Source organism: Myotis lucifugus, unplaced genomic scaffold (assembly GCF_000147115.1).
Source record: "Myotis lucifugus unplaced genomic scaffold, Myoluc2.0 scaffold_0, whole genome shotgun sequence".
In the NCBI taxonomy this organism is placed as follows: domain Eukaryota; kingdom Metazoa; phylum Chordata; class Mammalia; order Chiroptera; family Vespertilionidae; genus Myotis; species Myotis lucifugus.
This window is the reverse complement of record NW_005871048.1, coordinates 1,003,279-1,075,367: the sequence shown is the minus strand read 5'-3', so window position 1 is coordinate 1,075,367 and position 72,089 is coordinate 1,003,279. Positions and strand designations below refer to the sequence as shown.

The following is a 72,089-nucleotide window of genomic DNA, read 5'->3' as shown; positions in this document are numbered from 1 at the left end:
ATTCTAAAAGACAAGAAACAAGACTCACCTATAATTAAACTCTCACATGCAATCATTGTTTACATTTTAGTGTCTAGTGCTCTACTGTGTTCATGCATGTGCATCTGACTACTATTTCTTGAACAGTGCAATTACTTAAAGTATCAGACTCTGCTCTGGTTTATTCAAAGAAAGTCCAGTTAATAGATAAAGGCAAAGCTGTTCAAGGATGTAATCCTGTTTTTTTATTCATCCAAAGATGGGGAAGGGGCCATGATCTCACTGCTATAGTGATGGCCCATATGTGTGGACTTGCCCTTGCGCAGCCACGGGCTTGGAAGTCTGAGCAAAGGGCATAGAGGGACTGGCTCCTGGTTGAGAAGCCTGGTGTCTTTTACTCTCCTCATTGGTAGAGAAAATTATAATTGCTCCCGGTACATTTCGTATTTTCATTGTGCTTTCTTTTTTCTTGCAGCACTCTTCCCATTCCTTGGCCCAGTTTTTGAAGCATTTAATATTACTCTGTTTCCAAGAAGTGTGACTGATTTTTTCAAAAAATCTGTAAAAAGAATGAAAGAAAATCGCCTCCAAGATAAACAAAAGGTAAAATCTGGTGGTGGTTACATGAGTGTGTTCACGCTTTGATAATTTATTGAGCTGGATACATATGATTTGTGCACTTCTTCTTTTTTCAGATAGATAAAGGACTGTAGGTTTACAGGAGGAAAGTTCTAACATTTTATGGGGAATGAAGAAGGTGGAGGTTAGGAAAGGAAATAAAAGATGAGTCAGAGAGACATTGTCTAAAATGTAATATAATAATAGGCACAATGGTCAGTATATCACTGCATGAATATTATTGATATGAAAAGTTTTCCACTTCCTTTTAATAAATTTTCAAAGTATAAAAAAATACTGTTTAAAAATTATTTTCCTGGTATTATACTTCCCCAGGTTTTAAATTGGCACTCATCAATTCCAAGCCTCTTATTTTACACATTCTGCAGTGGAAGTTCCCATCAGGCCCCTGGGGGATTGCTCTATGTTAAACTGAAGCCTGCTCAGAGATTGGAGAGGGCAGTAGTCTTCTCTGGGCATTGAGGTTGCAAGATGGCTAACCCAGCTTTGCCTTCATGGGCCTGGAGGCCAGCACAAGAATGTCTGCAGGCCATGGGGATAGGGCTGGGTACCCCAGAATTGCACTGAATGTTGTGGAGAGTTCTGGGATGGTGGAGTATTTGAAGCTGCTCCCAGAAAAGCATCTGATGAACTGAAAATGTCAGGGGATTCAGTTATGTGGCCTTTCATTAAGGATTAAGACTGGAGAAAAAAGTATTGAAGTCAGGGACTTTTTTCTGAGCAACCAGGTATGACAAGAGGGAAGCAGGCAACTCTTTGGCCAGGAAACTGTTCAAAAGTGAGAGAAGCCAAAGAGCAGAGAAAATGAGGACCAAAAAGCCATTGGACATGATGGCTGAATTTCTCTCAGGGAAACATTCTGTTCTCCAAGATTTGTAGCTGGATGACTTCACTGATAACAGTATAGTGAATGTAGCCAATAATCTCTCTATATAAAAGTCTAAGTGACCGACCGATCGAACGACTGGTCGCTATGACACACACTGACCACCAGGAGGCAGACGCTAAACGCAGGAGCTGTCCTCCTGGTGGTCAGTGTGCTTCCACAGCGGGAGTGCCGCTCAGCTGACCAAACCGTCCGGGCCTCCCACCAGCCCAGTGGCAGCCACTCCCTCCCTCAGTAGTCCTGCAGGTCCAATCTCCAGAGAATGGGCCAGGCACCGACGGACCTGCTGGCACTGATAGCACTGCTGGCATGATCAGAAGTTGGCCTCGGGCACTGTGGCCACTTTCCCTTCCTAGATGTTTTGCAAGGAAGAAACAATATAAAAGTGGCTGCCAGGTGGCTCCCAACAACTGGCACGAATGTCAGCAGGATGGATCCAGATCCTGGGCTGGAAAGGGCATTCCACCGCCTGCCCGGAGGGCCTATTGTGTCCCGGCCCCCTCCACCCCACTCAGGATGGGCGCCAGATGCAGGGCTCATGGCTGGCGAGTGCCGCTGCGGCAGTGCGAGCCTCTCCCAACTGGGACTGACTGGGTGCAAGCCCGTGGCAGGCGCAGCGGGGCTGGGATGAGCAGGCACGGCAGGTGGCGTTGACTGTGGGTTTCAGCCTGATCCCCGCAGGCCACCTCGAGGGACCCCACCCATGCACGAATTCGTGCACTGGGCCTCTAGTATAGTAATAATTCTCTATGGTGACAGATGGGTACTGGAAATATTGGGGGGAACACCTTGCAAAGTATATGATTATCTAACCACTATGCTATATGCTTGAAATTAATACAAAATAATATTGAATGTAAACTGTAATAGAAAAATAAAATTAAAAAAAGAAATGAAGTGGCCATATTAACAGGAAAGAAAGTTAGTACTGCACTCCTGATTTATTTCTGGTTTCACAAGTTGACTCTTTGTCATTGAAATTTCTCCTTCTGCTTCCAGCACCGAGTGGATTTTCTTCAGCTGATGATTAACTCTCAGAATTCCAAAGAAACAGACTCCCATAAAGGTAAACAAGGTCTACTTCAGAGGGCCAGTGATGGGGAGGCTCAGAGGTAGTGGTGGTTCTGAAAATGTATATGAAGATTTTCATGCAGACGTGAATTTCTATCAAATTGAAAAAGACACATGCTCAGAATAAAGGTAGCCAGAGGCACTTTCTACACACATGTGGGCACAGCTTTATTCAAAGCTTGAAGGGCACCATAAATAAGAATTTTATGCCCTGAGGTCAGTCAGTGGTCTGTGGATCACCTACATCAGAATCTCTGGGAGCTTGTTTCCAATGTCTATTCTCTGGCCTCATCCAGCTACATGGAAATTTGCATTAAGAATGCATCACTTTAGGAAGCACATTGCCCCAGTATTGGTGACCTTCACTTGGAACCCTTGGTTAAATTGTGTTCACTAGCTTAATCTAGTATAAAGTTTTGTTTTTTATTTACTTGTTTGATGGTCAAATTCTCTCAGGTTTGTCCAGTGGAGCCCTTTCAGAAGGCTCTGGGGTCCTATTTTCTTTATTTTTATTTTTTCAATATACTTTACTTTTTAGAGCAGTTTTATGTTTACAGCAAAATTGTGTGAAAGGAACAGATATTTCCCATAACCTTCTCCCCTCACCTATATTCAGCCTCCCTGACTATCTGAATCCCTAACAGCAGTGTACCATTTGTTACAGTCAGTGAATCTACATTGGCACGATTATCACCAAAGTGCATAGTTTAAATTAGGATTCACACTTGGTGTTGTACGTTCTATGGGTTTTAATCGATATATACTGTATATATAAAACCCTAAGATACAAATAGACCGAACGGTGGAACAACCAAACAACTGGTTGCTATGACGTGTGCTGACTACCAGGGGGGGTGCACAGAACATGGTGGGCGTCGGCAGCAGGCGGCAGAGTGGGGAACGTGGCAGGCATTGGCTGTGGTGGGATGGTTGAGCAGGTGAGCGGGGGCACCAGACCAAGGCGGGGCGCTGGTCGCTGTCATCAGGGCAAGCCTCTGGTGGTTAGTGAAAATTCTTTGCTCCCATGTGCCGTGGTCCTGCTGGGTGCTTGCACCTGCTGCCAGTGCTGGCCCCACTTGCACCCACTGATGGCATGGAGCAATTGGGGCCAGCGCCAGCTGCAGGTGTGAGTGAGGCCAGCACTGTCAGCGGGTGCCAGGGGTGGCTGCGAGGGGCGGCTGCTGGCCCTGATTGCCCCTCAGGGCTTCTCCACCTTCCCCTGCTCCTGAGGGGCGCTCGGGGCGGCAGCTGCCTCTCACACCCCACTGACGAATTCATGCATGGGTGGGGTCCCTCGGGGTGGCCTGAAGGGATTGGGCTGATACCTGCAGTCCAATGCCACCTGCCGCTCCCGCTCATCCCGCTCCTGCTCATCCCGGCCCCGCTGCGCCTGCTGCGGGCTTGCGCCCAGTCAGTTCCAATCAGGAGAGGCTCGTGCCACTGCAGTGGTGCTCACCAGCTGTGAGCCCTGTGTCTGGCACCCGTCCCAAGGGGGGTGGGGGGGTAGGACGTGATTGGCCCTCTAGGTGGGTGGTGGGCCACCCATGGCCTGGGATCTGGATCCGTCCCATTGACATGCCCAAGGCCGACTTCCAGGAGGCCGGCAGCGCAGCTGGGATCATGCTGGCAGCACTGGTCCGTCAGTGCCTGGCCCGTTCTCCGAAGATTGGACCTGCAGGACTACTGAGGGAGTGAGTGGCTGCTGCTGGGCTGGTGGGCCACTGGGACGGTGCGCTCCCACTGTGGGAGTGCACTGACCACCAGGGGGCAGCTCCTGCATTGAGCGTTTGCCCCCTGGTGGTCAGTGAGCATCATAGCGATCGGTCGTTTGGTAATTCAGTCACTTAGGCTTTTATATATATATATATATATAGATATAGATATGTCCACCATTAGAGTATAGAGAGTGTCCTGTATCTTTTTCACCTATCATTTTCTGAGTACTTCCTTGCTTTCTGATGCAAGGCGTTCCAAATTTCTCTCTATTTCCCCTGATCAGCCCTGGAGCCAGCCATTTCACCAAGGAATTCTGGTTTATCTTAGTGAGAAATGGTACTTAGAAACCAAAATCAGATCTAGGAGTGCTCATTTCTCCTAGGGTTTCCTTACTTCTAGATTGTCTCAGTGGATAAAGCTAAGAACATCAAATATATTTACAGAGGTCTCATAAACATAAATATTTCTATATTCACCCATAATTAGTGATGTAAACATATTTTCTCTCAAAAAAGAAAAATCCAAGTATTATCCTTTATTCCTATGATATAAATACTTCCATCATAGTTAATTTCAAACTACTAATGGCTTGACAACCATCTCACAAAATTTCTGAATATTTAATAATTGGTTCTAAAGAACAGGGATGAGATGACTCCAGCACAGCACTATAAATATATCCATATCTATGTATACATGTCTTTCTTTCTCCCTATCTATCTAGTCTAATACAACCTTCTGTGATGAAAGAGAACATATTCTATATCAATAGAGTTACCACTAGGCACATGTGGCTATTACACATTTGACATGTAAGCAGTGCAACTGAAAACTGAATCTTATATTTAATTTTAATTAATTAAAATGTAAATAAGCACATGTAGCTAATGGCTACCTGTTGGGCAGCACAGCTCTAAATTTTGGATATCATGGGGTCGGTAGACCTTTCTTGTTTTCAGTTGTGAATTATAACTTTGTGGGAATTAGCATGTTTATTTCAGTGCTCTAAGTATCAAAAGGCCCTAATCCATTCCCACACAAATAGATTAGATCTTAACCATGCTTATTCTCTCAGCAGAAAATAAAAAAGGAGGCCACTATTAGTTTGAATAGACTCTTCCTTCCCTTCTCCCTTTCTTCCTCTTCTGGAATGCCCATTATTCTAACATTGCTTTTTCTGCTGGCATAATTCTTTCCTCCATCTCCTTGGCTCTGTTTTCTATGCATGCTTCATTTCCAGGATTTCTTATTGGTTCTTTTTAAAACTTTCAATCTCTTTGGTAACGTACTCATTTTGTTCATTCATTTGTTTTCTGAGTGCATTGAATTGCCTGTCTGCATTTTCTTGCATTTTGTTGAGTATTTTCAGAACTGCAATCATGAAATCTCTATCATTTACATCACATATTTCCATGTGTTCCAACTTGCTTTTTGGGGATTTTTCATTTTCTTTCAATCATCCTCGTTTCCATAGTTATTCGTGGTATTTGCTGTTCTCCTTTGCCTACACATTTATATCTGTTGATATTAATGGCTTATAACAACTTCCTCTGAAGAGGTCTTTCTACTATTTTCCAGAAGATAGCACTGAATCACACGATTTTTTACCTCTGTGATCCAGATTTGACCTCCAGGGCTTTTATAAAACAGTACAGCCTTGCTGCTTGGAGGTGGGGTTTGTTTTCCCTCACTGTAATGGTGACCCCTGACCTCCATGGGGTTCCCTCCAAGCGTCCAACCTGGGGATCAGTCACAGAGGGAAACGGTGGTTCTATAGCAATAACTCTTGGTTTACAGATAATATGCTCCTTGGCTATACTCCACAGGCAACAGGATGCGAGTTTTGGGAGTCTGAGCATTGGCAGGACTCTGTGCTTCCATTTCTTTCTCTGAAACACCACCATCTGGCCCAGCAGTGGAGAGCCACAGCTCTCCATTCCTCCTGGCTGAAGGAAGCTCCTGCTACTGCCATCTTCGATATTCTGCATTTCTAATAAACTCCCAGATACTGCTGATGCTGCTGGTCCATAGACAATACCTTGAGTAGAAGAGTTTATCTGTGGCCAATTACTGTTCTTTTAAGTTCCTGGAAACATGTTTAGAAGAAAGATCCTTTAATTTTTCTTTACATAAACTTCAGTATTGTAAACCGTCTCAAAATTTTTAAGAATAATTTAAAATTTTCCTGGGGGAGAATGCTATCCCATATTACTTGTAGTTAAACTACTTTTAAGATTCTCCAATAACATCCTGTGAAATTACACAGCTGAGATAGTGATGAGAGTGATGTATTCAGGGGCAGGTGACCAAGAATAGTGTAGACCCCTGGTCGGCAAACTGCGGCTCGCGAGCCACATGCGGCTCTTTGGCCCCTTGAGTGTGGCTCTTCCACAAAATACCACGTGCGGGTGCGAGTACAGTGTGATTGAAACTTTGTGGCCCATGCGCAGAAGTCGGTTTTCGGCCTGGGTGAGTCTGTTTTGAAGAAGTACTGTTGATATTTGGCTCTGTTGACTAATGAGTTTGCCAACCACTGGTGTAGACCTTTGGAAAAACTGGATTAAGACTTTTTTTTGCCTTTTTCTGGATCTGCAGTATACACATCAGAGTACAACTCCCCCTAGTTTGATCTGAATTTCCATTTTTTTCTTCTAGCAGTTTGGCGTTTCATATGGATTTTTCATAATCCAAACTGATGATTTACATTGACCTTTCTTTTCCTTTTAGCTATGACCGATCTGGAGCTTGTTGCCCAATCTATTATTTTTATTTTTGCTGGCTATGAAACCACTAGCACTTCTCTTTCCTTCTTTATGTATCTTATGGCCATTCACCCTGATGTGCAGCAAAAACTGCAAGAGGAGATCGACGTAACATTTCCCAATAAGGTAAGTGGATGATACCTGCAGAGGGAGGGAGGAAGTGAAACCTTAATAAGAATGCCTCCTTACCATTTTGTAGGATAATTTTTGCAAAGAGCATAAGCATCAGTTCTTTATCTATGCTATTTAGGAAGGATGTAAAGTGATGAAAACAAAGAAATATAGGTAATGTGTACTTTTCACAGATTATAAGATCTTGGACAAAGTGCTTTTCCTGGCATAGCAGTTATCTGTTATCACAATAATGTCAAATGGAAAAAAAAAACCCTCAGTGGCAATTAACAATAAACATTGATTGCTCAAGTGTCTGGATAATTATCTGTGTTGATATGGACTGGACTTGCTTTAGTCTGGCTCTTGGCTGATCTAGGCTGGCCTTGGCTAAGAGGCTGGGTGAATCATCTCCACACAGGATCCACATATCTCCCATACTCCAGACAAGAAGCCTGGGTATGTTCTTTTCAGGCAATGGAAGAGGGAAAGACCAATAAGCCCAATCATATGGGTGCCTTTCAGAACTCTGCTTGCATCACACTTAGCCAACATTCCATTGATTTAAAGCATGCACCATGGCCAACCTCAGCATCAAAATAGGACGGCACAAAGTTAGATGACTAAGGGCACGGACACACACAGTGGCGGAGAACAGGCCCAAATAGTGTAATATACCACCCTGGGTAAACATTCCAGACTAGAAGAAGCCTGACATACAGGAAAGAGCGTAGGGTAGGGAATAGAAGATAGACATTTGAGTCCAGACTATGGTTTTGGACAGGTCATATGACCTTTCTGAGTCATAGGTCTTTCAGATATAAGGAAAATATTTTAGAACCTATGTAATTAGAGATTATCTTTCTTCTCATGGAAAACTCACATTGGTATTCTTTTGATAGCAATAAGATGGAAAGGTCACTAAGAGGCAGAGACTAGCTAAATCACTGTGTTCTGCTTTTTTTTTTTTAGTAATAATTACAACACTATAACTAAACATTTGCTCCTTACTATATATGTCTATTCTAAATACCTTGTATTTATAAATGAATTTAATCTTAACAAATTCTGTATTAACCAGGATAGGTTAGGTTATGCCTTGGTAACAGATTGGTCCTGAAATCTAAATGGCTTTACATAGCAAAAGTTTACTTCTCATATTTATATATAAAACATGGATTGTTAGAGGAGGGTAGGAATGGGAGTCTCTGCTCCACATAGTTACTCAAAAATATAAGCTAAAAGGCCCCACTTTCTCTTTTTCTTAAAAATATTTTTATTGATCTCAGGTGGAAGGGAGAGGGAGAGAGAGATAGAAACATCAATGATGAGAGAGAATCATTGATTGGCTGCCTCCTGCATGCCCCCTACTGGGAATCAAGCCTGCAACCTGGGCATGTGCCCTTGACCGGAATTGAACCCAGGATCTTTCAGTCCGCAGGCTGATGCTCTATCCACTGAGCCAAACCGGCTAGGGCAAGGCCCCACTTTCTTGTAGCTGCACTTTCTGGAACATAAAGCCTTCATCTTGGTTGGGGAATAAAGAAGTAGAGTGTTGCTCCCTGGATTTTCAAGTGTTTTGACTTCCAATTAACATACATCACCTCAGCTCACAGCCCATTCTCAAAGCTGGTTTCCCCTAGCTTTAAGTGGCCTGGGAGATTTGGAGACCACATGGATATTAGGTGAGCAGTGATATCTCTGCTAAACAACTCTATGAAGTGTCAACTCTAAATATCTCCATGTAACATATCAGAAAACAGAGAGGTGAAATAATTTTCATACACTAGTCATATAGCTAGTGGTGAAGAAGCCTTAACCTCTACAGTATTGCCTCTTCAATATAACACCAAGTGATACCCACATATTGCCCACACTGTTTTCAGATATCTGACAAAACTGGAACTCTTTGTGGTATGAAGAGACTGGCCTCTGGGGCTGGAGAGGCTTGTATGAGATCTTCACAGCTTACAGTCAAACCCTGAACAACTAGGAGACTGTTCCAGCAAGGCAGCATGAGGCTGAGTGGGGTTCCACCTCTTTATAACTTCTGCTAGAATGAAATTGTGTGGCTGGTAGCTAGCATCCCATCATACTCTTCATGTACCCAATTTGGTTTAGAAAGAAACCTGTTTCTCGTCAAGTTATTTATAACCTCTACATTATATAGTTTTTCTCTCCAAATCCTATATAAAATCTAAAGGGTTGGCCCTAGCTGGTTTGGCTCAGTGGATAGAGTGTCAGCCTGTAGACTGAAGGGTCCTGGGTTCAATTCCAGTCAAGGGTACATGCCCGGGTTGTGGGCTCGATCCGCAGTAGGGGTGTGCAGGAGGCAGCCAATCAATGATTCTCTCTCATCATTGATGTTTCTATCTCTCTCTCCCTCTCCCTTCCTTTTTGAAATCAATAAAAAATATATGTATATAAAAATATAGGATTTTTCAACTAAAAAACTTTATGTCAAGTTGGGATTTTGCTTTTTTAAACATTCTCTTTCCTTGCTGCAGAAGTGCGGCCTCTCTTTTGAAAACGAAGAGTGACCTTAGCATATTTCATTTAAGAGTAGGGGCCATAGTCTATTAGTCACATGAGATTAAAAAAAATCACTGTATGGTAAGGTGAGGGACTTCGGTCCTGTTTAGGGTATTGTCCCCAACGTCTCCCATAGTTATAACTACTCCACACATCTCAATGGGCCATTGAGCAGGCCAAAGGACATGATATTAAAATGTCTGTAAATCCTAAGGTCTTTTACTCAAATAAGTTATTCTTTGGAGCGCCTAACATTTCTATAAAATGACAAAGACTGAGTTGAAAGTTGATCTCAAATCTCAGTTTATCAAAATCTGTTTCTTTCTTCTCAGGCAACTCCCACCTATGATGCCCTGGCACAGATGGAGTATCTTGACATGGTGATGAATGAAAACCTCAGATTATACCCAATTGCTGGTAGACTTGAGCGGGTCTGTAAGAAGGATGTGGAAATCAATGGGGTGTTCATTCCCAAAGGGACAGTGGTGATGGTGCCAAGTTTTATTCTTCACCGAGACTCTACATACTGGCCAGAGCCTGAGGAGTTCCGTCCTGAAAGGTACTGGACCCCTGGGAAAGGGAACCCACCCTCATCCAAGCTGGTTGGACATGTTCTGATGTCTTTTAGTATAGATGATGAACGTGTGGTTGTACAATCATTTGTATGCATACCTATTTATTTTTAGAAGTTTGTTTTTCTTATTACAAGAGTGATTATTATTTTACAATCTCTAGATTAGATAAAAGAAAGTTGTATTTGTCTATAGTCCAAATACCTTAATATAGGTCTCATTAATAATGTGATGTATGTCATTATTGACATTTTCTATGCATATATAGACTTTTAAAAATTAGAATAATTATATTTTATACTACTTTATTTAACAGTAAACCATAAACTACATCCTATGTATAAAACACCACCTTATATAGGTATATATTTATCTGTCTGTGATTGTATACATATGCCATAATTTACTTAATCACTAATGATTTTAGAAATATAGGCTTTTTTTTCTTTACGTTTTTCTGTGTTGTTCTCTTTAATCTGTGAATTTACCACCAATGTTCCCACATTCTATTTTTTAAAAACATTGGCTGCTGTTCCTTTAGCATAATTGGGAGAGTGCAGGCTGACAACCTGAGAGGTCCTCACTCCTGATAGTTTAAGCAGTCCCTTAAGGATAGAGGTGAACACAGGTTCCCTGGTCTGTCTTTGGTTGCAGTCCTGGGCCAGATTCCTCCTACTCTCAGTATTTGGTGACTCTTCCAAAGGGAAGTCATCTGCTCTCTAGACATTCTAAGACCCTCCTCTTTAGGGGTGGTGAGCATGTTCTTCTGGGAATTCAGAGCCAAGTCTGGCTTTGGGCACAGCTTGGACTCTGGAAAGAGCTGATGCTTCCCATTTAGTGTATTGGTGAGCAAAATTGGAAAGAACTATTGAGGGCACTACCTTAGACTTTTATTAACACAACTATACGATCCCTAATGGCATGGACCTTGTCTCATTTGCCATGGTGTCCTTATTCTAGCATAGTGTCTACACACAGTACTTTTGAAGAAAGTTAGTTGGCCAAGTCCTCTGTTTTCTGGAACAGGGGGCCTCTGTGGTTTCTCCAAGCTCAGCAGTTTCCCTCCTTGTAGCTTCATGAACATGAAATCGGAGACCTTTTCTGTACTTCATTTTTAATTCTATTTATTGGGGTAACACTGATTAATATTATAATAATTTCAGTTGTACAACTTTATAATACAACCTCTGTAGACTTTATTATGTGATTACTATCAAAGTCTAGACTTCTCCAGTCACCTTGTATTTGATCTCCTGTACCCTCTTCATCTTCTTCATACCTTTCTTCCCCTCTGGTAACCACCATTCTGTTGTGTGTATCTATGATTTTATTTTTTGTTTATTTGTTGCTTTTTGTTTTATATCCCACGTATGACTGAAATCATGTGGTTCTTATCCTTTTCTGTTTAATTTATTTCACTTAACATAATACATTCAAGATCCATCCATGTTGTTACAATTGGCAATAATTCATCTTTTTATGGCTGAGCATTATTCCATTGTATATATGTACCATATCTTCTTTATCCAATGATCTGTTGTAGAACACTTGTTTTGTTTTCATGTCTTGACTATTATAAATAATATGTTAATGAATACAGGGGTATGTGTATCTTTATGAATAAGTGTGTTCAAATTACAAAAATTTCACGTATATATCCAGAAGAGAGATTGCTGGGTCTTATGGTAACTCTTTTTTTTAATTTTTGTGTGGAACCTCCATACAGTTTTCCATAGTGGCTACACCAGTTTATATTTGCACCAGCAGTGTATGAGAGCTTTCTCTTTCCACATCCTCTACAATATTTATTTCTTGTCCTAACAAGTGAGCTGGTATCTCATTGTAATTTTTATTTGCATTTCCCTTATAGTTAGTGGTGGTGAGCATTTTTTCACATATCTGTTGGTCATCTTGTACTTTGCTTCATTCAGTCATCAAAGAGTAAGTGCTGACCATGTGTCAGATAGTGGGCCAGGTAGTGAAAAATCCATGTTTTAAAAAATATACAAAAGTATATGTGTATTTAACATATATAGAAACATTTCCTATATACATGTCTATAAAATACTTACAATGCATCTCTATGTGTTCATCACCTGCCTTACAGCAATCAACCCATGTCCACTGCCCCATCCATATGCCATCGATACCCCCCTCCTAATTTCCACATTATCTTAAGGCACAGCATCTATAAATATTTTCAATGTTCCCCCAAATATAAGAACCCTTAAAAATATATAACCACAATGCCATGATCACTTTTCCAAAATACATATTTATCCTTAAAATAATAAAACATTGAGGAGTCAAATTTGAATAAAGCATAGATCTACCCTTCAGAGAATTTATAGCCTAGTGCAGTGGTTGGCAAACCGTGGCTTGTGAGCCACATGTGGCTCTTTGGCCCCTTGAGTGTGGCTCTTCCACAAAATACCACGTGCGGGCACTCATGTACAGTGCGAAGTTGACTTAAAACTTTAAGTAAAGTGCCCTGACTGGTTTGGCTCAGTGGATAGAGCATCGGCCTGCGGACTCAAGGTCCCAGGTTCGATTCCGGTCAAGGGCATGTACCTTGGTTGCAGGCACATACCCAGTGGGGAGCGTGCGGGAGGCAGCTGATCAATGTTTCTCTCTCATCGATGTTTCTAACCCTCTGTCCCTCTCCCTTCCTCTCTGTAAAAAAATCAATAAAATATATTTTAAAAAAACTTTAAGTAAAGTTTATTAAGTTAATCTTAGGGAACGTTGTGGAGTGAAAGAAGATGTAGTGTCGAGGATTGAGAAAGGTATGTTGAGATGGTTTGGACATATAGAGAGGATGAATGAAAGGAGATAGATGAAACAAGTATACAAGATGAGTGTGGATGGGAGAGTTAGAAGGGGTCGACCTCAGCGAACACACCTCAATCAGATTGAGGACGTTTTTAGCAAAGGCCAGCTTAGGAATACCCTAATTAAGTTAATAACAATGTACCTACCTATATCGTTTAAGTTTAAAAAATTTGGCTCTCAAAAGAAATTTCAAATGTTGTACTGTTGATATTTGGCTCTGTTGACTAATGAGTTTGCTGACCACTGGCCTAGTGAAACAGATACATAAGGAAACCAGTGATCATACGAGAGTAGAGGAGCATCATATGCCAATGTAAGTCATTTGATTTAAGCTATTCAATGAGAGAGAGAGAGAGGGACAGAAAGGGAGAGTTCAGAGGAGGGGAGGGGAAAGAAGGGAAGGGAAAGAAAATATAACTAATAGGAAGTATTATTCCTGCTTCCTTCCTCCATGAGCATGTGACAAGCATGAGTTTGATGGAGGGAGAAACCTCCTTTTCCTTCATTTCCTTCTTGCCTTTAGAGTGTGAACATTTCAACATCCTGAATGTAATTTAATGTTTAAAAATAAATTTTCTTTTAAACAGCATTCATCTTTTTTATTCAATGAAACTGAAAGCTCCTAAAGAGTAAGGGGAGTGGAAATGATCTCTAGCTTATATTTCTCACAGCAAAATAACCAGAGCAGGATCTCACTGACTAGCCCACTGGAGTATCCTATATACTAGAACCCCAAACATGTAGTTCTTGTGGTGTATATGTTTTATTAATTGTTTTAATCTACTGTTGTGGAACCAGGTTCAGTAAGAAGAACCAGGGCAGTATAAATCCTTACACATACATGCCCTTTGGAAGTGGACCCCGAAACTGCATTGGCATGAGGTTTGCTATCATGAACATGAAACTTGCTGTCGTCAGAGTTCTGCAGAACTTCTCCTTCAAACCTTGCAAAGAAACACAGGTCAGATACTTAACATGTTACCACTCTGCCAAAATAATGCTTTATTGGGAAATTTGTAAAAACTGATGTGTGTGTGTGTGTATGTGTGTGTGTGTATGTATATATACATACATACACACAAACTATATGCATGTGTATGTATGAATGTGCTCACTTATCCTATCTAATAAAAGAGTGATATGCAAATTGACCATCACTCCAACACACAAGATGGCCACCCCCATGTGGTCAAAGATGGCTGCCCCCATGTGGACCCAAGTTGGGCGCCACAGATTGCTGGCAGGGGAGGGCAGTTGTGGGCAATCAGGCCAGCAGGGGAGAGCAGTTAGGGGCGACCAGGCTGACAAGGGAGGGCAGTTAGGGGTGACCAGGCCAGCAGGGGAGGGCAGTTGGGGGCAACCAGGCCTGCAGGGGAGTACAGTTAGGGGCGACCCTGCCTACAAGGGAGGGCTGTTAGGGGTGATCGGGCCTGCAGGGGAGGACAGTTAGAGGTGACCAGGCTAGCAGGGGAGGGCAGTTAGGGGCGATCGGGCTGGCAGGGGAGCAGTTAGGTGTTGATCAGGCTGGCAGGGGAGTGGTTAGGGGGTAATCAGGCTGGTAGGCAGAAGCAGTTAGGGGCAATCAGGCAGGCAGGCAAGTGAGTGGTTAGGAGCCAGCAATCCTGGATTGTGAGAGGGATGTCCCAGATTGGAGAGGTTGCAGGCTGGGCTGAGGGACACACACACACACCCCTGTGCACGAATTTTGTGCACCGGGCCTCTAGTTGTTTAATAATTTATTCTCTAAGCTAGAGGTTCTATTTGGAATCATCTGTGACCTTTAAGATCCCGTTAGTCTGGAGTGCTAAGCCTGTGTTTTTATAAATATCCAACTATAAAGGCCATCTAGAGTCTATGTAGTTAGTGTGACATGATGATGTACAGTCCTTTGAGAAAAGTTTAAATTTAGTTTCAAGTCCACTGGAAGGAAGGGAAGTGCTGTGCACAGTCCTGAAGTATAGTGATAACTGAATCATGACTTTCAAACACTGTTCTTTTCCACTAGAACTAACAGAAGTTCTTGTGTTAGTTGTGGTTCTCAACCACTGGCTGTACAACAAAATAAGTGGAGAGTTATGAAAAATCTTGATGCCTAAGTCATCTCAGATACTAAAATAATTTATCTTTTGTGGCTTTAAAAGCTCCCCCTTTGATTCTCATGTGCCGTCAAGGTTGAAAATCACTGATGAAAGTATTTCTGCCTGATTTCCAGGGCCATCCTGGCTTCTGGGAGCCCTTCTGCGATCAAACTAGGCTCCTTTTACATCTAATAAGCACTCGATGATGTTTTTCTCATTCTCCTCTCATCCTTCAAGTCCGAGTTAATTCCCAAAACCCCTCCAGAAGTCTTCCCCATCTAGTCCAGAGCCCATTTTCTTCTGCCATGTTATTGTTACTGCAGGCTGGTATCTTCACTTGTACCACCTAACCTACTACTTTTTCATTAAATTATCCAGTTTGGTTCTTTATGTATATAAGAATGTCTTTAATTCTAGCACCTCATTTTATTCTTTTCATAAATTCCCAAAGGTGCCTTGTAGTCATGCAGGAAATGCTTAAAGAGTGATTTGCAGTTGATTTGGAGCTCTTGGATACAAATTTTAATCAATTTAATTTGAAAAAATTTAACAATGTGCATTATATATATATGCCTTGAAGTGAAATTACAAAATAGGAAGGTTTTACATTAATAGGTAGATATGGAATCTCTTCTCTGAAGAACATGCAGAATAGTTGCCATTGATTCATATCAAGCAAGGCTCTATAATAAGGCTTATTTCTAGGAATCGTGTGTTTATTATGCAGCTCCTTTCCTTAAGTCAGCTTTTTCAGGGAAGAGGAGGATAGAGATAGTTTTCAACTTATTTGTGGCTTTAGGCAGCTGTGTAAGGAGTCCTGTAAGTATATATACATGAGGGACTCAGCCCTGAGAGGAAATGGGTCTCTGACACACCTGGGGTGGGGCAGACACTCCCTGAAAACTTCCAGTCTTCTATTGCTGGTGCTTCTCACTCTCCATGACAGTTTTCTTGCCCTTCAGTGAACTGAGATCAGAAGGTTACTGTGTTGGAGGCTCCCCCAATACTGAAGAAGTGACTGGGTGAAAATTGAGCTAAAAAATTAGTCAAAGGAATGTATAGGTTTTCAGAAGTTCACTATTTACACTACACTTGGGATCTAGGAGGTGTTAGAAAACAGGCACAATGCTTCACAAAGACCTTCTTCCATCATGAAACTGGAAGGTTTCCACTGGTAGAGGTGGCTGGGCTTTAGAAGTTGAGGCTGGTCCATACAATTAAAACATGTAAAATGTACTCAGGATTAATTTGCAAGTTTCAACATGCACGAAATGAACTCTACCTGGCTTTTCCAAATATTTTCCCATAATGCCTAAGAATCTGGTTTAAATTTTTAAAACACATCCTTTTTATTTAAAATTTAAAACAGTCCTAACTGGTTTGGCTCAGTGGATAGAGCGTCGGCCTGGGGACTCAAGGGTCCCAGGTTCAATTCTGGTCAAGGGCATGTACCTTGGTTGCGGGCACATCCCCAGTGGGGGGTGTGCAGTAAATAAAACTAAGCAAACATAGTTTTGTCTTTGGCCTGGTATAGATTAGGTGCTATATAAAGGGTGTCCCAAAATTCACGCAAGATTTGAATTTTGCATGAGCATTAACAACAACAACAACAAAAAATAAAAGCCCAATTTTACTTGGTTTATTGAATCAGATTCTAATATCTGTTGTCCTTTGATTTCAATCCCTTCAATTTGATAAGTATTACCAAGTACTAGTTATGGCCTAGGAGCAGGGACAGTGAAGACCAGTGAAGACCACGGCTTTGCATATGTGCCAGAAAAGCCGTGAAGGCCATTTACCCAATGTGCTATTCCATACATAACCCTACACTGTATACTTTATGAATCAATAAAAATTTATAATTTTTAATTATAAACCCATGTTTTCTATCAAAATTACTTCTTGCATGAATTTTGGGACACCCTTTATATATTTTTTTCTTGAATGAATGTATTCACGAATGCTTTAACTGACCAGGATGAGACAGCTTACTAAATAAGTATAAAGAAGTAAAGATATATTATGCTAAAAGTAATTTTTATATGTTTGTAAAGCTTTATTGTGCTTAATGTATCTCATCTACTTGCTTCTGTTGTTAACAGTGTTTCATGAAATGGTTCTCATATGCTGTTTAACATTTGCAGATCCCTCTGAAAATAGAGTCTCAAGGACTTACTCGACCACAAAAACCCATTGTTCTAATGGCGGAGTTGAGAGATGGGACTATAAATGGAGCCTGACATTCCTTAAGGACTTACACATTGTTCTTCAAGGAAGTTGTATCCCTCGATCCCAGAGATCTCTATGTACTCTGTGAATAAAACCCCAAAATGAAGATGAACTTAACCTATTGCACTTGATGAATGACTAGCAATTCTGTACATTCATTTAGCTTTCTCAGTGTCTATACAGAGTATTATATATTGTGTAATATAAGGGATGTGACTAAAAGTGCCAAATATGTAGACCCAGTTTATTGGGTTCTTATAATACTGGCTCCATCCATTCCCACTTGGTACTGTCTGCTGTTCCTTAACACTAATCAAGAATACAAATTTCTCTATAATTTTATCAATAAACATTAATGAAAACAAGAATTATTTGGTAATGGCAGTAGAGACATTAATATCACACTTTATTTTGAATATTTTGTATTGTATGTTATATTGAGCAACTCAATAAACATATTTTCACAATAGATTACCTAATACTTTCATGCACAGGAGGAGGAATCTATAGAACCAAATTAGTGGGAGCCAGCTACTAAATGTTTTAACCATCACGAACCCTGTTTGGATGGGACCTTTTTTGAAACTCCAATTTGATATATTAAGATACGTGAGTGGAGAGGGATGGCACAAAGTTTGGCTACATAAAGGAAGATTGATCGAATAAGTAAATGTATTATGGATAATGAAAGCCAGGCTGCGTGGCCAGCATGGCTCAGTGGTTGAACATTGACCTATGAACCAGGAGGTTCACGGTTCCATTGTCAATCAGGGCACATGCCCAGGTTGTGGGCTTGATCCCTGGTGTGGGGCGTGCAGGAGGCAGCCGATGAATGATTCTCTCTCATCACTGATGTTTCTATCTCTCTCTCCTTCTCCCTTCCTCTCTGAAATCAATAAAATTAAAAAAAAGAAAAAGAAAATCAGGCTTCTCACTATCAGAGAAGGATTGTCATTGATTTTGAAAGAGAAAAAACCGGAATGAGCCCTGTAGACATAGAGATTGGAATGGAATGTATTGGGCAAATTCATGCTTTTTTTATATAGATAGCTAGGTAGATAGATGTTTGTGTATGTACATGACTGTATATACACACATATAAAGGGGTAGGGTCCCAGCACCTGTCCTGACGGGAGGGTAAAGATGACCACTGCCAGTCGTATGTGATGATGGAGATGGAAGGCTCTTTCTGAATTCATTAACCAGATCTGCCATTACAAGTGGGGTGACCCAGTTATTTAATCTTGAGGAACCTCAGAATCCTCATCTGTGAAGCAGGGATAATAATAGCACCTACCTCAGGGATGGGGAACGTCTGGCCCACAGGCACTAGAAGGCCTGCAAAATCATTTGGTCTGGGCCTTCCAAGGCATTAGGGGAGAGTTACTTAAATATTTGACCAAATATAGCAGGCTATTTTTTTATTTATTTATGGGCTCTCTATTCTGTTCCATTTATTTTGATTTTTTAAAATTCTTTATTGTTGAAAGTTTTACATATGTCTCCTTTTTCCTGCATTGACCTCTCCCTGCCCGCTCCTGTTCCCCAGCACATGCTCCTACCCCACTATTGTCTGTGTCCATTGGTCCTGTTCATATGCATGATTCAAGTCCTTTGGTTGATCTCTTACCCACCCCACCCTCCCCTGCCTTCCCTCTGAGGTTTGACAGTCTATTCAATGCTTCTATGTCTCTGGATCTATTTTTGTTCATCAGTTTACTTTGTTTATTATATTCCATAAATGAGTGATATGTGATATTTATCTTTCTCCATATGGCTTATTTCTCTTAAATGCTCTCCAGATCCATCCATGGTGCCACAAATGTTAAGATTTCTTTATTTTTTATAGCAGCATAGTATTCCATTCTGTAGATGTACCACAGTTTTTTAATCCATTCTTCTGCTGATGGACACTTAGGCTGTTTCCAAATCTTAGCAATTGTAAATTGTGCTGCTATGAACATAGGGGTGCATATATTCTGATTTCTTGGGATATATTCCTAGAATTGGAATTATTGGGTCAAATGGGAGTTCCAGTTTTTGGGGCTTTTTTTTGTTTTTATTTAAAATATATTTTATTGATTTTTTACAGAGAGGAAGGGAGAGAGATAGAGAGTCAGAAACATCGATCAGCCGCCTCCTGCACATCTCCCACTGGGGATGTGCCCGCAACCCAGGCACATGCCCTTGACCGGAATCGAACCTGGGACCTTTCAGTCTGCAGGCCAATGCTCTATCCACTGAGCCAAACCGGTTTCGGCGGGAGTTCCATTTTTATATTTTTGAGGAAACTCCATACTGTTTTCCACAGTGGCTGCACCAGTCTGCATTCCCACCAGCAGTGCACAAGTGTTCCTGTTTCTCCACATCCTTGCCAGCACTTGTCATTGGTTGATTTGTTGATGATAGTCATTATGACAATAGCAGGCTAATTTTTAAGTTGGCCCATGAATGATGTTATAAATATCCAAATGGCCCTTGGCAGGAAAAAGGTTCCCCACCCCTGACCTACTTCATGGGGTAATTGTGAGGATTATAGAAGTTAATACAGATGAGACTCAGAATGATTCCAAGCACATGATGAACAAACAACTGTGCTGGCAATGTTAAGAGTCATACTTTTAGAACAGCACTCTCTGAGCTGCAGAGGTCATGGAAGTAGCCTGATTTGCCACAGATAAACTGCAGAAGAGCCAATCTGCTGAATGACTCAGTCACTGGATTCCAGGAGATATTTTCTGAAGTTTCATTTCTTCCCCACCTTGGTCTATGTGATGCTGCACTATGAAGAGGTGGATTTTCTGTAAGCACACTTTACTATTTTTTTCCGGACTTATGACCTTTCTGACATCTGTCCTATTACCTGCATTGTCCCTTTCTTTGGCCCACCCTGCTGTCCCCATTCTATGGACACATTGGTGTATTGGTGGACTATCCCTTAAACATATTTTCTGTTTTCTCTATTTTTGTGGACTTATGGCAGTAACAGAACATTCTAGGTCTTAATGTCTTCTGGTTTTGTTGAATTGACTTTAGGTTAAGTGCCAAAAGCAGGCACTGGGCTTACAGCCAGCTGTGAGAGGTTTCAATGGTCCCTTGGCCCTGGCCACATTTGCTGAAAGCTTGACCTTCCCTTTTCAGTGACTTGCAAATGGTTTACATAATTGTGCATATGACTTTCCTGTTATGACATAAGAAACTGGTACTAATGATTAATTAATTGGACTATTTACAGAGTGGTATTACCTCTGCACTCTCCATCTTATGTGGTGGGCTGGCACGGCCATGGCATACTCAGCCCCACATTGGGCGCCTTATGTGCCGCGCCAGCTCAGCCAGGGTTGGTGAGCCCGAGTGGGGGCAGTGAAGGATTGAGAAAAGACAGACAAGAGAATGAAAGCTGGGTCTCGGCGGGATGCTGCCCTCACTGATAGAGACAGTGCCACGACTACAAGCTGTGTCTTTTATTTTATAGCCAGATTCCACGAGGCAAAGTAAGGGCGTGGTCAAGATGTTTACAACATTCTCATGGGTTTCGATCCTACTCAATTACATGCACCTGAACTCTATCAAGCCCACATCACTCAGACATGTGGGGCCATGTGTTTGGACCGTAGGTTCAAGCTTACAACTATAGCTGTTGGCTGTAATTGTGCTGGGAGGGCTCTGCCCTCCAAGCTGGGACTTGCACGTGGCCATGAGAGGACTGTGCCCTCTCATTAGTCCAAGGCTTGAACCTGTCCAAACACTGTAGCCGCTATCCACAATCTTATTAAATTTGAGGGTGGTTGTACAAAGCGGAGATGATTTATTCATTCAGATACTCATTCAAAACCTCCATGCCAGGTATAGAACTCTTAGGCCCCAGGAGTATAGAAGTGGATAAATCATGATTTCTACCCAAGATGATTTCATAATTGTAGAGACAGAAACATAATTATTGTACAATCATTGAGTCCCCAGATACCCTTTTTCTGGCCTACGGGGAAAGGAAACTAGATCTGTATTAGTCTGCTAGGGCTGCTGTAGCAAAGTACAATAGACTGGTGGCTTAAACAGCAGAAATTAATTTTCTCACAGTTATGGAGGCTGGAAGTCCAAGATCAAAGTGTCAGCAGGGTTGGTTCCTACTGAGGCCTCTCTCCTTGGCTGCCAGATGGCCATGTTCTCCCTGTGTCTTCATATGGTCTTCCTTCTGTACCTGTCTGTATCTGAATCTCCTTTTCTCATAAGGATACCAGTCATATTAAATTGGGACTCACCCATATGCTCTCATTTAAAGTTAATTATCACTTTAGAAGCCTGGTCTCCAACTACAGGAACGTTTTGAAGTGCTGGAGGTTAGGATTTCCACATATGAATTTTGGGGGTGGGGGACACAATGCAGCCTATAACAGGATCTGAGGGGAGCCTCTGGGCCTGCACATGGATGTCACAGGAGGGCTAAGAGGAATCCTCATACATAGAGCAGTGAATATGCTCTCTCATTAAGGTTGGGTGGAGGGTGGGGCTGGACCCATGATGCCAGTTAGAAGGCTCCAGGTTAGCAAGGGAAACTCTCAGGCCTCATAGAACCATGAATGCAACAGTAGACCCTTAAAGACCCTCTGCAGAGCCAGGACAAGGAAAATATATTGCCTGCAAGACTTTTGCGGTGGGGCAGGGTCTCAGGGAGTCATCAGGTGGAGCCAGTAGAGTTCATCTGGCTAAAGCAGATTAAGATTTACTGTGTGTAAAGAAGGCTCTGCACAAGAATGCTGGCTCCTGTTGGGTGCATGGGGTGATGGTCTGAGGCCCACTTTTCCATTCCCACAGTTCATATCCCCAAATATCCCAATTTCATTCTGAGAGGAGCAGGGAAAGAGGGAGTTAGCAAGGCCAAACTTAGAGAAGTTTATTACCCAAATGAAACCAAGAAGTTGTTTTATGGAAACAAAATTTCTTCCACCCCAGTTTTACCCCAGGTAGGGTCTCATGGGGATGATGATCTCATTTATGAAAAGTTAAAAAGCTACATATTCTTTGAGCATCTGTGTGCATTCAAAAGTGCTATGTCTCTTATTTCTACAGTTGGTACCATAACAACTGATGAACAAAGATGAAATAAGGGTAGAAGATTCAAGATGGCAGCTGAGGTGAAAAGTTACACTAACCTCTTCCCATGACCACATCAAAATTACAACCAACTTATAGAACAATAAACTGGATAACCATCTGGGGACTAGCTGAAAGATACAAAGAATCCATGCCTAGACCAGTTGGAAGGCAGAGATGCCAGAAATGGGCTGGCCTCACACCCACATGCAGTAGTTGAGAATATGGAGGGAAATCTCAGCTGCAGAGGTCCCTCATGAGGAGCCAGAGGCCCCAGCTAGATGCCAGACTCCCCACCCCCCAGTACCAGTGCTAGAAAAGGGAGCCCACCAAACATCTAGCTGTGAAAATCAGTGGGGATTCGGTCCAACCAGGTGAGACGGTAGGTCGCAGAAAACTTAGGCATCTTCTTAAAGGGTTACACACAAAATCTCGCTCGAAGGTGCTCACCTTGGGCTCCAGCAGAGTGATGGCAGCTACGGAGAGTGTCTGGGGTCATACAGGAAGACTCTGAGTTGTGTGGCTTTAGGGTGAGGGACATTTTCCCATGCACCCAACAGGAGCCAGCGTTCTTGTGCAGAGCCTTCTTTACACACAAATCTTAATCTGCTTTAGCCGGATGAACTCTACTGGCTCCACCTGATGACTCCCTGAGATCCTGCCCCACCGCAAAAGTCCACAGGCCCCATGAAGGTGGTGACTCTCCTTGGTGTACCCTGAGACTTTTGCTAAGTAGCCTCAGACCCAGGACTGGTGCTGAGTTCGATCCATATAAGCCTGTTGACCACCACTCACCCCTATCTGGTGACTCACTGAGATCCTGCCTCATACAACTCACATACCACCCGAGGCGCTTTCAGTGGCTGAGCCCAATGGGCAGCCAGCAGGTTCTGGTGGGTCTCGGGTAGACTTGGGCCTCTTACTGACTTGTCCCTGGCCTGGCGTTTATGGCGGCCAGCTGTGGAATGTAGCATGGCCCCTCCCACATTCACCTCAGTGCAGCATAGGCAGCTACCAACCATGGGGTGTTTTGTAGCTCCTAACAGGAAGCCAGGGCGATCACAGGCAGTCCGACATTAACCAGCACCAGAGTCCATTTAAAAACATTTCAGAAACAATACACTGGGTGGCTGATTTCAGACCACAACAGAGCTTGACCTGATTAGCTCCAAAAGTCATAAACCCAAAGGGAGGTCTGGAGGATCAGACCCAGCTGGGGCAGATTCTGCTTCCTGGATCAGCCTCCACACAGCAGCTTGTGATCAGGGCCAATCCTCACAATCGGCCAGTCTGAGGGTCAACTCCACACACAGATGTGCCAACAGCAATCAAGACTTAACTACAATAGTAAAAGGCTTACATAACCCACACAAGGAATAATCCTGGAGCACCCAGCTCAGGGGATCATGGAGACTGTGCCACTGAGCACCACAGAACATCTACAGCATAAGGCCACTCTGCCAAGACTGGGAACATAGCTCTACCTAACACACAGAAACAAACACAGAGAAGCAGCCAAAATGGGAAGCAAAAGACACAGGCCCCCAATGAAAGAACAAGAGAAATCGCCAGGAAAAATAACGAAATGAAACTGAGGCAAGCAATCCACCAAATACAGAGTCCAAAGCAACAGTTATAAGAATGTTGAAGGAAATTAGGGGAAGAGTAGATGAACTCACTGAGAACTTAAAAATGAGAGAGTAAGCATAAAATGCCATAAAGAAACTATAAAAAAGAAGCAGTCAGAAATGAAGACTATCATATTTGAAATGATGAGTAAGTACACTAGAAGGAATCAAAAGCAGGTTAGATGAAACAGAGGATCAAATCAGCAATTTGGAAGACAAGGTAGCACAAAACACCCAATCAGAACAGCAAATAGAAAAAAATTAGAAATAGTTTAAGGCATCTCTGGGACAACATTAACCATAACAATATCCACCTCAGAGGGGTATTGAAGGAAAAGAGAGAGAGTAAAGGACTGAGAAACTATTTGAAGAAATGACTGAAACGTGTTTAACTTGGAATTTCAGCCCATCCCTACTTTACAATAATCGGTCAATGGTCTCTCTGTTCCAGCCTCAGATCCCCTTCCCTTGTCTCCCTTAGATCAGGCAGGGGGAGACTTCCATATCCTACCCAGGGCGGGCTACAGCCATTGGCAGCAGGAAACAGTTACTGTAAATAGATCATCCTCCCTCATCAACCTTAAAAGATTTTAGGGATAGAAGTCTCTGAGGAGGGAATATGGCAGGATAGTAAAAAACTAGGAAAATTACTGGGCAAGTAGAATGGGGAAACTGAGACAAGAAAATTAGGCAAGGCCAAACAGTTTGGGCAATTTACAGCCAGCTTGTCAGTCTCAAGACCTTCCCTTCCCTAACCAAGGGCATGGAGAGCCAATGATTCACACCCTCCTCCCTAACCAGAAAATACGTAGCTTAAATCACCCTGGAGTGGGAAAATAGAGAACAGAGACCCAATTAATGCCATGTGTGTCAGCTAAACAGGTGAAGTTGGGGAACAAATAACAAAACCCTCATTAAAGCCAGCCAGACCTGATTTAAAAGTAGAACAGTAAACAGACCAGAGAATTATAAAGAAACTCCCCTATGCACTCATTTTAATGCATCAGTATATTAAAAATGCACCTGGAAAGATGACGACTATTTAACTGAAACCCTCCCCTAAGATTCTCACCTGCAAAACACACACACACACACACACACACACACACACACACACGAATAAAAAGCTCTCAGGACAAAGTCTCAATGTGGCTTGCTCTGGAGCACACCCATGCCCCTTCTGCATGAACTTTTTATTTCTAAGGGTCCCCATGAGACTTACAACCAGGGGAGCAATGGGCAGCATCAACCGGACTCACCCCCTGATCTGTCTCTAAAGCCTCCTTTTTCTCTGACTTCCCAGTGAGCTACAGCGGACCCACCTTAGCTCACTTCCATCACTGTGGCCTTCCCTTCCCAGGGAGCTGACAGCAGCCCCGCCTTGGCTCACTTCTTTTCCTGTAACTTTTCTAGAGAGCCAAGTAGATCACCGCCTAGCCTCTCCCCCCCCCCGCCCCCACCCCCGCTGTTTCTTCTACCCTAATTTCTTCCTTTGTTTCGCTGTCCCCAGCATTACTAAACATACTCTCAAACCCACCGGGACTTGTGTTGTGAAATCTTTCTAACACAAAATCAAGAACCCACACCCTGCACAGGCGGAGGCAAACCCGCTCAGGGCCAGTCCCTTTCCAGTAACAATGGTACCTTGCACACGTGACTTAAACTTTCTGTGCGTGTTTGCTCATTTGTAACGTGGGCTGATTTAAATAAGAGTAGCCACTGCATACAGCTATTTTGAGGAGTAAGGGGAGTGCTTAGAATGGTGTCTGGCATGAAGAGCTTGTGATGACTCTTTCCTACTCTACTTCTAGGCTCCAACATTTACTTCTGGTTTCCTTTGTCCCCATGGACTTGTGGCTTTTAAGAAAAACCCTTTCTTGCATATTATGGGGCTTCTGGAGGCTTCAGAAGTAAATGCATGTGTTCAACCACCATGTTCAAGTTCCTGAGAGGAATCTTAAAGATGAGGCAATTGGGAGAGAATAAGACAGGAAAAGCAGCATGAGCAAAATACCCATGGGAAGGGGTGGGGTAGTAGGGGCTGCGCATGGACTTGTAAAGACTCCAGTCTGAGGCAGTGTGAGGTCTGAGGAGGGGCCCTGGGAACACAACTGGGATGGTCACCTCTCACCTGGATGAGGCACTGGCAGTGCCCGATTTGAGAGAGTCAATCCTGGGCACAGCCTGATTAGATGTGCAAAGGTTGCCCTCTGAAAGAACATCCGCCAGGAGCCTCTGGTTCTAATCTGGGTCAGAGATTATGAGAATCTGATTAGGGTAAGGCTGTTGGACGTGAGACAGGGCAAGTTTGAAAGATGTTTAAACTCTTTTAAAAAAATATTTTTATTGATTTCAGAGAGGAAGGAAGAAGGAGAGAGATAGAAACATTAATGATGATAATCATTGGTTGGCTGCCTCCTACAAGCCCCCTACTAGGGATTGAGCCTGCAACCCATGTATGTGCCCTGACCAGGAATCAAACCATAATCTCCTGGTATATAGGTCGTTGCTCAACCAGTGAGCCACACTGGCCAGGCATATGATTAGAATTTCTTAATTTGGTTTAACACCTATTTATCCATCCCTCTACTCACCCATCAACTCATTTCATTTTTTGATGCTTTTCAGGGTAAGTTGCAGAATGAGAACACTTGGTCCCTGCAGCAGGTATGTAATGAACTAAATGAATCTTGGTGTGTAAATAAAATTAACCTACTGACTCAGCCTTTATTTTAAAATTTGATATTTTGTTTCTCATTTTTGGCATCAATATTGATTTTTTACATATTGCATTAGGATTTATAAGTATTACTGTGATATTTGACAAATTTGAACTGAAGTAACCTCTCCCTCTCCTCGCTCTCATTCTGAGCCTGCCTGGAAGTCCCACCGAACTTTATAAATTCCTTGTGTTGGTGAGAAGAGAATAAGCTCTCCCTGCTCCTTTTTGGTTCCTTTGGGCTTGGGAAACTGTTTAGAAACAAATTCTGCCCCACCTGAGGAGCAGGGTGAAAGGAATTTCAACCGATGGGGGCTTTAAGATCCCACCAGGGTGGGGAAAGGTGGGTGTGGTGGGCCTGCTCCGGGTCCTGTGCTGTCACAGCTGGGCAGACTCCACCAGCCCTAATAAGAAATCCAGGAAGTTAAGGCTCTAAACATTTATGAGTTCAGTGGCTCCTCACACAGCAATTATTAAAAAGAGCCATTTACTTGATTTATTTTTCAAATTAAATTTATTGGGGGTAAAACTGGTTGATAACATTGCATAATATTCACATCAAAATTACAACTAAAATACAGAACAACCATCATTTAGAACCACCTGAATGGAAGTCCTACAATTAGAGAAGTAAAGAAAAAAGCACATTGAGACTAGCAGAGGAGTGGAGCCGCTGAGCCGGCTGGTCCGACACCCATGTGTGCGTTTTTTTAATGGGGAGAGAGATGGTCTCTGTGGAGGCCGCCCATGAGGAGCAAGGGGCTCCAGACCCCCAGCCCAGGGCTCCAGAGCAGGGAAGAGAAGTCCCCATAACGATGGGTTGTAAAAACTAGCAGGGATTGGGGCTCAGTGACACAGAGGCTGCTGGAATCACAAGTGTTCCTCTTAAAGGACCTGTGCACAAACTTACCCAGTCTGCTGCTTCTGAGCTCCAGCGCCGGGGGACCCAGACACATACACGGAGGGACTGGATTGTCCGGCATGGGGCAGGAACTCTGGGGCTTTCTCCCAGGTGGAGGTGCTCCCAGGGGTCATGGTTCTTGTACTGGGACCTCCCCTGTTGCAGGGCTGACTGGCAGTCAGATCTGAGTTCCCATCATGGCAGCCCACACTGTTTGCTCCGCCCTGGGGATTCCCTGAGACCCCGCCCCACGCAATTTACAAACCCACCCAAGCTGTGCACAGAGACTTTTGCATATAATGGCCTGACCTTTCTCAGGCTAAAAATCTGTCAAACAAACTGCAGCTGGGTCAGGGAGCCCCACACCTTTCAATAAAAGGCCCAAGACCTGGCACCAGCATGGAACAGAGATAAATCTCAGAGGGAAAGGAGGTGGGTGGGAAGAGATGAACCAAAGATCTTACCTAAGGACAGAGTCATAGGGTGATGAAGGCCTGGGATGGGGCGGGAACTGGGTGGAGGGCAAAAGGGGACATCTGTAGTACTCTCAACAATAAAGATGAAAAAAATTAAATTAAATTTTTTTTAAAAAAAATGGGCAGAAGAGCTGAATAGACATTTCTTCAAAGAGGACATACAAATGGCTGAGAGACATATGGAAAAAATGCTCAAAGTCAATAATCATCAGAGAAATGCAAATTAAAACCACAATGAGGTATCATCTCACACCTGTCAGAATGGCTATCATCAAAAAAATCAACAAACAAGTGCTGGTGAGGATGTGGAGAAAAGGGAACCCTAGTTCACTGCTGGTGGGAATGCAGATTGGTGCAGCTACTGTGGAAAACATATAGAGTTTCCTCTAACAATTAAAAATGGAAATTCTATTTGACTCAGTGATCCCACTTCTGGGAATATATCCTAAAAAACAAAACACCAATCAGAAAGAATATATGCACCCCTATGTTCATAGCAGTATTATTTACAACATTAAGATTTGGAAACAGCTGAAGAGCCTATCAGTAGATGAATGCATAAAAAAGTTGTGGGATCCCTAGCTGGTTTGGCTCAGTGGATAGATTGTCGGACTACGGACTGAAGGGTCTTGGGTTCCATTATGGTCACATGCCTGGGTTGTGGCCTTGATCCCCAGTAGGGGGCATGCAGGAGGCAGCCAATCAATTATTCTCTCTCATCATTGATGTTTCTGTCTCTCCCTCTCCCTTCCTCTCTTAAATCAATAAAAAATATATTTTAAAAAGCTGTGGGACATTTACACAATGGAATACTATGCAGCTGTAAAAAAGAGGGATCTCTTACCCTTTGGGACAGCATGGATGGACCTGGAAAATATTATGCTAAGTGAAATAAGCCAATCTGAGAAAAACAAATATCACATGATCTCTTATTTGTGGAATCTAAAGAACAGAATGAAGCATGGAAGCATGGAACAGACTGACATACCTCGATGTGAGGTTGGGGGGACCAGTAGAGATAAAGCCAAGAAACTTACATACTTATATGCATAGCCCATGGATATGGGCAATAGAGCAGTGAAAACACAGGGGGGAGTAGGGTCTGGGAGGAGAGGGGTAAAGAGTGTGTGTTTGTGGGGGTGTGTGTGTAAATGGGAGATATCTGTAATATGATCAGCAATAAAAAGTATATTAAAACAAATAAATAAAATGATATAAAAATAATGTTTTTATACTATGAATGATAATATTTTATTTAGGGTTTTTGGTAGATGTTTTTATCAGATTAAACAAATCCCTAGTATGAGTAATTTAAGATTTTTCATATCATGAATGTGAGTTTAGTATCATCAAATAAAAGTATTGAGCCCTGGCCAGTTTAGCTCAGTGGATAGAGCGTTGGCCTGCGGACTGAAGGGTCCCAGGTTTGATTCCGGTCAAGGACATGTAGCTTGGTTGTGGGCACACCCCAGTAGGGGTTGTGCAGGAAGCAGCTGATCAATGTTTCTCTCATTGATGTTTCTAACTCTCTATCCCTCTCTCTTCCTCTCTGTAAAAAATCAATAAAGTATATTTTTAAAAAAAGTATTGAGATGATATGACTTTTCTCTTTTAATCAGTTGATGTGATAATTGATATTTATATTTTTTCTGTTAACCACCCTTGAGTTCCAGGGCCAAATCAAACTTGGCCATGGTGTATTATCACTGATGGATTTGGAGTGTGATTTTTTTTTTAGGGTTTTTACATTGAAGTCCTGAGTGTAACTGGCATGCAATACTCATGTCCTATCCTGTCTTATCTGATTTGGGTCAAGTTGGTACTGTCCTCAAAGAATGAGCTAGACACGAAGCATTCTTTTATAATTCTCTGGATTGATTTTATGTGACACTATATATTCTTTTGGTTTCACATCTGTGGGAGTATCCTCTAAGATGGTCACCAATGGCCCCTGACTCCTGTTAGTTACACACCTGTGTTATCCCATCTCCTTGGTATGGGCTGGATCACACAACTTGGTTCTAAAAGACAGTATACGGCAAAAGATATGGTATGCCTCATCTGAGATAAGGTTACAAAAAGTCTAATCTTTGGCTTTGACTAAAAAGTTGGTCATTAATGCATCCTTTGGTTTGATTTATGACCAAAAGGGGGAATTGTGAATTAAAAAAGAGGTTCTATGGGAAGTAACCTCACAAGATGATCTGACCATAAATTCCTAACTGGGCAGGTCACGTTCAGTACTCATGCCATATAGCTTTTAGTAAGAGGTTTATCCTTTTCCAAAGCAAGCCATATCCATTGTTTAAAATGCCTCAATTTAGACCCCTCCTTCTAATGAATGAACTATCCTTTCAGATCCCCCCTTCTAAGATTTACCCGCCTTCAGAGAGCAAATGATTTTAACTATCCTATAATCCAATCCATGCCTTGCTTTCTCTCACCTTCATGTAGTCTTCCTTACATTTCCTCCTTAATTTCAAATGCACAAAAGAAACTGCAAAACTGTTATTCATTGAAGCACTTGAGATCTTGCTCCCCAGCATAAGTTGCCAGTTTGGCTCAAATAAACTCATAAAAAAAATTTTTTTAAACATCTATGGCTTCCATCTTGGGCACCTGCTCTCACTCACTCATTCTGAAAGAAGCCAGTTGCCATGTTTCGACCTGCCCTGTGAAGAAACCCAGGTATGAAAGAACTGAGGGAGGCCTATGGTCAAGAGCCAATGATGAACTCAGGCCATGAGCTTGTGAGGAACTAACACCTGTGAATAACCACCTATATTGATCTGAAAGTAAATCATCCCTCACTCAAGTCTTAGGATGGGAGTGCAGCCCAGCCTGACAGGAGGACTGTAACCTCATGAGAGATCTTGAGCCAGAAGTTTCTAGCTAAGCCATACCTGGATTCCTAACCAAGAAACTGACAGAATTAATGTTTGTTGTTTTATTTTTTTAAATATGTTTTTATTGATTTCAGACAGAAGAAGGGAGAGGGAAAGAGAGTTAGAATCATCAATGATGAGACAGAATCATTGATCAGCTGCCTCATGCATGCTCCCTACTGGGGATCAGGCCTGCAACCTAGGCATGTACTCTGACTGGGAATCAAACCATGACTTCCTGGTTCATGGGCCAATGTTCAACCACTGAGCAATACCCGTCTGGCTACTTGTTGTTTTAAGTTGTTGCATTTTGGGATAATATGTTAGAGTGCATTAATAACTAATGTACCTATCCTGGCCTTTGGCTACTTGTTTGGTTTCAGCCATTACTGCAGCATACATCCAAACAAGGAAAAGGTAGGGTTCATCTGATAATTACTGACTACTTAATTCATTCCCCAAACACAAAGCCTTTATTATTATTTTTGAAACAAAACTTCTGTGGAAACTAATATGCTTTATTCTTTCTCTAAAATCAAATGTAACTGCCTTGATTTCATAACTAAGCCTAATATGACCACTCCCTGGCCCTATTCACCTTAGGGACTGGTCCAGCAGGTTGGAATATATTCTGAAGACTCATAGGCTAGTCATTCCTTAGGACTAAAATGTAGCTAGCACCGTGTCCTAAACAATGCAAATGGTCTTGCTCCTCAAGGGGAAACATCCCACAGAAGGAAACATCTAACAAGAAAAGACTTACATACTAAGAGTTGCATTAAAGTGTAAAAAAAATGCATTATGTGTTGGAAGCACACCCACATGACCCATGCCTCTCATCTACTCGTGCGTGTACTTATGAGCTCATCACCTTCTTTCAGAACTCTGCTCTAAATGCTTACAGTTCAAATATGACTAAGACCCAGATATTATTCAAGTTGAATAATTAACAGATAATTCTAGTATAACAAAGTTAAAGTAATTATACAAGTCTGAGAAACATAATGTCCTCATCAACAGAGAATGGCTTATCTGCTTTCTTGGTCTCCTTAGCAAATGGTCAAAGTTGAATCTCAAATAACACTCAAGGAAGCATTAGGCTCAGATATCAGTATAATAGGACAGGTTGTCAGGGACTCAGGGATGTGAGGAGCACCATTAGGCTGATACTCCTGTCCTTTTATAATGTTTGCTCAAGTGGCACCTCTTCTGGGAAGCCCATCCTGACATCCACTGGCCGAGAGAATTGCTCAGAGCATGAGGAGGCAGAGTTATTCCGAAATTATTTGTGCATTAGATTCAAATATCACAGGACACAAATGAAAACAAGATTATGTGTCTGTAACTCAACTCGCAGTAAGGTAAAACTTGATCTTGCCAATTCCCAGCAACAAGTTGGTATCTAAGTTTTGGTGGCTGGGCCTGTGGTTGGTGGAGATGTGGCAAAAAGATGTGGAGGAGGTGGGCAAGTCGATTGGGCTCAGTCAATTAGGATTAGTTTATGCCTGCTGTGTTCAGTCCATGTGCCAAGACTGAATATAAGACTCAGGATCCTTGCCCTTGAGGATGGGGACTGTATGGTTTGTAGCCCATAGCCTGGCATGATAACTCCACATAACATTCGTGCACTGGCTTAAATCAATGCACAGATGAGTAAATGTATTCCTGCATTGCACTTTCCAGTGGGAGCTATGGAATTTAACAGGTACCTCTGGGAGAAAACCTTAACCAGAGATGACAAACTATGATGGTAGAAATTTCAGATTTCATAACAAGCTTCCAAATAAATAAAGGGAAGTGGGTGAGATAGTTGGGACTTCCTGCATTTTACCAATGAGACATCCACCCACTCCATCCCGTTTTATGCAACCCTGGAGAATTTCTGGCCAGAGGGATCTAAAGAATTGGTGACAGATGAGTATCACTTTCTGCAGAAGGGCTGAAAGTGAGCAAAGATAAAAAGAGAAGGAAGTACACAAACAGCTTAAATGTCTCCTGTTTCTTTGAGTTTTAAGAACATTTAAGTTTCCTTTGGACATAATCCATGGTTTCTCCAGCCAAACACACAGAACATGGGTCTGAGGGATGATAATGAGCTGGTAGAATTTCCAGACCCTCAGTGTTTGGATTTCTTGCATCAGGAATGTGGCAGAAAGTTCATAGGTGACACTGACACTATTGTAGCCCTACACCTACCAGCTCTTCACAGCCATTAGAAAACCCCCCACTAGTCAAAAAACAAGGAAGCCATCTTCTCTAACCCCCCCTTGCCTCAGAGAAAAACACATGCCGTGTTTCTGGAGTCCTTGTGCAATGTGTGCTGCCCAGAGGGACATTTGCAGTGTCAGTGGTGGCTATGGTGTTCAGGATTCACTGGGCCATCCAGCTGCTGTTCTCCTCTTCACACCCATTGGTCTTGGACTTGCAGTCTTTCCAGAGGGAGGGAGCCATTCTTTGGTCATGAATCTGTCTAACTCTCTGTCTACTGCAGGACCCTCTGAGGGGTGGGACAGGAAGCAGGATGAATTGATAAGCTTGGTGTAGCCATCACCATCTTGACCATGTCCTGCCTCTCCTTCGGGGGCAGGGATCAGCCTGAATGTACAGCAATGATGGCTGAGGCACAGCCAGGCCCTCTTGTTGTATTAACCATCTAGTAAGATGAGTGGTCACCAAAGAGCCACAAGGAAAGGACATGCAGGGAACCCAGCAATATTACTTCTACCAACTCAACCCTGCCAACATTTCTCAATACACACTATACATAAAGTGCTCTGGTAGGCACTAGGGACATAATGGTAAATAATACCCAGGCCCTAACTGGTTTGGCTCAGTGGATAGAGTGTAGGCCTGCAGACTGAAGGGTCCCAGGTTCGATTCCAGTCAAGGGCATGTACCTTGGTTGCGGGCACATCCCCGGTAGGGGGTGTGCAGGAGGCAGCTGATCGATGTTTCTAACTCTATCCATCTCCCTTCCTCTCTGTAGAAAAATCAATAAAATATATCTTTAAAAATAGTACCCTGGATGTGCCCTTGAGAAGCTCTTATCTGGTAAAGGAACTTTGTGTAGAGACTAACAGGATGCCGGACAGTAGAGAGGTGGATATTGAATCCAGGTTCACCTGCCTGCCTCTTGAAAGCCAAGAATGAAGAGACAAGGGCTGGTGAAAGGAAAGTTGATTTATTCAAGAGTTGCCAGCCTGAGAAGACAATGGACTAATGTCACAAAGACCACCTTCACATCTCAGTGCAGGCAGGGGTTTTTATGAGCAGGAAAGGGGAAAGCAGAACAAAGGAAACCAGAGGGAGAGAAGGAGCCAGCTGTGGGCTCTCTGTTGAGGGAGTCAACACAGTCTTCTCAATAACCATCTTGGAGCCAGTCAAGCGATGGTCTGGTTTTAAGGTCCAGAGTGAGCAAATCTGGAACTGAAATGCATCAAGGCTTCCTTTCCTCCTAGAATCCTTTAAGCAAACAGGCTGTTTATGTAGCTACATGTCAATTTATAAGTCATAATTTACAGAAACAATGAGTTTTTTGTTTGTTTGTCTTGTTAATCCTCACAAGAGGATATTTTTCCCATTGATTTTTAGGGAGAATGGAAGGGAGGGGGAGAGACACAGAGAGAGAAAGATCAATGTGAGAGAGACACATCCATTGGTTGCCTCCCACACACACCCCAATTGGGGCCAGGGATGAAGCCTGCAAACGGAGGGATGTGCCCTTGACCAGAATCCAACCCAGAATTAACCTGGACCCTTATTCTGAGGGCTGATGCTCTAACCCAGTGGTCGGCAAACTCATTAGTCAACAGAGACAAATGTCAACAGTACAACGATTAAAATTTCTTTTGAGAGCCACATTTTTAAAACTGAAACTATATAGGTAGCTACATTGTTATTAACTTAATTAGGGTACTCCTAAGGCTTAGGAAGAGCCACACTCAAGGGGCCAAAGAGCGGCATGTGGCTCGAGAGCTTCAGTTTGCCGACCATGGCTTTAACCACTTAGCCAAACCGGCTTGTGCCAGAAACAATGTTAAAAGAATGGTGGGGTACGTTGCAAGGACAATAATAAAATTGTCCGCAAAGAATAGAAGTTGCCCAGAGGAGGAAGAGGTGGTATCTGTTCAGGGACGTTGGTTAGGAAAGACTCCAATAGAAGGGGTTCTGTCTGAACTGAATTTTGAAGGATGAGTAGGAACCTTCTAGGTGCACAGAGAGATTTCTTGGCAAAGGAAACTTCATGGGTAAAGATCTGTAGACCTAGCTGGTTTAAAGGATTTCAAGTATTTTTTAGTGCAAGCTGCCATGGAGTCAAGGGCAGTTGAAAGATACAATGCCAGTGGCTCTACTTGAGTTTCTGTAACCTTTGGGCTTACCGATAAAATGGAGAGAGTTGTTTATTGATTTCCCACAGAATATGAACTCAAGGGAGATAAAAGTGGGAGTGTCCATGATGCTTTGCCAACTGTCAAGTTGGAGAGGTCATACCAGTTTGTGCACAGATGGCCCTATTGGCTGAAGCTCAAGCCCCACCCCCTCTCCCAGTATATAAACATCCAGTCTCACAGACTATCCAGGAATTGGGAAGGGAAACTCTCAACACACAGACCTTCTAAGAAGAGCACACACCAACACAAGGAAAACTCAGAGGAGAAAATCTTGGAAGGAAAGTGGCCATGGACCTGATCCCAAGCTTTTCCACAGGAACCTGGGTTCTCCTGGCTATCAGCCTGGTGCTCCTCTATCTGTGAGTTACTGTCCAAACTCATGGCCTCTGTAATCTTGGACTTGGGGAGCTCATCGGGCCTCCCTTCCCCTTATCTATTTTGGAGACCCAACAGTTAACAGAGGGGTAATTGCTTAAGTGTTGGGTTCACAAACACCAAAGGAGGTATCACTGATCTTACCCTGTTCTACTGAAGGAGAGACATCTCATGTTCACCCAACTCCCAGCTTCTGTAGTCTGGAGGGTTTGCTGACATTACTTGCTCCTGGGGGTGATTTTCTGATTGACTGACAGTTCGGGGAGGCCGAGACTAATCAACCAGAATTCAGCAGAGGCAGATCAAAATCAGCTCACTTTTGTGCAGTGGGTTCCTTGTTCCTTTCCAAGCTCCAGGGGTCCTGGAGGCAGGAGGGAGTGGCCTGGGGTTTTGTCTCATTATCCTCACCTTTCCAGTTCGGTGTCTGCTGCTAGAGATGTGTACAAGGAATGGCCCTTGTGTCACTAGGTTTGTTCCTGCTTCCTCCCTCCCACTGCCTGGTATAATTTACAGCATGTACGAGGGTGCACCCCAGACTTCGGGGGAGGGGGCAGGGTGGGAGGCCTGGAGACTGTCCCACCTTCTCTTCACACTAGCTCTTTCCTCATTTCTGTCTCTTCCCTGACACTCTCCTCCTAAGACTTAGTTCCCACACTCCGTAAAAGGCAGAACTGTTACCCCTAAGTGAGAAAACATTAGAGCAGAAGAAACTAAGCAGAAATTTTGAAATTGTATTCTTCTCTTTCACCTTTTCTTCTAGTCTTTGGGGAGGGTTGGCATCATTATAGAGATTTATTTTTCCCCCAAAATAAATCTGCTAACTGCCTACACAGGCATGAGCTCAAAAGCCAATTTGGATTTAAATATTTTTCCATTAAGTTACAGTACAGGAGGATGAATCAAACCATCTAGCATCCTTTCAAGCGTGAGATTCCTGGCATCATGAAACAGGTTGGGGGAGGAGTCCTTTTGTATATATGGGTAGGGAAGCCTCCCTCCAAGTCCCATTTGATCTCTATCTCAATTTCACTTTCTTTAAAAGTAGGAAATCATGATGACATGAATAGAGGAAATATATACTTTGTTTCAATTCTATGAAAGAAATTTTATAAATAGAGTTTATTGTGGCAACATATATACTGTCTGATGACATTTAAAAATTAATCGGTAGTGTTTAATTTCATTCTATTTAATCCTAGATTTTTTTAGTGAGATAACACTCTTTCTAGCATGTTCTCTCTGAAAGATAAAAAAAACGCTGTTGGTTCAGAATTTTTGGCTGCAAAAGTGTGGCATTAACCTCATACTTCTAGAATAATATCAGGAATATGAGTCCACTGTATAAATATATACTTCTGTGACATAGATTGTACATATGTTTTTAAATATACCTGCCCAGCCAGTTATTTTAATGTCACAGTGCAGGTGAGTAAGCAAGACTGTGAGCCAGTGATGACAAGAGAGGCATCCAGGTAGCAGTCTGGATGGGTTGGGAGAATATTTCTACCAGATACTCCTGGTCCTGGTCTCACAGGAGGTCAATAATAGGGCAACAGTGCAGGCATCTCATCTGCTTGAAGCCTGAGGAGAGGGACACCATCAAAGTCATACTGTGTGGTCTGGGTCTGTCACTAGATAGTGGCACCACTGACTAAACAACATAGTAGTCTTAGAAGACACTGGTACAGTAGCTGTACCATGAGTGAGTAGCTGTAGAGTAGACAATGCCCTCTGTGGGCAACACAATGTAAGTGCAATAAAAATGATTGGCTTTCCTGTTAGCCCCTTTCTTTGCACCAAAAGCAGCATTTCTTTACCAAAAAGAGGAAGCTGGAAAGAAAAGTTAATTTAGCCCACCTTCTGCCTTGATATGGAACTATGTGAGTTTAGACACTAGACCAGAGCACTAGGTGGGATCAATGTTGCTGACACATTCACTCAATTGCTTGGCCTCACTTGAGAGTTTATGTAACATGTTGAAAGTTCAGGAGCAGAAATGGGTTTAATTGATTTGCCATGGTAATTATTGCTGTGGGAGTTGTTGTTACTACTGATCACCTACATGTTCATTCCCTAGCTTGACTGTCCAGCCCCAGGACCTGATCCAGCCCCAGGACCTGATCCATAATTCTGTAACCGGGCTTTCTCTTTCACTTTATAGATATGGGACCTACACACATGGACTTTTTAAGAAACTGGGAATCCCTGGGCCGACACCCCTACCTTTTATGGGAACTGTTCTGGGCTACCGCAAGGTGAGTGCTGTTTGGCCTTCTTCTTTTGCTTCTTATGGTTCCAAATCGCAGCTGAGTTCCCTAGTAAAAGGGCCTTGCTCAGGAGGAAGTTCTGAGGTCTCACACTTTCCAGAAAGGGCACCATAGGCCCCGCCCTGCACAGGCCAGGTGTACCCCAGGCTCAGTGTCCGCTGTCAGGAGCCTCAGGGGTTGGCTCAGTGGGGCAGCAGTGCTCTCAGCTGATCCAGCTCCCGCCTTGTCCCAACGTGTGAGCATCGTGAGGAGCATTTTCTTTCTGCGAGGTGCAGGTTCCCAAGAAGACATAACCATACTTAGGATTAGGAGAAAGCATGAAGGGATGCCTGGTAGTGCCCCATGAAGTCCGATGTGCTAGAGTCAGACTTTCCTGTTCACAGGATATGCTCTCAGTGGTCGGCAAACTCATTAGTCAACAGAGCCAAATATCAATAGTACAACGATTGAAATTTCTTTTGAGAGCCAAATTTTTAAAACTTAAACTATATAGGTAGGTACATTGTTATTAACTTAATTAGGGTACTCCTAAGGCTTAGGAAGAGCCACACTCAAGGGGCCAAAGAGCCGCATGTGACTCACGAGCTGCAGTTTGCCGACCACTGCTAGGTAGCCTTTTCTTGACTCTTCTTGGATAGCTTTGAAACTTCAGTGTATTAGGCAGCCCAAGTTGGGGTTTTTTAAAAAAAGAAACTAAACCAAAAGCAGAGTTATATGAAATTACTAGAAAAAAGATGATTTGACAAAATTATTTTAAAATTAAAGTAACTGAATGGCCCTGGCCGGTTTGGCTCAGTGGATAGGGCGTTGGCCTGTGGACTGAAGTGTCCTGGGTTTGATTCTGGTCAAGGGCACATGCCTGGGTTGTGAGCTCTATCCCCAGTAGGGGGCGTGCAGGAGGCAGTCAATCAATGATTCTCATCATTGATATTTCTCTCTCTCCCTCTCTCTTCCTTTCTGAAATCAATAAAAATATATATTTTTAAAAATTAACTGAATGGAATGTCCTAGGTGACACATGGACTGTTAATTTTGGCAGAGCCTTTGTGATTAATGCAGCCCTAATTCTTCGCCCAGGGCCTGACCCTTAGACGGAAAGCTATGAGCTCATGTTTATTAGGCCAGCGGGCAGGGTCTTCTGTGCAGGCTGCTCTCTGCCTCAGACTGATTCTCAGATGCTCATTCTCCCAGGTGAGGTCTCAATGCCTTTATTAGTCAATAATTTTCTGTCTACCTTTCCCAGATCAACTCCTTATGGCTGTACCCCAAGACCCACATTTCTGGGACCTTCCTTTGCATAATTAAAATATCAAATATCTGAAACTTAGCAACAGGAAGATGTGTTTTTTTAATTACAGAAGTGAAAACACAGAGAAACTGTTTTAATTTGCTCTGTCCTTCTGGAGCGGTGACATTTACCAATCTTTTCTGTGTTGAGGTAGACAACTGGAAAGCGAGTCACTCACTCACTCACTTCTCACTCAACAAAGATGCCTTAGACGTGTTTACACCTGCTAGACTAAAAGTGGTCCCTGGTGTCTTAAACTTCCTAATTCTGCTGGGGCTCATGAGATAAATGAAAAGGATGCTTGACCAGGAGGTCAAAGAGTGTGCAGGGCACTCTTACTCTCCCTCAGCTTCACTTCTGGAGTCTATGGAAGTAATAATTCTGGGGTTATGAGATTCTAGAGACAACACATGCACAACAAAAACCCTTTAAAAAGACATGGAGTTACTTAGTATCATAGACAAGGGTAAGTCGAGTGTCAACACTACTTGGAGAAAATTCAAGAGTGATTTTAAATTCTGTGTCTCAAACATCTCCATTTTCTCTCTGTTCCCCAAGACACTTCTGCATAAGAGCTTCCTTCTATCTGCCCGTGAAAGACAGTAAGCCTAATTTCAAGGGATTTGAGTAATATTGGTCCCAGTTAGAAGTAGAGTTCAGTACATTTAGGTTAATAATCTAATTTTGTTTCTCCTTGCAGGGTTTTGGGACTTTTGACATGGACTGTTTTAAAAAGTATGGAAACATATGGGGGTGAGTATTCGGGAAACTCTCCTTGGATAGACGCAGTTTTGATTGGGGACCCCATGGCATGCAGGACAATCTCAGCCCAGAGCCTCTGGGATAAAGCCACCTACTGCAAAGCTTTTGGAGGCTTGTCCTCTAGGACCCCAGATGTCACCAGGTGTCCAGGCTGCATTCTGAATCAAGATGGGGAGTTGCAGGTTATCATACTCTCCTGACTTTGATGGCCTAGGGACTCCTGGCATCACTTTCTGTCCAGTGTCTCATTATTCCCCTCGTCTCCACTTTTCTTCCTTTAGGTCTCTTTTAATTGAATGAAATGCATTATTTCAGACCCTTCTTCTTTCAGACTTTAAAAAAAAATCCTAACCTGAGGATATGTTTTTATTGATTTTAAAGGAGAAAGAGAAAGAGGGAGGCAGAGAGAGAGAGAGAGAAAGATGTTAGAGAGAAACATTGATTGGTTGTCTCCTGCACATGTCCTGACCAGAAATCAAACCCACAACCTTTTGTTGTAGAGAACAACACTCCAACCAACTGAGTCACCAGGTCAACCAACTGAGCCACCTGGCCAGGGCAGACCCTTCTAAACTATCCTCATAAATGTCTATCATAATCCCTTACCCACATGATTGACTATTAATTAAAATCCAAAATTCTCCATGTTAAATTTGATTTGTTATATCCTTTTGAAAAAGAGCTGTGGGTCTAGGAGGTAAACAGAATGGGAAACCATATCTGCTTGGCTTTGTTTTTACTTCCTCCACACATATAAACTTTGGGTTTTAAAAAATGTTTAAGCCAAGACTTCTCAATAGAGGTTTAGTTTATACAAGTGTGGCTTTATCTACCCTATTCTTCTGACTTTGAAGAGATGTAGGATTTTGCAAAGTGGTCTTGCCCAGTTGCAGTGGTTGTTCCCACTCGGAGCTGCTGGAGGTGTGGTGAGAGCAGCAGGAGAGGTGTAACATGGTGTTTGTGTCCTAGAAGCAAGGGGGGAAAGGCTTTGCTTCTCAGTACTTTCTCATAGTCTTCAAATCCTCAGAAACAATAAGGTTCTACGGAGTTGGCAGGGTCCAGAAAGGCTACATGGAGTAGAGGGAACACACAGCACTGGGTCACCACTGGCCCAGCTCCAACTGCCCTCCCAACAATGACCACTTGTGAGGTCTGCATGGAGTCACTTTCTTTCTTTAGAAAGTGGTTCTCCCACTTGGGTGTGTATGAGAACCACCTTGGAGAGTGTGTTAAACATACACACTTAGGGCCCAGCAACACCGAATCCGCAGTGTCAGGGCCGGGGCCCAAGAATCTGAATGTTGCCTGTATTGTAACAAACTCTAAGGCTGGTGTGAGGTCATAAATGTAGAGGGTCACCCAAAACCTTGTGTCTCTCCACCCAGGTGTTTTTGAAAAACACAATGGGGAGAAGGGAATCATCCAAGAAATATAGTCAGTCAATCTGACCAATCTAAGTGCCACCACAATTACTTATATCACTGCTTCAGCACTAAGTGTACTTGACACCCACTTACGCCTTCTGAGCTTCAGAAGATTTTTTGGAAATGGGCAGCATTAAGTGCAGGGGTCCTTATCCATTTTTATATGGATCACAAAACGGTTTGAAAGTCCTCTGAGGAGTCAAAGAAAGAATAGGTAAGACTTGTGGAAAACCTCCCATTATATTCTAGCTAATGAAATGATTTATAGTAAAAAGTAAAATGCTAGAGGACAGTGTTACTAAACTTATAGTAAACCTCACGTAATTCAACTTATAGTAAACCAGCCAGGAGATGGCCAGGTTGGGAAATATCCCAGAAAGAGTCAGCTTTGTGTGGTGTATGTGTTAAAAGTGGCCCTGCTACTGGCTGATGTCTCCTACATGGAGCCTGAGGCCCACTTAGGACCCACAGATAGAATGAATATAATGAAAAAAAATATTTTTAGATGAATAGTGCATGCTCCTTTGTATGTTTTATTCTCTTTGTCCTTTGTTTTAAATATTTCTAAACTTGATTCTACCAAGTAAGGACTTCTCTCTAATAGTTAAAATACTTCCTTTAAGCAATTATAAACCAGTAAACACATTTTAGAAAATAGGGCAAAGAAATCACTCATATTTCTACTCTTTTTTTAGCATTCCAAGTCTTTTGTATTTGCAGACATATTTTCATGTATTTGTGATCAGTATGTCTACACTTTTCATCTAATACTATGTCATATACATTTTTTATGTTTTTATATTCTTCAAAAGTATATATATTTTTAAAATATATTTTTTATTGATTTTTTACAGAGAGGAAGGGAGAGAGAGAGTTAGAAACATCGATGAGAAACATCGATCAGCTGCCTTCTGCACATCTCCTACTGGGGATGTGCCCACAACCCAGGTACATGCCCTTGACCGGAATCGAACCTGGGACCCTTCAGTCCGCAGGCCGAAGCTCTATCCACTGAGCCAAACCGGTTTTGGCTCAAAAGTATATTTTTAAGTAACTGGGTGTTTATGTTTTTTTTTTTCTGTTCTGAGATAATTTACTGGCCTTCATCTATTTACTAACTTAACTTTCTTTTTGATAATTTGATAATGAAATATTTGAAACATACAAAAACTTATAAAGACTGGTATAGAAAATTCCCACAAAAACACTACCTGAATAAATGAATTTGGCAATGTAAGAGGATACAAAATTAATACCCAGAAATCTATGCCTTTTTATACACCAATAATGAACCCACAGAAAGAGAAACTAAAAAAACAATACCATTTGCCATTACACAAGAAAAATTAAGATACTTAGGAATAAACTTAACTAAGGAGGTGAAAGACCTATACTCAGAAAACTACAGGACATTGAAAAGAGAGGTAGAGGAAGACATAAACAACTGGAAGAACATACCATGTTCATAGATTGGTAGAATCAACATCATTAAAATGTCCATACTACCCAAAGCAATCGACAGATTCAATGCAATCCCCATTAAAATACCAACAGTATATTTCAAAGCCCTAGAACAAACTCTCCAAAAATTCATCTAAAAAAGGACCCCGAAAAGCCACAGCAATCCTGAGAAAGAACAACAAAGTTGGAGGGAGAGAGAGATAGAAATATCAATGATGAGAATCATTGAACACAGGCTCCTGCACACACCCTTCTGGGTATTGAGTCCGCAACCCGGGCATGTGCTCTAACCAGGAATTGAACCGTGACCTCATGATTCAGAGGTTGACGCTCAACCACTGAGCCACACCACCTGGGTTGTCCTGTTCATTTTAATCAGCTCTGTTTTCCCAATTTAGGTTCTATGATGGTCGGCGGCCTGTGTTGGCGATCACAGATCCAGACATGATCAAAGCAATCCTAGTGAAAGAATGTTATTCTGTCTTCACAAATCGGCGGGTAGGTATTCATTCCTTTTAAAACTAAATTGTTATTTATATTTAATATTGAAAAAATAATAAACAAGAAGTTGTCAAAAATATATCCATGTAGGTCCCATGTCATGTACCCTTCATTCTGTTTCTCCCAATAGTGATGTCTTATATAACTAGAGCACAACATCAGAGCAGGTATTTCACATTGGTGCTATCCACAGAGCTTATTCAGATTTCGACAGTTTTATCTGCACTCATTTGTGTGAGTGTTGCTTTAAAATTTTATCATATATATAGATTTGTGTAACTACCACCACAATGAAGACAGAACTGTTCCATCACCACAAGTCTTCCTCTCATTATTCTTTTATTGTCACTGTGTGTAGCTTTTCTTTTTCTTTATGAGAGTCCTATGCAGTGCAAACATTTTTTTAAATTAATGAAGCCAATTTTTCAATTTTTCCTTTTATGGGTTGCCTTTTTGTGCCCAGGTTCAAAAACTCTTCTCATAGCCCTAGGCCCCAAAGATTTTCTTCTATTTCTCTAAATATTATATAGGCTTATATTGTACATTTAAGTATGTGATCCATCTTGTTCTAATTTTTGCATAAGGTGTGAACTGTAGGTCGAGAATCTTTTTTTCCCTATGGCTGTCTATTTGCTGCAACACCATTTGTGAAAAGGCTATCCTTCATCCATCACCTGCCCCCCCCCTCCCCCAACACACACACACATACAATTCCTCCTAAAGGAAGGATCCAGGAACCAGCTCATGCCCAGCCCGGGGGAGTGTCTGGCAGACTTGCCTAGAAGATGACTGTCTTGGGCTGCAGAGCAGGAAATGGCAGCGGGAAGGAAAGCAGGGAGAGGAGGCCAGCACAGAAATACAGGGCCTCCTCTCTGAATGGCCTTCGCATTGTCTTCCTAAACCACGATATCTGTGCATGTCTCATTACAGTTAGACCTAACGCAGCCCCATCTGCACACCCACCTGGACCCCAGATCCTCGGGCACATACCTCACATGCTTGTGAGGCTCGTTTATCTGTGGAACAAAGTTAATGTTTCTGGTGGAGGCTTGAACTGGACAAAAAGACTGTTGTCTGAGCTTGGTGTCATGTGCTAGCAGGTGGGAGGGACAGGTTCTGACCTGCCAGGTCCCCGGCAATATGTATCTTGAGAAGAAGTGGACTGTAGGACTTGTTGGAAACAAGGGCAGGTCCTATTTAGGAGGCGCTGGGCTGGAGCAGATTACAAGGGAGTTCGGGTTTGTTAATCTCTCCAAAGGTGCATGGTTTGGACCTTCAGGCAGACACCCTGATACTAAGCACTCACTGAACAGCTGCAGGGAACTGGGCTGGTACTATGCACAAGCCCAGCCACATACACCAGTGTTGGCTGCTGAAGTAGATCCCATGACTCAGGGCGGTAGCACAACTCGGGGCAGCTCTAGTGAGCGTGGAGGTCGGTAAGGAGGGCTCAGGATGCTAGAATCCACAAGTGTGAAAACCTGTGGAACTATCAGCAGCAAAACCAGCAGGATGTTCACAGAGGCTGTGCTGGCTATTGGTTTCCTCAGCAGCTGTTGAGGGCTGGTGGGGTCTTCTGCAGAGCAGGACATGGGAAATCATGACTAGCAGTTCCTACTCTTCTTCTTTGTTCTTTGCTGTCACTAGATTTTTCACCTAAACCAGCAGAGTGGGCATAGTGATACCAAAGCAGGCCATTTGTACAGCGCCCTGAAAGGGTAGAGAAAATTGGCACTTACCCTGCTGTTCCTTCCGCAGCAAGGGCAAGTCTCTCAGGCTGCGGAGTTCCCTCCTGGCACCGAGCGGTGCTGGCCTGGGGGGTGACATGATGCAGGCAAAAGGAAACTATTCTCCCTACCCATTCTGTTCAGTTATTCTCAGGGTTGTCTTGTGTGTGTTTTTCTCCACTCTGTGGCTGAAGATTCTTGAGTGAACTACTGAACTCTCCTAGACCTATTTTGTGTGTGGATAGCTGTCTAATTGTCCTTTGTGGGGCAACTGGAGCTGGAGTCTCTGACGTTGCCATCTTAGTGATGTTACTCCAGGCTTTCATTAGTAAATGTGATGTTAGTTGTAGATGCTCTTTATCAAGTTGAGAAACTTTCTCTCTCTTCCTAGTTGGTGAGTTGTTTTTTTTAATCATGAATGCGTAAGGGAGATATACATTTTAAAACAAAACATCGTGTTAAAAGATGGAAGTAAGTCTCAAGTAGAGTGGCTTGATAGGCCAGTCCCAGCCTGAGAAATAGAATTATCTTTTCCTTGTCCTTCGTCTATCCCTGGTGGAAAAATATACGAATTTCCGTGTGATTTTGTTATTTTTTAATAATAACAAATAGATTCCTAATCTTTTAAGTAGTAACTACTTTTTTTAAAAAAAATCACCATATCAAGACATTCTTTTTTTTTCAGGTTGCTCACGTTGTATATATAAGTAAAAAACAACTGGTCTGAGGCAATATACAATTTGCCAAAGCTATCTGGCTACCAGTCAAGAATCCCTTTCTTGCCAAAACCGGTTTGGCTCAGTGGATAGAGCGTCGGCCTGCGGACTGAAAGGTCCCAGGTTCGATTCCGGTCAAGGGCATGTACCTGGGTTGCGGGCACATCCCCAGTAGGAGATGTGCAGGAGGCAGCTGGTCGATATTTCTCTCTCATCGATGTTTCTAACTCTCTATCTCTCTCCCTTCCTCTCTGTAAAAAATCAATAAAATATATTAAAAAAAAAAGAATACCTTTCTGCACAGCCCTGGAGGATACACTAGGACTTATTCCTATGTATTCCCCAGAAAAAGCCGTTTCCCTAACACATGGGTCATTTGCACTGAAAACTATGATTACAATAAAGCTTGGAAACCACATCAGGTGGCTAGATGTCTCCTGCACCTTCATGAGATGCTAGGCGTTGGGATAAGCATTTATTGAGTATCTAGCATAGGGCCTGCTACTAAGTAGACAGTCACTAAATATTTGTTGAATAATTGATGCCCGCTTAACAAATTTTCTTCAACTGTTGAGAACTCCAAAACTTATGCAGGGCAAAATGTCTTTTGCTTTTAATTCTAGCCTTTTCCTGCAGTGGGGTTTATGAAAAGTGCCATCTCTATATCTGAGGATGAAACTTGGAAGAGAATTCGAACATTGCTATCTCCAACCTTCACCAGTGGAAAGCTCAAGGAGGTAAGAGTATAAGAGAATATTTAATTTGAAACTTAAAGAATGCATCTGGGGACAGGTAGAAAGTAAGATCGTTTCTTTCCAAGGGTAGCCTGCTGAATTTGAGCTTCCTAATAATGGTCTTTTATCTTTATATCCTAGAAGTGACATTATAAGATTCATTATAAGATATCACTTACTGCTCCATGCTTGAGAAAGCCAGGTCTTCTAGTACTTGAGTCTTCTCACTTAACTGCGGGTGTTGTATTTTGTGTCTAGATGTTCCCCATCATTGGCCAGTATGCAGATGGGTTGGTCAGAAACCTGAGGAAGGAAGCAGAGAAAGGCAAGCCCATCACCTTGAAAGAGTAAGTAGGAGGCCAGGTGCTGGGATTTGGAGCTCGTCCTCAAGAACCCCTCCCCCACCCCCCAGCCGCCTGCCAGAGCCCAATTCCCACTGAGTTACTGTAATGACCAGACAGAAGTGGGTGTGTGGTGTTAGAACTCCAATGGGCTACCCAAGAGGATGTGGCTCCTCCAAAAAGCAGGGCAGCCAGGAGAGAAAGATCTTCTCCTGTGTACATGAACCAGGATTAATTTGTCTGCTTACTTGTCACCTTGGATATTCTTGACGACAAAAATACATAGTTTAGAAAGTAGAAACATGATTGTACCAAAGTTTTCAGTGTAGAGGATGTGAAATACTGGCAGGGGAAGGCACTGGTATGTATTAGTGAGCAGTGGGTGGAGCAGGGAAGTTACAATGGAGAACTTGGAACAACTTCATGATTTTGGTGAGGATACCAGCAAAATATGAAATATTAAACCTTCCCACCACTTCTCCTTTCTTTAGTCTCAAATTAAAGAAGGTCCTGTATAGACTATGGGTAGGAGAGCATGTCATTTATTGTCTAAATTCAGATATGTTTAACTATGCAGGAACAACACAGGTAAAGTGGGACTGATCTGGGAAAACTGGAGACATATGATCACTTACCTATGGGATTCCCCCAAATTGATTTTGGGGTAATTTTTTAAATTATTTCTTAAACCAGAGACATTCTTAGTTCTTACATTTTACAGAAATGAATGTGCCCTAAAGGCAACTTGAGTCACTGGACTTGAGGACAGTGGGTCTTTCAGGAGCTTTAGCAGGAGTGCAGAGAAGGAGCGATGGCATTCCTGGCAACTCAGACCAGGTGCTGCTGTTCTGTCATGTGCTGAAGAGGAATCAGCTCTGAGTATAGACACTGTGGTGAGGCAAGACCCAGATCAATGTCACCTTTCTTGACTCCACTGGGAAGAGTCATTACCTACCCTTGGTCCTGCTCAAGCACAGTATGGCTACTATTGTCCAGACTCAAAACACACTAGTGTAATTTGCCTGATTATGGGTCTCCTTCCCTCTGACTGATCTCCTATTGCTCACAGGTCGGTCTAACTTGCCTTGGTGTCCCCAGAACCCAGCTCAGGGCCAGCTGTATCACTGGCATCTGATAAACACCTCATGATTGACTGTGACAGGAGCATAGATTCTTTAGATGATCCAGCAGATGGTTTTGACAGTTGTGTGGCTCTTTACCTGTCTTTGCCTGGGCATATGAATTTACGTGACCTTCCTATTGTATGTGTTGGATAAGGATAGTAAAGAGGTGTGATTTTAATTTTCTGTCTTTATTTCTCTACTCAGCGTGTTTGGGGCCTACAGCATGGATGTGATTACTGGCACATCATTTGGAGTGAACATTGATTCCCTGAACAACCCACAAGATCCCTTTGTGGAAAATATCAAGAAGCTCTTAAAATTTAATTTCCTTGATCCATTCATTTTCTGCCTAAGTATGTGGAATACTGTATTTTTTTTTCTCCCTTATGTCCTTCCTCTTTTCACCACCTTTTCTCTCTCTCTCTCTCTCTCTCTTCATTTGAGATATCATTCACATATTATTTAATTCATCCATTTAAAATGTGCAATTCAGCCATTTAAAATGTACAATTCTATCAGATAGATAGATAGATAGATAGATAGATAGATAAATAATAGATAGATAGAATGGATATTATTCAGCCATAAAAAGGAAGAAAATCTTGCCATTTGCAACAAGATGGATGGACTTTGAGGGCATTATGCTAAGTGAAATAAGTCAGACAGAGAAAGACAAATACTGTAGGATCTCACTTATATGTGGGATCTAAAAAAATACCCAAACTCATAGAAAAACAAGAAATGATTTGTGGTTATCAGAGGCAGAGTTTGAGGGTGGGAGTTTTAGTTGAAGGTGCTCAAAAGATACAAACTCTCAGTTATAAGATAAACAAGAGTCTAGATCAGGGGTCCTCAAACTATGGCCCGGGGGCCACATGCAAATACAAATATTGTATTTGTTCCCGTTTTGTTTTTTTACTTCAAAATAAGATAAGTGCAGTATGCATAGGAATTTGTTCATAGTTTTTTTTTAAACTATAGTCCGGCCCTCCAACGGTCTGAGGGACAGTGAACTGGCCCCCTGTTTAAAAAGTTTGAGGATCCCTGGTCTAGATTCTTAAAGTTCTAATCACACAGAAAGAAAAACATTTTTAACTATGTACAGTGATTTATGTTAACTAAACTTATTATGATAATTATTCCACAATATATGTACAGAGGGGCCTTGACTTACGAGTGTCCCGACTAACGAGTGTTATTGAGATACGAGCCATCTCTCAGCCAATTTTTTGCTTTGAGTTGCAAGCTCAAAAAAATTCGGGTTACGAGTCAGCTTCAGATACCCCACCGCTAGTTGGCACAGCGAACGTCACAGTGATTTGACATACGAGTAATTTGAGTTATGAGCTCCGTCACGGAACGAATTAAACTCATAAGTCAAGGCCCCACTGTATATCAAGTCATTATGCTGTATACCTTAAACTATGTCAATTATAACCTAATGAAATGGAAAAATTGTTTTTAGTACATTCAGAGATATGTACAGCCATTATTATATTACCTAGAATAATAGAAGACCGGTCACAACATTCGTGCACTGGGGGGAGTCCCTCAGCCTGGCCTGCACCCTCTTGCAGTCTGGACCCCTCAGGGGATGTTCGCCTGCCATGGAGGTGGGAGAGGTTCCCACCACCGCCACTGTGCTTGCGAGCCATGAGCCTGGCTTCTGGCTGAGCAGTGCTACCCCTGTGGGCAGCTCCTGTGTTGAGCGTCTGCCCCCTGATGGTCAGTGCTCATCATAGCGACATTCTAGTTGTTCTGCCATTCGGTTGATTTGCATATTAGGGTTTTATTATGTAGGATTGTCAACTTAGATATATGGTACTTTTTAACATTAACATTCCACTCCCCTTAGCTCAAAGAAACTTCTAATCTACTTTCTGTCTCTGTAAATTTGCCTATGAATCACATATGTGGGTTTTTGTTGCTGGCTTTTAAAAATTTAGGTTCCACCGAAACCGGTTTGGCTCAGTGGATAGAGCGTCGGCCTGTGGACTGAAGGGTCCCGGGTTCGATTCCGGTCAAGGGCATGTACCTGGGTTGCGGGCATGTCCCCAGTGGGAGATGTGCAGGAGGCAGCTGATCGATGTTTCTCTCTCATCGATGTTTCTAACTCTCTCTCTCTCTCCCTTCCTCTCTGTAAAAGGTCAATAAAATATATTTTTTAAAAAAAGTGGGGAAAAAAAATTTAGGTTCATCCATGTTGTAGTATGTATCAGTATTTTATATTTATTATGACCCAATAATATTTGATTATATGAACATTATGTTTGTTCATTCATCAGTTAATGAGCATTTGGGTTGTTTCTACCTTTTGGCTCTTGTGAATAATGCTGCTGTAAACATTCTGTACACTTTTTTTGTGATCACCTATTTCAATTTTGGGGGGTTTCATTTGGTTTTAATTCAGGGGTGGAATTGCTAAATACTATATTAATCTGTGTTTACCTTATCAAAGAACTGCTAAACTTTATTCCACAGTAGTGACACCATTTTACAACCCCATCAGTAATGTATGAAGGTTTGAATTTCTCCACACCCTCACCAACACTTGGTTGACATTTTTCTATCTTTTTTATTATGACCATTCTAGTCGGTATGAATTGGTATCTCATTGTGGTTTTTATTTGGATTTCTCTAATGACTAATGATTTTGATATATTTGTTGGCCATCTTTGTATCTTCTTTAGATAAATTTCTATTCAAATGCTTTGCCCATTTACATTTGAGTTGTTTGTCTTTTTGTTGTTGAGTTATAAGAATTCTTTATATATTCCAGATAAAAATTTCTTATCAGATATATGAGTTCAGAATTTTTCACCTATTCTGTAGGTGTCTTTTCTTCTCTTTGATAGAGTCCTTTGGAGCACAAAATTTTTCATTTTGATGATCTATAATTTATGTATTTTTTATTTTATTGCCTGAGGTTTTGGTGTCATGTATAAGATCCATTGTCAAAAAAAAAAAGATCCATTATCAAATATGTCATAAATAGTTATCACTTGGGCCAGGGATTGAACCTGCAATCGAGGTACATGCCCTTGACCAGGAATCAAACCCATAAGCCTTTGGTCAGAGGGCTCACGCACTAACCACTGAGAAAAACTGACCAGGGCATATCTATTTCTTTTTTTTTTTAAATATATTTTATTGATTTTTTACAGAGAGGAAGGGAGAGGGACAGAGAGTCAGAAACATCAATGAGAGAGAAACACCGATCAGCTGCCTCCTGCACATCTCCCACTGGGGAAGTGCCCGCAACCCAGGTACATGCCCTTGACCGGAATCGAACCTGGGACCTTTCAGTCCGCAGGCCGACGCTCTATCCACTGAGCCAAACCGGTCTCGGCATATCTATTTCTTTTTGCATCAGTTTCTATAGTTGTGTCTTTCTAGAAATTTGTCCATTTTATCTAAGTTATCTTATTTATTGGCATACAGTTGTTTATAATATCCCCTTATAGTTTTTTAATTTTTTAATGTCAGTAATAATCTCCCCTTTTTCATTTCTGATGCCAGAAGTTTGAATTTTTTTTTTCTTGGTCAATTTATCTAAATGTCTTCCAAGAATCATCTTTTGATTTCATTAATCTTCTCTATTGTTTTAATTCTTTATTATATTAGTTTCTTTCTTATCTGTATCATTGCTTCCTCCTGCTTGCTTTTGGTTTTGTTTGCTCTTTTTTTCAGTGTGTTAAGGAGAAAAGTTTGGTTATTGATTTGAGATCATTGTTCTCTTTAAATGTAGACATTTATAGCCATACATTTCTCTCTGAGCGCTGCTTTTGCTACATCCATGAATTTTGGCATGCTTTCTCTTAATTTTTATTTATCTCAAAGTATTTGCTAATTGCCCTTTAGATTTTTGTAGGACCCATGGATTATTTAGAAGGGTATTCTTAAATTGCCACATAGTAGTGAGTTTCCCAATTTTCTTTGTTATTAATTTCTAATTTCATTCCATTATGGTTGAAAGACATACTCTGTATTATTTCTATCCTAGCTACAAATTCATTTTTTCAAAATATACTTTTGTTAATATTTATATTATTATACAATGCACATTTCCTATAAAATTTTCAGAATTGTTTTAAAAGACAAAGAAGAAACAAGACTCACCTATAATTAAACTCTCAGATACAATCATTGTTGACATTTTAGTGTCTAGTGTTCCACTGTGTTCAGGCATGTGTATCTGACTACTATTTCTAGAACAGGGTGATTAATTAAATAAATCAGACTCTGCTCTGATTTAGATAAAAGGCAAAGTCATTCAGGGATGTAATCCTGTTTCTTTATTCATCCAAAGATGGGGAAGGGGCCATGATCTCACTGCTATAGTGATGGCCCGTCTGTGTGGACTTGTCCTTGCACAGCCTCGGGCTTGGAAGTCTGAGCAAAGGGCATAGAGGAACTGGCTCCTGGTTGAGAAGCCTGGTGTCTTTTACTCACCTCATTAGTAGAGAAAATTATAATTGCTCCTGGTACATTTCGTATTTTCATTGTGCTTTCTTTTTTCTTGCAGCACTCTTCCCATTCCTTGGCCCAGTTTTTGAAGCATTTAATATTTTCGTGTTCCCAAAAAGTGTGACTGATTTTTTCCAAAAATCTGTAAAAAGAATGAAAGAAAATCGCCTCCAAGATAAACAAAAGGTAAAATCTGGTGGTGGTTACATGAGTGTGTTCACGCTTTGATAATTTATTGAGCTGGATACATATGATTTCTGCACTTCTTTTTTCAGATAGATAAAGGACTGTAGGTTTACAGGAAGAAAGTTCTAACATTTTGTGGGGAATGAAGAAGGTGGAGGTTAGGAAAGGAAATAAAAGATGAGTCAGACAGACATTGTCTAAAATGTAATATAATAATAGGCACAAAGGTCAGTATATCAATGCATGAATATTATTGAGATGAAAAGTTTTCCACTGCCCTTCAATAAATTATCAAAGTATAAAAATTGCTGTTTAAAATTTGTTTTCCTGGTATAATTCCCCAGAGTTAAAATTGGCAAAGAATCACATCAATTCCAAGCCTCTTATTTTATACATTCTGCAGTGGAAGTTCCCATCAGGCTACTGGGGGAGTGCTCTATGTTAAACTGAAGCCTGCTCAGAGACTGGAGAGGGCAGTAGTCTTCTCTGGGCATTGAGGTTGCAAGCTGGCTAACCCAGCTTTGCCTTCATGGGCCTGGAGGCCAGCACAAGAATGTCTGCAGGCCATGGGGATAGGGCTGGGTACCCCAGAATTGCACTGAACGTTGTGGAGAGATCTGGGATGGTGGCACTTGAAGCTGCTCACAGAAAAACTGCCAATGAACTCTTCAAATATCAGGAGATTCATCTATGTGGCCATTCATTAAGAATTAAGCCTAGAGAGAAAGAAAGGTTTGAGGTCAGGGACATTTTTGTGAGCATGTAGGCATGACAGGAGAGGGAGCAGGTAATTCTTTGGTTATGTTTAAAAGTAAGAGAAGCTGAAGATCAGAGAGAGTGAGGACCAAAAAGCAGCTGGGCATCATGGCTGGATCTTTCTCGGGTAAACATCCTGCTCTCCAAGATTTATAGCTGGATGTTTTTATTCACTGATAACTCAAGCAACACTAGGCCCCCTTCTGGATTTAAAAGGGTCATCTTATCAGGAAAGAAATTTAGTATTGCACTTTTTTGTTGTTGTTAATCCTCACCTGAGGATATTTTTCCATTGATTTTTAGGGAGAGAGGGAAGGAGAGGGAAAGACAGAGAAACATCGATGTGAGAAAAACACATCGATTGGTTGCCTCTTGCACAAGCCCGGACCAGGGCCTGGGCTGGGGAGGAGCCTGCAACCAAGTTTTGTGCCCTTGGCTAGAATCAAACTTGGGACTCTTTGATCTGCAGGCCGACACTCTATGTACTGAGCCAAACCGGCTAGGGCTAGTATTGCACCCTTGATTTATTTCTAACATTGAAAGTTTTCCTTCTGCTTCCAGCACCGAGTGGATTTTCTTCAGCTGATGATTAACTCCCAGAATTCCAAAGAAACAGACTCCCATAAAGGTAAACAAGGCATGCTTCAGAGGGCCAGTGATGGGAGGCTCAGAGGTAGTTGACAACCTTAACTTGGAACACTTGGTTAAATTGTGTTCACTAGCTTAGTCTACTCTAAAGTTTTATTTTTCATTTGTAATTAATAAGTAACTTGTGGGGAAGCCTTTCAGACTAAGTAAATATTCTGTTCCTCTTGAAACTTTCACCTACTAGTTTTATCATCATGAATGGTTTTTGACTAGTCATTATTACTATGATGGTTGCAAAATTATGACATTCTAATTCCATCATATCTTCTACATTTATAAATTGACTAGAGGCCCGGTGCACAAAATTCTGCATGGGTAGGGTCTCTAGGCCTGGCTGGCAATCATGGCTGATTGGGGCCTTCCTGCATTCCACGCTGCCCCCTGGTGGCCAGCACACGTCATAGCAAGCAAGCGAACTCATGGTCGGTCAAATTCCTGAAGGGACAATTTGCATTTTAGCCTTCTATTATATAGGATGTTTCATTGTAAAGTTTTCTGTTCTCCCTCATTTATTATTTATTTATTTATGTCAATTCGATCTTATATATTATAAATTTACTCTCTTACTTTTTTTGTGTGTGTGATCAAATTCTTTTAGGTTTGTTCACTGGAGTTCCTTTAAGTGGGCTCTGGGTTTCTTCCTTCTTTCATTTTAATATTTTATTTTTCCAATATACTTTTTTAGGGTAGTTTTAGGTTCACATCAAAATTCTATAGAAAACTTAATATGCCACCTCCCTCTACCTATACACAGATTCCTCGACTATCAAAATCCCTCACAGGTGTGGATCATTTGTTATAATTAGTGAACGTATAATAACACATGATTACCACACAAAGTTCATAGTTTACATAAGGGTTCACTCTTGGTGTTATACATTCTAGGGTTTTGACAAATGTATAATGGCATATGCTAGTATACAGAGTGTCCAGTATCATTTTTTATGTTCTTATTGATTTCAGAGAGAAGGGAGAGGGAGAGAGAAAAAGAAACAATGATGAGATTAATCTATTGGCTGCTTCCGACACACCCCCTACTGGGGATCAAGGTCACAACCCAGGCATGTTCCCTGACCAAAAATTGAACCATGATCTCCTGGTTCATAGGTCAATGTTCAACCACTGAGCCACACCAGCTGGGCTTTACCTCTCAGGGTTTTTGTGTGCTCTTTCTTGCTTTCTGGTGTGAGAAAATTTTAGGTTTCTCTTTATTTCCCCTGATCAAGGCTTGAATCAGTCATTTCTCAAGGAGCTTTGGTCACTTTAGTAAGAAGTGATAATTAGAAACCAATATCTATGATCTGGGAACGCTCATTCCTACTAGGGATTTTTTTCTTCTAGATCTCCTTAGTGGACAAACCTAATAATATGAACTATATTTACACAGGTCTGATAAATATAAATATTTCTCTATATACTCATAACTAGACCAAGGATTCCCTCCCCTCTCAAAAATCTGATTAATAACTTATTTCCATAATAAAAATAATCCCATTATGGTTAATTTTAAACTACCAATAGTTTGACAACCATCTCACAAAATGTTTGAATATTTAACATTTGGTTCTAGAGAGCAGGGATGAGATGACTCTAATACACCATTATAAATACACTAGAGGACCGGTGCATGAAATTCATGTGGGGGGTGGGAGTCCCTCAGCCCAGCCTGCACCTTCTCCAATCCCAGACCCCTCGGGGGATATTCAACTGCTGGCAATCTGGGACCACTGGCTCCTAACTGCTCGCCTGCTTGATCGCCCCTCACCACCTCTGAATGCTGGCCTGATCGCCCCCTAACCGCTCCCCTGCCAACCTGATCCCCCTCTCCCCTGCCAGCCTGATCACCCCTAACTGCCTCTGCCTGGGCCCCCACAACCATGGCTTTGTCCAGAAGGAAGTTGGACATCTGGAAGATGTCCGGTTCACCCAATCTAATTAGCATATTACCCTTTTATTAGTATAGACTAGAGGCCCAGTGCACAAAAATTTGTGCACTCAGGGGGGTCCCTCAGCCTGGCCTGTGCCCTCTTGCAGTCTGGGACCCCTCAGGGAATGACCACCTGCTGGCTTAGGCCTGTTCCCTGGGGGATTGGGCCTAAGCTGGCAGTCAGACATCCCTTTGGTAGCCCAGGAGCCCTTGGGGGATGTCCACTTGCCAGTGGGGAGCAGGCCTAAGCTGCAGTCGGATATCCTTAGCGCTGCTGAGGCGGGAGAGGCTCCCACCACCACCGCTGTAATGGCAGCCGGCAGCCTGGCTTGTGGCTGATCAGAGCTCCCCTTGTGGGAGCACACTGACAACCAGGGGGCAGCTCCTGCATTGAGTGTCTGCACCCTGGTGGTCAGTGTGTATCATAGTGACCAGTCATTCCCAGTCGTTCTGCTGTTAGGGTCAATTTGCATATTACCCTTTTACTATATAGGATAGAGGCCTGGTGCACGGGTGGGGGCCGGCTGGTTTGCCCTGAAGGGTGTTCCAGATCAGGGTGGAGGTCCCACTGGGGTGCCTGGCCAGAATGGATGAGGGGCTGAGGGCCATTTTCAGACTGGCCCCACCCCCTTCAGGGTGGGGGTCCCCGCTGGAGTGCCTGGCCAGCCTGGGTGAGTGGCTGATGGCTGTTTGCAGGCTGGCCACAGCCCCTTCAGGGTAAGGGTCTCCACTGGGGTGCCTGGCCAGCCTGGATAAGGGGCTTATGGTCATTTTCAGGCTGGCCACAGCCCCTTCAGGGTGGGGGGTCCTGCTGGGGTGCCTGGCCAGTCTGGGTGAGGGGCTGATGGCTCTTTGCAGGCTGGCCAAGCCCCCCAGCTGGGACCCTCACCCCATGAAGGTGTGGCCAGCCTGGGTGAGGGGCTGATGGCTGTTTGCAGGCTGGCCACAGCCCCCAGCCACTCAAGCTCCCAGTGGAGGCTGGCTGGAAGCAGGTATCTGGGATTTATTTATCTTCTATAATTGAAACTTTGTTGCTTTGAGCGGAGGCCAAAGCCAGCCAGGGCAGGCGGGAAGCGTGGCTTCCTTCATCACCGGGGCAACCAAACCTCCTGCTTGCTCCAGCTCCGTGGCTGCCGGCTGCCATCTTGGTTGGGTGAATTTGCATATAGTCACTCTGATTGGCTGGTAGGCGTGGCTTGGGCATAACGGAGGTGTGGTCAATTTGCATGTTTCTCTTTTATTAGATTAGATGCTATTGCTTTTAGTTGAAGTATACTTCAAACAAATAGATTAGATCCTGACCATGCTTAGTTTCTCTCAGGAGAAAATAAAAAAGAGACCAATTTGATCACAAGGGCTATTTGCTGAGCATAAAATAGAGCAAAGAGAGGGGGCAGGTGCTGAGAAAGATGACATTCAGGTCATGATTGAATGAACATTGCTAATTCCACTTACTGGACCCTATATTTCTGTATTTCATGCTGTCCAATGCCCTTCTATTGGCACATTCTTTTTTTCTGCTATTTTAATGCCATTGATTAGACTAAGATCAATCACCAACTTTCCATTTTTTTTTTAAATCTCTGCAGTTTTGTCCATATCTCAGATAATTAATTTTGAAGACATGTGTCCCAAGTCTTTTATTACCTAATATCTCTTAAAGGTATAATCCGTGCTTCCCAAGCTAGGTCGGGCACACAAATCACTCTCTTTTGCAATAATATGATGCAATCTTTTCATTTTTCAAGGGCCATCTTACAAAAGAGTGCTTTCTTCATATTAGGTGACTTCCAAGGGCAGAACTAATGCAGCAATAATTGTCAGGAAGGCCTATTTGGGCCCAATATAAGGAAGATATTTACAACTATTAACATTGTATAAAAGTGGAATGATTTCCCTGAAGAGGTAGTGAGCTTTCCATCATTGGTGTTATTTAAAAAAAAATCAAAACACTAGATAAAATGGATAATCCTGGAAAGGGTATTCAGGCATTGGGTTGAAATAAAGTTCATCAATGACTATGTAAACCCCACCAAAAATAATAAAAATAAATAAATACTATTTTTAATTTAGAGTTTGCATTCAATATTATTGTATATTAGTTTCAGATGTACATTATAGTGGTTAGACAATCACATATTTTACAAAGTGGTCCTCCTAATATTTCAAGTACCCATCTTCTACCATACAGAGTTATTACAACAATATTGACTGTATTTCTTTTATATATATTATTTTATTGATTTCAGAGAGGAAGGGAGAGGCAGAAAGAGATAGAAACATCAATGATGAGAGAGAATCATGGATTGGCTGCCTCCTGCACACTCCCCGCTGGGGATCGAGCCCGCAACTCGGGCATGTACCCTTGACCGGAATCGAACCGGAATCGAAAGGCCTCAGGCCGACACTTTCCACTGAGCCAAACCAGCTAGAGCTTGTCTGTATTTCTTATGTTGCCTTTACATCCACATGATTTTGTAACTACCAATTTGTACCTCTTGATCCCTTTACCTTTTTCATCCAGTCCCCCTACTCCACTCCCTCTGGCAACCATCAGTCTTTTATTTGTATCTATGAGTCTGTTTCTATTTTGTTTGTTCATTTATTTTGGTGTTTAGATTCCACCTATAAGTAAAATCATACAGTAATTGTCATTCTCTGTCTGACTTATTTCTCTTAGCATAATACCCTCTAGTCCATTCATACTGTTGCAAATTATAAGATTTTATTCTTTTTTAGTGGCTAATAATCCATTTGACAGGCACTTGGTTGCTTCCAAATCTTGGCTATCGTAAATGACATTACAATGAACATAGGGGTGCATATAGTCTTTCAAATTAGTGTTTTGGGATTCTTTGGCTATACACCAGAAGTGGAACATGGGGTCATAAGGCAGTTCCATTTTTAATTTTTTGAGGACCCTCCATACTGCTTTCCACAGTGGTTGCACGAATCTGCATTCCCACCAATAGTGCAAGAGGGTTTCCTTTTCTCCACATCCTTGCCACCACTTGTTGTTTGTTGATTTATTGATGTTAGCCATTCTGACAGGTGTGAGCTGATAGCTCATTGTGATTTTAATTTACATTTCTCTGACAATTAGTGATGTTGAGCATCTTTTCATATGTCTATTGGCCATCTGTATGTCCTCTTTGGAGAAGTGTCTATGCAGAACCCCTGCCCACTTTTTAATTGGATTATTGGGGGGATGGGGTTGGTTTGAGTTGTATAAGTTCTTTATAAATTTGGAGTATTAACTCCTCATGGAATGTATCATTGGTGAATATTGTCTCCCACTCATAGGTTGTCTTTTTGTTTTGTTGATGGTTTCCTTTGCTGTGTAAACTTTTTAGTTTGATGTAGTCCCATTCATTTACAGTTTCCCTTGCCCAAGCAGATATGTCAGGAAAAAATATTGCCAAGAAAAATGTCAGAGATTTTACTGCCTCTGTTTTCTTCTAGGGTTTTTATGGTTCAAGTCTTACATTTAAGTCTTTCATTCATTTTGAGTTTATTCTTATATGCGGTGTAAAAAGATAGTCTAGGCCCTGTCCAGTATGGCTCAGTTGGTTGGAGCATCCTCCCGTACAATGAAAGGTTGTGGGTTCAATCCCCAAGTAGGGCACATGTCTGGGCAGTGGGTTTGATCCCCAGTCACAGCCCCCTCTCTGGGCACATACGGGGGGAGGGGGAGGACTGATCGATGTTTTTCATATAGCTATTTCTCTCTCTCTCTTTCTCTCTCACTGTCAATAAGCATGTCTTTGGATGAGGATTTAAAAAAAATATGGTCTAGTTTCATTTTTTTTGCTCATATCTGTCCAATTTTCCAATCATTTATTGAATAGACTATTTTTACTTCCTTGTATGTTCTTGTCTCCTTTGTCATATATTAATTGACCATATCGGTCTGGGTTCCCTATTCTGTTCCATTGATCTGTATCTGTTTTTATGCCAATACTATGCTGTTTTGATCACTATAGTCCTGTAGTATAGTTTGATATTAGGTAGTGTGATACCTCCAACTTTGTTCTTTCCCAAGATTGCTTGGCTATTTGAGGTCTTTTGTGGTTTCATATAAATTTTGGATTTTTTTGTTCTAGTTCTGAAAATCATCACATCTCTTGACAGTTCATACTGTGATTCAGTAGTTTTTGTATGGGATTCAAGATTCTGCATTTCTAATGATCTTCCAGATACTGCTGATGATGCTGGTCTATGGACAATACTTAGAGTAACCATATTTTATGTGTAGCCCAGTATCATTCTCTAAAATTTCTGCAAACATTTTTGAATGAAAGATCCTTTAATTTTCCCTGCATAAGCCTTAGTGCAAAGTCTCTTAAAAATTATCCAGGGCCCTGGCCGGTTTGGCTCAGTGGATAGAGTGTCAGCTTGTAGACTGGGAGAGTCCCGGGTTTGATTCTGGTCAAGGGTGCGTGCCTGGGTTGCGGGCTTGATCCCCAGTGTGGGGCATGCAGGAGGCAGTGGATTAGTGATTCTCTCATCATTAATGTTTCTATCTCTCTCTCCCTCTCCCTTCCTCTCTGAAATCAATAAAAATATATATATTTTAAAAATATACTTAAAAAATTATCCAGGTATATTTTATCTAGAATAATTTAAATTTTCCTGGGGGAGAAATCTATCCCATATTACTTGTAGCTAAAGTACTTTCAGGATTCTCCAAGGGACAGACTGATAACACTGTGTATGTAACACAAAACGCTATGTCTTAAAATTGCACATCTACGTTGTGGAGAGAGTGACACAACCAGAAGCAGATGGTGAAGAATAGAATAGAGCTGGCGGGCGGGGGGGGGGGGGGCGCAGATGAAGACATTTTTGCCTTTTTCTGGCTCTGTAACATACACATCAGAGTGCAAAACACTCCCAATTTAAGCTGAATTGTTTTTTCAATTTTTCCTATAAGGGTTTGGGAGTTTCATTTGGATTTCTCATAATCTAAATTGTGATGTTGTACATTGACCTGCTTTATAAAATATCTTTTTTCTCCTTTTAGCTCTGAGTGATCTGGAGCTTGTTGCCCAATCTATTATCTTTCTGTTTGCCGGCTATGAGACCACTAGCAGTTCTCTTTCTTTCCTTATGTATTTGCTGGCCACTCACCCCGATGTGCAGCAGAAATTGCACAAGGAGATTGATGCAACGTTTCCCAATAAGGTGAGTGGGTGATACTTGGAGAGCGAGGGAGAAAGTAAAGCCTTATCAAGAATGCCTCCTCACCACTTCCTAGGAGAATTTTTACAAAGAATGTAAGCATCAGTTATTTTACTTGTGCTATTTAGGAAGGATGTAAAAAGACAAAAACAATCAAAGAATATAGGTAATTTTTGTTATTAGAGATATATAAGATCTTTGAAAAAAGTGTTGGTCCTGTTGTGTCAGTTATCTGCTATCACAATAATATCAAATGAAAAAATTTTTTAAAACCTCAGTGGCAATCAACAATAGGAATTTATTGCTCAAATGTTTGGATAATTATCTGTGTTGATATTGACTAGACTTGCTTTAGTCTGGCTCTTGGCTGATCTAGGCTGGCCTTGGCTAAGTGGCTGGGTGAATCATTTCCACACATGATCCACATATCTCCTATACTGCAGACAAGAAGCCTGGGTATGTTCTTCTCAGGCAATGATAGAGGGAAAGCTCAATAAGCCCAAACATATGGGTGCCTTTCAGAACTCTGCTTGCGTCACACTTAGCCAACATTCCATTGATTTAAAGCATGCACCATGGCCAACCCCAGCATCATAATAGGAGGGCACAAAGTTAGATGACTAAGGGCATGGACACAGGAAGGTGTGGAAAACTGGCACTATTACTGGAATCTACCACCTTGGGTAAACTGTGCACTCTAGGAGAAGCCTGGTATACAGAAAAGAACATAGTGTAGGAAATAGAAAACATGAGTCCAGACTGTGGTTTTGGATAGGTCTTAAGAACTCTCTGTGTCATAGGTCCTTCAAATCCTGTATAATAAAAGGGTAATATGCAAATTGACCAAACTGACTGATTGCTATGATGCACAGTGACCACCAGGGGGCAGATGCTCAATGCATCCTGCAGCCCCCAGTACACGAATGTCGTGCAGTGGGCTTCTAGTATGAAATAAGATACATGCCGAAACCGGTTTGGCTCAGTGGATAGAGCGTCGGCCTGTGGACTGAAGGGTCCCGGGTTCGATTCCGTTCAAGGGCATGTACCTGGGTTGCGGGCACATCGCCGGTGGGAGATGTGCAGGAGGCAGCTGATCGATGTTTCTCTCTCATCGATGTTTCTGACTATCTCTCTCCCTTCCTCTCTGTAAAAAATCAATAAAATATATTTTTAAAAAAAGATACATTTTAGGGTCCAACTAAATTAAAGATTATTTTTCTTTTCTGGGTAAGCCTCTATTGGAGATGATTTTATTGCAATAAGATGGAAAGGTCACTAAGAAACAGACTAGCTAAAGCATTATGTCCTCCCCTCTTAATAAGAGTAACAATGACAACAACAACACTAATAGCTAACATATACTTCTCACTATATTTGTCTGTTCTAAATGCCTTATATTCATAAATGAATTTTTTAAAAATTATGTATTAAAAATAGAAACAGACTCATAGATAGAGAACAGACTATCAGAGGGGAAGGGGGCTTTGAGAGGCTGGATGAAAAAGGTGAAGAGGTTAAGCAAAAAACCCTAATTCACACAGCCCTAGTCACTTTGGCTCAGTGGATAGAGCTTCGGCCCTCAGACTAAAGGGTTCTGGGTTTGATTGCTGTCAAGGGCACATACCTTGGTTGCAGGCTGGATCCATGGCCATGATGTGGAAGCCACCAATCCATGTGTGTCTCTCACATTGATGTTTCTCTCTGTGTGTCTTTCCCCCTCCCTTCCACTCTCTCTAAAAATCAATGGAAAAATATCCGTGCGTGAGGATTAACAAAAAACAAGAAACTCATAGACACAGACAACAGCATGATGATTACTAGAGGAGAATAGGCGTTGGCAGAAGTAGAAGAGAGTATGGGGCAGGGGGGGTATAAATGGTGATAAAAGAAGACTTGACTTGGGGTGGTGATCATACAATACAATACACAGATGGAGTATTATTATTTTGTAACTGAACCTATATAATTTTATTAACCAATGTCACCACGATAAATTCAATTTAAAAAAATGATACATTAGTCAGAATAGGCTAAATTTGCCACAACTACAGATTAGCCCTCTATTCTCAGTGGATTTACATTGCAAAGGATTATTTCCAACTCACATTAACATGTCCAACATGGATTGTTAATGAAGGATGGGAGTGGGACTTTATGCTCCATAGTTACTCGGAAATATAAGCTAAAAAGGACCCATTATTTTTAAAAAAACAACAACACTGACTATTTTCTTTTTTTAATAAAATATACTTTATTGATTTTTTACAGAGAGGAAGGGAGAGAGATAGAGAGTTAGAAATATCGATCAGCTACCTTCTGCACACCCCCTACTGGGGATGTGCCCGCAATCAAGGTACATGCCCTTGACCTGAATCAAATCTGGGACCCTTCAGCCCAGAGGCCAATGCTCTATCCACTGAGCCAAACCAGTTAGGGCAGGATCTATTTTCTTGTAGCTGCACTTTCTGGAGCACAAGGCCTTCATGTTGGTTGGAGAATAAAGAAGTAGAGTGTTGCTTACTGGATTTTCAAATATTTTGACTCTGAACTGACATATGTCACCTCAGCTCTGAGCCCATTCTCAAAGCTGGTTCCCCCTAGCTCCATGGTCAGCAAACTGCAGCTCTCGAGCCACATACGGCTCTTTGGCCCCTTGAGTGTGGCTCTTCCTAAGCCTTAGGAGTAACCTACTAAAGTTAATAACAATGTACCTACCTATATAGTTTAAGTTTAAAAAATTTGGCTCTCAAAAGAAATTTCAATAGTTGTATTGTTGATATTTGGCTCCGTTCACTGATGAGTTTGCTGAACACTGCCCTAGATTTAAGTGGGCTGTGAGATGTGGAGACCACATGGATATTGGATGAGCAGTAATGTCTCTATCAAACAACACTATGAAGTGTCAACTCCAAATATCTCCATGCAACATATCAGATAACTGAGAGGTGAAATAATTTTCACACACTAGTCATATAGCTAGTGGTGAAGAAGCCTTAACCTCTACAGTATTGCCTCTTCAATATAACACCAAGTGATACCCACATATTGCCCACACTGTTTGCAGATATCTGACAAAACTGGAACTCTTTGTGGTAGGAAGAGACTGGCCTCTGGAGCTGGAGAGGCTTGTATGAGATCTTCACAGCTTACAGTCAAACCCTGAACAACAAGTAGGAGACTGTTCCAGCAAGGCAGCATGAGGCTGAGTGGGGTTCCACCTCTTTATAACTTCTGCTAGAATGAAATTGTGTGCCCTGCTTTCATTTTTTTCAGTCACGCCCTTCTTTTGCTATACGTACAAAGTTTTGTTATTTGTAGAGTTTCTATTTATGTGGTGTTTCTCTCCAAATTATATATATAATCTAAAGGCTTAGTAAGCAGGATTCTTCAACTAAACACTGTCAAGTTGGAATTTTGCTCTTTTACACATTCTCTTTCCTTGGTACGGAGGTGTGGCCTCTCTTTTGAAAACAGTGACCTTAGCGTATTTCAGTTAAGAATATGGGTCATAGTCTATTACTCACATGAGTTTAAAAAAAATCACTACGTGGTAATATGAGAGATGTTGGGTCCTGTTTAAGGAGTTGTCGCCAATGTCCCCCCATAGTCATAACTACTCCACACATCTCAATGGGCCATTAAGCAGGCCAAAGGGCATGACAGATATTAAAATGTCTATAAATCCTAAGGTCCTTTACCCAAATAAGTTATTCTTTGGAGCGCCTAACATTGCTATAGAACTACATAGACTGAATTGAAAGTTGATCTCAAACCTCAGTTTATCAAAATCTGTTTCTTTCTTCCCAGGCAACTCCCACCTATGATGCCCTGGCACAGATGGAGTATCTTGACATGGTGATGAATGAATCCCTCAGATTATTCCCAATTGCTGGTAGACTTGAGCGAGTCTGTAAGAAGGATGTGGAAATCAATGGGGTGTTCATTCCCAAAGGGACAGTCGTGATGGTGCCAAACTTTGTTCTTCACCGAGACCCGAAGTACTGGACAGAGCCTGAGGAGTTCCGTCCTGAAAGGTACTGGACCCCTGGGAAAGGGAACCCACCCTTATCCAGGCTGGTTGGACATAATCTTATGTCTTTTAGTATAGATGATGAATGTGTGGTTGTACAATCATTTATATGTACATTTTTCCGTTTTTACAAGTTTGTTTTTTCTTATTACAAGGGTAATCATTGTTTGTTGACAAAACTTTACAAACTCTAGACTAGCTAAAAGAAAATTGTATCTGTCCATAGTACTAATATCTTAAGATAGGCCTCATTAGTAATGCAATGTATGTCATTATTGACATTTTTCTAAGCATATATAGAGTTTTAAAATTAAAATAGTAATATATTTTTTATTTTGAACTGCTTACTTTACTTACCAGTAAACTATAAACAGTGTCCTTTTATATATAACCATCATATATAGGTATGCACATATATAAATATTTATGCAGATGTGACTATATGCTTATGCCATAAATTATTTAATCATTATCTGATTTTAGGAATGTAGGCTTTTTTACTTCTTTAAAATTTTCTGTGTTGTTCTCATTAGCTCTCTGAATTTACCACCAATGTTCCCACATTCTGTTTGGGTTTTTTTTTTCACATTGGTGGCCACATCTTTATCATTATTGGGAGAGTGCATTATGAGAACCTGAGAGGTCCTCATCCCTGATGATTTAAGCAGCCCCTTGAGGACAGAGAACAAAAGTCACTGGTCTGTGCTTGGCTACAGTCCTGTGTCAGCTTCCTCCTACTCTCAAAGAAAGTGGTACTTCCAAAGAAAAGTCACCTGCTCTCCAGACACCTGAGACATGCTCCCTAGGATGATGTTTAGCGTGTTCTTCTGGAAATTCAGAGCCAAGGTCTAGCTTTAGGCATAGCTTGAACTCTAGAAAGAGCTGATGTTTCCCATTTATTGTATTGATGAGCAAAATTGGAACTAACTATTGAGGGCACTAGCTGGGATCTAGGCTTTCATTAGCCCTACTATAAGATCCCTAATGGCAGGGACCTTCTCTCATTTGCCATGGTGTTCTTAGCTCTAGCTTATTGTCTACACATAGTATTTGGTGAAAGAAGAAGTTAGACGTGACCAAATCCTCTGTTTTCTGGACCAAGGGGCCTCTGTGTTTCCTCCAAGCTCAACCGTCTTTTCTCCCCCCACCCCCACACCCTGTTGCTTCATGAACATGAAACCAGAGGCCACTGACTGTACTGCTCTTTTGATCATTAAGTCTTCCACAGAGAGTAACCGCTTACCATGTCAGGAAGTGGGAAAGGCAGTGAGAAATCCAAATGTTAAAAAATGCCTATTATGGAGAAGTTGACACTTATACAAATATACAAAATCATTTTCTATAGATACCAGTCTAATTTTGATTCATCTATGCGTGCCCATCACATGGTTACAGACATCAAACTATGTCTGCTGCCCCATTCACACACCATTACTACCATCCTCCTAATTCCCATATTATTTTAAGGCATACCATCTCTAAATATTCCAATATTCAAGAACCTTTTAAAAATACATAACCACAATGCCATGATCACTTTCCCAAATCCACATTTTCTCTTAATATAATCAAATATGGAGGGATCAAATTTGAATAAAACATAAGTCTAACCTTCAAGGAATTTATAGCCTAGTGGAACAGATAGACAAGGAAATCACAGATGATATTAGAGCAGAGGAGCATCATATGCCCATCTGAGTCATCTGATTTAAGCTATTCAATGGGAGAGGGACAGAAGAGGTGAGAGGAAGGGAGGAGCGGAAAGGGGGGAGGGGAGGAAGGAAAGGGAAGGGAAGGAAAAAATAACAATGCAACTAATGAGAGATATGATTCCTACTTCCTTCCTCCATGAGCATGTGACCAACATGAGTTTGATGGAGGCAGGGACCTACTTTTTCTTCAATTAGTCTCATTTCCTACTTGCCTTTCAGAGTGTGAACATCTCAATACCCTGAATGTAATTTAGTGTTTAAAGATAAGTTTTCCTTTAAACAGCATTCATGTCATCTCTTCAATGATACTGTTAGCTCGTATAGGGTATGGGGAATGGAAAGAATCTGTAGCTTACCATTCTTACAGCCACAGAACTGTAGCAGGATCTCACTGACTGGCCCAAAGGAGTATTCTGTATACTACTTGGAGAGGAGCCTAAGAACCCCAAACATGTAGCTCTTGTGGTGTTTATGTTTCATTCATTGTTTGCATCTACTGTTATACAACCAGGTTTAGCAAGGAGAACAAGGACAGCATAAATCCTTACATATACACACCCTTTGGAAGTGGACCCAGAAACTGCATCGGCATGAGGTTTGCTCTCATGAACATGAAAATTGCTCTCGTCAGAGTTCTGCAGAACTTCTCCTTCAAACCTTGCAAAGAAACACAGGTCAGATACTTAACATGTTACCACTCTGTGTGAATAATGCTTGATTGAGAGTTTTTCTTAAACTGAGGTACATATGCATGAGTGTGCTCATTCATTGTTTAATACTTTGTTCTGTTGGACAGAGAATCTATCTGGAGTCACATGTAACCTTTAAGATCCTGGTAGTCTGGAGTGCTAAGCCTGTGTTTTTATAAATATCCAAGTATAAAGGCCATCTAGAGTCAATGTAGTTAGTGTGGCATGATCAGGTAGAGTCATTTGAGAAAAGTTTAAATTTGGTTTCAAGTCCACTGGAAGGAAGGGAAAGTGCTGTGCACAGTCCTGAAGTACAATGATCACTGGGTCATGACTTTTGAACACTGCTCTTTCCCACCAGAACTTACAGAAGCTCTTGTGAGAGGGTTCTCAACCACTGGTTATACAATGAAATCAGCAGGGATCTTTTTAAAATCCTATGCCGAGGTCATCTCAGATTCTAAAATAATCCATCCCTTGTGGCTTTAAAAGCACCCCGTTTGGTTTTCATATGCAGCCAAGGTTGATTAAAGCATTTCTGCCTGAAGTAAGAACTCCTACAGTCCATGGCCATTCTGGCTACTTGAAACCTGCTTCTGGGAGCCAGGCTGCAATCAAGTTGGATTCTTTACATCCTAATATGAACTCTATGATGTTTTTCCCACTCTCTTCCCCATTCTGTTCTCATCTTTCAAGTCCTAGTTCACTCCCAAAGCCCCTTCCAGGAGGCTTCTCATCTAGTCCAGAGCCCATTTTTCCTCTGCCATGTTATTGCTACTGCAGGCTGGTATCATCACTATCCTTCCTAACAGAAAACTTCATCATTGAACATCCAGTTTGGTACTCTGTGTTTTCTTTGTATCTAAGAATATCCTTAAGTCTAGCACCTCATTTTATTCCTTTCATAAATTCCCAATAGTGCCTTGCGGTCATTCAGGAAATGCTTAAAGAGTATTTTGCAGTTGATTTGGAGACCATGAATCCACATTTTAAATGATTTAATTTGAAAAAATTAACAAATAACATTTGTAATGTACATTTTCTACGTGTGTTGGTCTGTGTGCAGGGGAAATATATACATGCCATTTGAAATTATAAAATAGGAAGGTTTGACATTAATAGGAAGATCTGGAATCTCTCCTCTGAAGAACATTACAATAGTTGTCATTGAGTGATAGCAAGCAAGGCCCTATAATAAGGCTTATTTCTAGGACTTGTATATTTATTATGCAGCTCCTTTCCTTAAGTAGGCTTTCTCAGAGAAGAGGAGGAGGATGAAGATGGTTACCATCTTATTTGTGGCTTTAGGCAGCTATGCAGCAGTCCTGCAAGTGCATACAAAGGGGGTCTTAGCCTTGAGAAGAAGTGGGCCTCTGGCACACCTTGGGGCAGGGGGGTGGCGGGGGGAAGGGGGGCAAACACTCCCTGAAACAATGAATGAGCACAAGCAGAGATCTGCTTTTCACGCTGCATGACAATTTTCTTGCCCTTCAGTCAACTGAGATATGAAGGTTACTGTGGTGGTGGATCCCCCAACACTGAGAGTGTGACTGGGTGGGAATAGAGCTAAAAAATTATTCAAAACACTATTTAGGTCAAAACGCTATTCAGAAGTTCACTGTTTACACTGGGAACCAGGAGATGTTAGAAAATAGGCACAATGCTTGACAAATACCTTTTCCCATCATGAAACTAGAAGGCTTCCACTGGGAGAAGTGACTGGAATCTTTAGAAGTGATGGATAATTCAAATAATTAAAATATATAATATGTACTCAGGTTACCTTGCAAATTCCAATATGTACAAAATTAATTCTGTATGGCTTTTCTAAATAGTTTTCCATAATGCCTAAAAATCTGGTTTACATTTTAAAAATTCATTCATTTGCTTAAAATTCAAGCCAAAAACAAGCACAAACCAATATGATTTTGTCTCTGGCCTGGTACAGAATAGATGCTGTAATTGATATTTTCTTGAATGAATGTATTGATGAATGCTTTCACTGACCAGTCTTGAGACAGCTTACTGAATAAGTATAAAGAAACAAAGATATATTTTGTGAAAAGTAATTTCTATATATTGTAAATCATTATTGTCCTCAATGTATCTCATCTACTTTGCTTTTGGTGTTGATAGTGCTTCATTAACTGGTTCTCCTATGCTGTTTAACCTTTGCAGATTCCTGTGGAACTAGATTTTCAAGGAATTATTCAACCAAAAAAACCCATTGTTCTAAAGGCTGAGTTGAGAGATGGAACTGTAAGTGGAGCCTGATTTTCCCAAAGGATTTGCACTTTGTTCTTCAAGGAAGTCGAATCCCCTGACACCAGAGATCTCAGTGTACTTTGTAAATAAAAAAACAGAAATGAAGATGGGCTTACCCTACTGCACTTGATGGATGACTAGGGAGTCTGCACATTCACTTATCTTCTCAGTGTCTATATAGAGTATTACATATTGTGTAATGTAAGAGAGGTGACTAAATAAGTAGACCGAGTTTATTGGGTTCTTATAATACTATATCTATTCCCACTTAGTATCATCTACTTTCTTAGTACTAATCATGAATACAAATTTCTCTATAATTTTATCAACAAACTTTAATGAAAACAAGGATCATTGTGGAAATGGCAATAGTGACATTTATATCACGTTTTATTTTGAATATTCTATATTGTATATTATATTGAGCAACTCAATAAACATCTCTTCATAATAGTATTATCTAATGCTTTCATGCACAGCCAGTGACTAAATGTTTTTAACTATCACAATCACTGGTTGGGTGGGACCTTTTCAGAATTCCAATTTGATATATTAAGATAGATGAGAATAAATCCATTGTGATTTCCCCCATTATTTAGAAAGTACATTCATAATTTAATTCCGCCTTTTTTGGAGCACATAATTTTTGTAAGACTCAGCTGAGGCACTTATTATTTTATTATTAGTTTTGATTTAATGTTTTTTTTAAAATATATTTTATTGATTTTTTACAGAGAGGAAGGGAGAGGAATAGAGAGTTAGAAACATCGATGAGAGAGAAATATCGATCAGCTGCCTCCTGCACACTCCCCACTGGGGATGTGCCCGCAACCATGATACATGCCCTTGACTGGAATTGAACCTGGGACCCTTGAGTCCGCAGGCCGATGCTCTATCCACTGAGCCAAACCGGTTAGGGCTGATTTAATGTTTTATCTCATCTCCCCTGAAAACTCTAGAAGTAAGAAAACATATTTTCTTATATTCTTTGTATGTCATCCTCAAGTCCCAACCCTCTTAACATAATGAACATGGAATAAAAGATAGTTGATTGGTCAATTGATTGGGTAGAAAGGCTACAAGCATCCGTCAGTTTCAGAAGTGCACAGGTTTCTTCCTTTTCCATCTCTATCTCTCTCCTGCTGTTTCCTTCCCCTCACTTTACTTCCTTCTTTTCCCTTTCCTTCCCTCGCCTCCCCTTCCCTTTCCTTTTTTTCCTTTCTGGATAATTTGGTCCAAAAGCCAAAAGGTTCAGCACAGCATTATTGGCAGACACACATTGCAGGGCATGGGAGGGGCAGGGGCAGGGAAGGGAGTCACAGTGGCTCTAACTAGGAGGCTGAGTAGGGTGGAAGGGTATCCACATGGAGGGAATCCTGGTGTGGGTGTGGGAACCCAAACAAGATGGGAAATGTGTCCACGCAGAGAGGTACCCTGGCGAAAGCATCCAGAGCCTAAATAGGGTGTGGAGAATCTCAGTAGGATGAAGAGAGCATCCATTAGTGCAAAGGGATGGAGCAAGGATTTATTATATCAAGGAGGATTGATCAGACAAATAAACATCTACTTACATAAAAACCATGGGTGGTGTTCATCAAGACCATCAGAACCGCCACGACCAACCAGAAGGAAGTCAGTCCTACAGGGGTTGTCTTGGCAACGGTTGCTCCCTCCCCCAAGCCGTTTCCTGGAGCTGTTTCCTGTAAGGGCGGGGTTTGAGGCAGGAACCCGCCCTCGGAGTGTGGATGCAGATCTTTCTAAAGTGTGCTGCGTGCCAGCAGGGCCAGGGGTGAACCTGAGTGGGGGAGGCTGAAAGGCTTAGAAAAGGCAGATAAGAGAATGAAAGCCGGGTCTCGGTGGGACGCTGCTTCTCTGAGAGACAGCGACCATGCCCACAGCCATGCCTTTATTTTATAGCAGATTCCACAAGGCAAAGTAAGGGGTGACCAAGATGTTTACAACATTCTCCTGGGTTTCAATCCTACTCAACTACATGCACCTGAACTC

The 72,089-nt window shown here is 41.8% G+C and overlaps 2 protein-coding genes across 3 annotated transcripts in view; both read left to right on the top strand.

Annotated features, from left to right (window-relative positions):
• LOC102432141 (cytochrome P450 3A12-like) overlaps positions 1–17,874 on the top strand; it is a 41,669-nt gene extending 23,795 nt beyond the window's left edge. The window contains exons 8-13 of one of the 2 annotated variants that reach the window (XM_006081052.3): positions 455–582; positions 2,504–2,570; positions 7,019–7,179; positions 10,029–10,255; positions 13,899–14,061; positions 17,323–17,775. In XM_006081052.3, coding sequence (XP_006081114.1) covers positions 455–582; positions 2,504–2,570; positions 7,019–7,179; positions 10,029–10,255; positions 13,899–14,061; positions 17,323–17,418 — 842 coding nt within the window. In that variant the 3' untranslated portion in view covers positions 17,419–17,775. Of the gene's footprint in view, positions 1–454; positions 583–2,503; positions 2,571–7,018; positions 7,180–10,028; positions 10,256–13,898; positions 14,062–17,322 lie in introns of both variants that reach the window. The other variant, XM_023761174.1, reaches the window with a different exon arrangement.
• A 17,839-nt stretch (positions 17,875–35,713) lies between these two features.
• On the top strand, positions 35,714–70,431 carry LOC102432464 (cytochrome P450 3A12-like). The gene is made up of 13 exons (XM_006081053.3): positions 35,714–35,860; positions 38,038–38,131; positions 40,132–40,184; positions 43,477–43,576; positions 46,646–46,759; positions 47,015–47,103; positions 48,426–48,574; positions 52,747–52,874; positions 54,192–54,258; positions 61,229–61,389; positions 65,194–65,420; positions 67,640–67,802; positions 69,996–70,431. The coding sequence occupies exons 1-13, from the start codon at positions 35,790–35,792 to the stop codon at positions 70,089–70,091; spliced, it is 1,512 nt and encodes a 503-aa protein (XP_006081115.1). The 5' UTR covers positions 35,714–35,789; the 3' UTR covers positions 70,092–70,431.
• Positions 70,432–72,089: the final 1,658 nt, after the last annotated feature.

Bases quoted from the DNA above. Each gene is read 5' to 3' on its own strand.
- LOC102432464 (XM_006081053.3), top strand. From the start codon at position 35,790: ATGGACCTGATCCCAAGCTTTTCCACAGGAACCTGGGTTCTCCTGGCT. The intron at 40,185-43,476 runs GTGAGTATTCGG...TTCCCAATTTAG, and splicing joins AAGTATGGAAACATATGGGG to GTTCTATGATGGTCGGCGGC. The intron at 46,760-47,014 runs GTAAGAGTATAA...TTTTGTGTCTAG, and splicing joins CCAGTGGAAAGCTCAAGGAG to ATGTTCCCCATCATTGGCCA.